Source organism: Lactuca serriola, chromosome 3, assembly GCF_051521515.1.
Source record: "Lactuca serriola cultivar US96UC23 chromosome 3, Lser_US96UC23_V15, whole genome shotgun sequence".
Classification (NCBI taxonomy): Eukaryota; Viridiplantae; Streptophyta; class Magnoliopsida; order Asterales; family Asteraceae; genus Lactuca; species Lactuca serriola.
In genome coordinates, this window is record NC_136410.1 from 100986658 (window position 1) to 101058746 (window position 72089).

The 72089-nt window shown below is 38.8% G+C and overlaps 2 protein-coding genes across 2 annotated transcripts; one reads left to right on the forward strand and one right to left on the reverse strand.

Annotated features, from left to right (window-relative positions):
• Positions 1-15227: 15227 nt before the first annotated feature.
• AO (L-aspartate oxidase) lies at positions 15228-20145 on the reverse strand. The gene is made up of 8 exons (XM_079030966.1): positions 19807-20145; positions 19515-19634; positions 19042-19390; positions 18685-18927; positions 18466-18603; positions 18263-18324; positions 17052-17482; positions 15228-15948 (listed from the first exon to the last, which is right to left on the reverse strand). The coding sequence occupies exons 2-8, from the start codon at positions 19628-19630 to the stop codon at positions 15368-15370; spliced, it is 1920 nt and encodes a 639-aa protein (XP_078887092.1). The 5' UTR covers positions 19631-19634; positions 19807-20145; the 3' UTR covers positions 15228-15367.
• A 48823-nt stretch (positions 20146-68968) lies between these two features.
• Positions 68969-69925, forward strand: LOC145094600 (uncharacterized). The gene has a single exon (XM_079032738.1). It carries the CDS (start codon positions 69022-69024, stop codon positions 69814-69816), a length of 795 nt encoding a protein of 264 aa, XP_078888864.1. The 5' UTR covers positions 68969-69021; the 3' UTR covers positions 69817-69925.
• The last annotated feature ends 2164 nt before the right edge of the window (positions 69926-72089 follow it).

Genomic DNA, 72089 nt, shown 5'->3' on the forward strand with positions numbered 1-72089 from the left:
AGCATGTACCCTAGAATTCCAAGGTAACTGGGATGAACACTTACCTTTAGTAGAATTCTCCTATAATAATAGTTTCCACTCAAGCATTAAGATGGCACCTTATCACGCTTTGTATGGGGAGAAGTGTCGAACGCCATCATGTTGGCTGGAAGCTGGGGAAAAGCAGTTTATGGGACCTGAAATAGTCGATGAGACTGCTGAAAAGTTGAAAGTGATAAGGGAAAGGATGTTAGCTGCTCAAGATCGACAAAAGAGTTATGCTGACAAGAAAAGACAATCGATATCCTTCAATGTTGGAGATTCGGTTTTACTTAAAGTCTCGTCGTGGAAGGGATTTATAAGATTTGGTAAGAGATGGAAGTTGAGTCCAAGGTTTATTGGACCATTTAAAGTTCTTCAGAGAATCGGGAATCAAGCTTACAAGCTAGAGTTACCAGAAGAACTAGAGGGTATTCATAACACCTTTCATGTGTGTTATTTGAGAAAGTTCACAGGAGATGTGCCCGACATAATTCCGATTTCTGAGTTAAGGTTGGATGAAAACAAAAGGTTGATCGGAGAACCTGAGGCAATTGTTGACCGTAAGACTATGAAGTTACGACGCAAGATGGTCGATTTAGTGCTTGTGCGCTGGAAACATACGAATGGACCAAATCTCACTTGGGAAACGGAGAGTGACATGATGAGTCGCTACCCGCAGTTGTTTGGTGATATGTGATTCCAGGGACGGAATCATCCTAAGGGGGAGAGAATTGTAACACTCGTGTTTCTAGCCTAGGCATTTATATTGAGTTGATAGTCTAGGTTAACCTTTGTAGCTCATTTTGAAGAAATGAAAATGAATTATGTGAATATTATGTGAATTATGTGTTTTATGCTTAATTATTAGGGCTTAATTAATTAAGAATAAAAATAAGCGTCAAAATTAAAGTGTGAGATAAGCCCGATATCTTTACATAAAGTTGTAGTGGTCGAAACAAGGATTTTGAGGATATAAAGAATACCAAAATCTGAGTTATAACGAAGAAGTTATGACCTGTCAAAGTTTCGCGACAAAACCGGCACGGTGCTGAATGTCGTAAAAAGTGAGTTTTTGATAAACTACTTTTTAGCCTTAGTAATCTAAACGAAAGTCTTAGTATTCGTTAAACCGAGAAGTTCGATAAAAAGAACGCCCAAATCTGACTTCGTATGAGGAAGTTATGATTTTTCGAAGTTTCAGCGTAGCAGTAGACAGTTGAAAACTCGAATTTTAGATCGAGCGATTTTTAGCCGACACAACCTAAACGAGAATTGAAGGTCTCGTCATTAGGAGCACATCGGTAAAAAGTCTGACGAAAACGGACGTCGGATGAAGAAGTTATGAATTTTTAACGGATTTCCTGTCCCAGTCTGTTAAAAATAATAATATAAAATTTAAATTCAAAATTAGCCGACGAAGTCTAAACGGAAGTTGTAGATCGTAATTTTAGCTACGCGTGCATATAAAGAACGTCAAAAACGGAGCTCGTATGCGAAAGTTATGGATTTTAGAAGTTTTGGCACAAAAACCAAGAAATTTCGCATAGTCACAATTGCCACGTCACCCTCGCTTAGAATGTGACACGTGTCCTGCTGAGTCACTAGGATGCTGAGTCATCAGGCTGCTGAGTCACCGAGGCTGCTGAGTCATGCGAGGCGACGTGTCATCTTCTGATTTGACCGAGGAGGAGGCCCAATTCGAAGCTGCCAGCCTTCTGTCCAAGCCTCGCACCTAGCTCCGAGCCTCGCATAGCCTAGCTCCGAGCCTCGCAGGTGCGCCAGTAAGCCACGGTCCACTTAGAAGCCGCCAGCGAGCCCTCGCAGGTGCGAGCCATGTGCGAGCCATGCGAGCCTTCGCCTGCGAGCCTTCTCAGCCGTTGGATCAGAAGCTTCTCAGTCGTCCAATCAGAAGCTTCCCCCTATAAATAGAAGGCTGCGAGCCTTCTCGTATATTTTTAAGAAATTGCCACTTTTAGCCCTTTTCTCCATATTTTCTTCATCTTAACATCCCGCAAAGCCCCGGTATCGATTGTAAAGCCCAGAATACCCCACGAAGTGCCCGAGAAGCCCAGAAAATTTATCTTTTCGGTTTCGAAGCCCGACTTTTGCAGAGCCCGGTTTCTCAATAAAACTCCCGGTTTTATTAGAAACGATCGTTTTAGGAAACGAATTGCTGCCCGATTTTCACCAAAATATGTGAGTGTGTAGTTACTTTCAATTTACACATAGATATAAAGTATTTACCTTGAAATACGTGTTATGTGTAAATATGCTAATTGTTTATTCGAGGTGACTGTTGAATTGATGTTTTATACAAGTTTTAAACTGTATATGCTTTTTATCTACAAAATATGTTTGGTAGAACATGGGTAGATGAAATAGTTGATGTGTGTTAATATGGTGAGAGGCCTCGAGGTTGATGTTATTGTTGTTGTTGTTGTTGTTGTAGTCATCTAGCGAAGTATAGATGACGACCACGGACTTTCTAGATAGTCCAGTGGAACACTAGCAGGTTCGCAACTTGTAGGTGTTGATGAATTAAATGTTCATTGGTGTACTTCATCCCCCTCATGGTTGCCTTAAGGACATGTATGGCTGAGGAAACCCCTTAGCAGTAGTGTCCATCCCGATGATATTCCTTAGGCTAGGTCCCTTGTGATAGGTGTTTAGGGACGTAAAGTGAGGACAACGGGAATGGGTAATCAGGGTTATTGTTGATTGGTGAACTTAATAAGTATATTATTATTATGGGTTGAAAACCCTATATGCTCACCAGGCTCCTAAGCCTGACCCACTCAGTTTTATGATTACAGGTAGTGGACCCCGAGCATAGTCGGAGGATGACGAGAGATTTTTGGATTATAGGCCAGTAGTTGTAAATAACTGTTGAAAGGCTTATAATGTCTTGTTTATGCTTTTGATCTGTATCGGAACATGACATCCCGAGGTTTTGATATATATATATGGATAATATATACCTTCTTAATGAGGAATTTTGATAAACTTTTATCATATATTGTTTGGGGACCAATTCCGCAATATCTTATAAAAAGATTTCTCTGATTTTACTTTAAAAAGCATAAATTAAATCGGTCTTTTCTGGCCGAGAACTATGGGGATGTCACACTTTTCTGCCGACTCTGAGCAGTCTGAAGCCTGCTCCGAACCTGCTGGATCCTCTCGTTCGTCTTGAGCACCACCTCGGTGCTCCCCATGACCCTCTGGCCAACTTCACCCCAGCATATCTGGGTCCTGCACCTCCGTCCGTATAGCATCTCGAATGGGGGACGGTCAATACTCGTGTGATAGCTGTTGTTGTATGAGAACTCGGCCAAGGGAAGATAGGTATCCTAGCTACCACTGAAATCTAACACACATGCCCGCAACATATCCTCCAAAGTCTGGATGGTCCGCTCGCTCTGACCATCCGTCTGCGGGTGAAAGGCAGTGCTAAAATGCAAACGAGTGCCCAACTCGTCATAAAAACTCTTCCAAAACCTGGAAGTAAAACGCACATCCCTGTCCGAGATAACCGATACTGGCACCCCATTCCATGCCACGATCTCCCTGATATAGATGTCGGCTAATTTCTCGGCCGATATACTCTCCTGAATCAGGATAAAGTGAGCACTCTTGGTCAATCGATCCATGATGACCCAAATCGAATCTACTCCACGCGCGGTCCTGGGAAGCTTCGTGATAAAATCCATCGTGATATATTCCCATTTCCACAACGGGATGTCCAATGGCTGCATCTTCCCATGCGGTCTCTGATGTTCGGCCTTGAACTTCCTGCAGGTCAAGCACCGCTCGACGTACCGTGCCACATCCCGCTTCATGCAGGGCCACCAATAATCTAGACGAAGATCCCTATACATCTTCGTCGCCCCGGGATGAATAGAGAATCGGGACTTGTGCGCCTCCTCCATCAAGATCTGGCGCACGCCTCCGTGATACGGCACCCACACCCTACAGTGTAGTGTCAATAGTCCTCGGCTATCATAATCGAAGGAGGAAACCTGACCCACCACACGCTCGCTCTTCCGATGTTCCTCCTTGATAGCCTCCTGTTGAGCCTCCCGAATTCGCTCCAACAGGGGAGTCACTACGGTCATCCTCATGCAAACGTCCGTGATCGGCGCCGCCTTGCGGCTAAGCGCATCGGCCACCACATTGGCCTTCCCCGGGTGGTAGAGGATCTCGCAATCATAATCCTTTACCACGTCCAACCACCGACGCTGCCTCATGTTCAGATTCGGCTGATCCATGAGGTACCTCAAACTCTTGTGGTCCATGTAGATGGTACATCGAACCCCGTAGAGGTAATGTCGCCAAATCTTGAGGCAAAAACCACCGCCCCCAACTCCAAATCATGCGTCGGGTAGTTCGCCTCGTGAGGCTTGAGCTGCCTCGAAGCGTAGGCAATGACATGCCCCCTCTGCATCAGTACCGCGCCCAACCCTGAAATGGACGCGTCACAGTAAACCACAAAATCCTCCACGCCCTCTGGCAGGGCTAATATTGGCGCCTCGCACAATCTCCGTCTCAGCGTCTCAAACACAGCCTGCTGCTTGGGTCCCCACCGAAAGACCACGGCTTTCTTCGTCAGCCGCATCAGGGGTATAGCTATCTTGGAGAAATCCTGAATAAATCTCCGATAGTAGCTTGCTAATCCCAGGAAACTCCGAATCTCTGATGGAGACTTCGGAACCTCCCATCTCATCACGGCCTCGACCTTGGCCGGATCAACCAGAATCCCGTTCTGGTTGACAAAGTGTCCGAGAAATTGCACCTCGCGCAACCAAAACTCTCACTTGGAGAACTTGGCATACAAGCTCTCCCTCCTCAGGGTCTCCAACACCTCTCTCAGATTCTCCTCATGCTCCTCCTAAGTCTTGGAATAAACCAAGATGTCATCGATAAAGACTATCACAGACCGATCCAGCATCGGTCTGCATACGCGGTTCATGAGTTCCATGAACGCGGCAGGAGCATTGGTGAGCCCAAACGGCATCACCACGAACTCATAGTGGCCATAGCGCGTCCGAAACGCGGTCTTCTGCGTATCCTCCTCCCTGACCCTCATCTGATGATAACCCGAACGCAAATCAATCTTGGAGAACCAAGATGCTCCTTGAAGCTGGTCAAAGAGATCATCAATCCTCGAGAGTGGGTAACGGTTCTTCATCGTTACCTTGTTCAACTCCCGGTAATCTATACACATCCGATGTGACCCGTCCTTTTTTTTCACGAACAGAATCGGGGCTCCCCAGGGTGAACTGCTCGGTCTAATGAATCCCTTGTCTAGCAGCTCCTGCAGCTGCGTAGACAACTCCTGCATCTCAGGAGGAGCCAACCGATACGGTGCCTTGGCTATCGGAGCCGCACCAGGAACGAGGTCAATCCTGAACTCCACCTATCGCTCCGAAGGTATCCCAGGAAGCTCCTCTGGGAAGACATCTGCGAAATCTTGCACCACCGGAACCTCGCTCACTGTCGCCTTACCCGCCTCCCGGGTATCCATCACGTACACGACATATCTTGCGCATCCCAGCTGAAGGTATCGTCTAGCCCTCGCTGCTGAACAGACTGAGGGTCCACACTGTGGCCCCTCGCCATGAATCACTAACTCTCCCCCACCTGGGGTCCGGACTCGCACTAGCTGTTATGCGCAATCTATCACCGCCCTATTAGGGCTCAACCAATCCATGCCTATAATCACCTTGTTCCCATGCAACGGAATGGGAACCAAATCTACCAAGTAGCGCTCCTCAAACAGACGCAATACGCAGTCCCGAAACACCATCAATGCTCGCACCGATCGATCATCAGCAATTTCTACCTCTAAAGGACAATCTAACACGCCCGAAGACTCGGGAAGCTTTTTGCTAAGCGCAAGGGACACAAATGATCGGGATGCACCCGAGTCGAACAACACCTGAACTGGGATACCGTTCACATGGAACGATCCTAACACATATATATACATATACCGAGCACATATCAATATCATAACATCATGTAAAATAAATGAGAGGGAAAGAACCATACCCTTCACCACATCGGGTGCTGCGCATGCCTCCTCGGTGGTCAGTTGAAATGCCCGGCTCCTCACCAATGGAGCCTCTGCTTTGCCCTGCTGGCCATCTGTGATCCACAGGGTCGCTGGAGCTGGCGCCTTCACCGGCGCTGTAGCTGTCAACTGGGGACAATTGGCCTTCTTGTGGCCTCTCTGGTTGCAGTGGAAACACAGCAACTCCGATGTCTGAATAACTGCTGCCGGAGCAGTGCAATCCCTGCTATAGTGCCCAGACTTGCCGCACTTGTAGCAGCCTGATGATCCCAACCCGCACGCCCCCTCGTGTGGCCTGCCGCATTTCCTGCAACTGATCGGTCCTGACTGGCCTTTCGGCCTACCATCTAATCCCTTAGGCTTCTTCCCCGAAGCCCCTCCTGTCTGTCCCTCCTCTGACTTCCGTTTCCGGATATGCTCGAAATCTATCTCCCTCTCCCTCGCCCTGGCAATCATGGAGTCCAAGGTGGGGCAAGCTGAAAAACTAATGTGCTCTCGGATATCAGCCCTGAGCATGTCATGATAGCGGGTCCTCCTCATGTCCTCATTGCCCTCATACTGGGGCACCAACAGTGCCCTCTCCCGGAACTTGTCGGTGATCTCCGCCATGGTCTCCGTCGTCTGTCTCATGCCTAAAAACTCCCTGGCCAGCTGCTGAAGCTCGACAGCCAGCGCAAACTCCGCCCTGAACCTGGTCACAAAGTCCGACCAGGTCATAGCCTCGATAGTTGAGGCTCCCAATGAGTCACCCACTGACTCCCACCAATCTCGAGCTCGGTCTCGTAAACACCCTGCTGCATACCTCACCTTCGACCCCTCGGGGCAGAAGCTAGTCAACTGGGCAGACTCGATGTCTGAAATCCATTGCTTGGCAACAATGGGGTCCTTCACCCCGTGAAAATCCGACGCACCACTGCCCCTAAAGTCCTTAAAGGACAGCGTGCGAGATCCCGACTGGCCAGATGCCATGTCACTCCTGAACGCCCTGAGGCGATCCTCTATCAACTCAATGATCCCTTCCTTGATCAACCCGAAGATAATGAGGGTTGACTCAAGGATACCCCTGGTGATCTCTGACGCGATGAACTCGCGTAGTCCCTCATCTATCGGCTCGGAACCTGATCCCGAACCTGACCCCTCTCCTGAACCGCCATCTATCGGCCTCGATCGAAGTACCACCATTCTGCAATACATACATAACAATTATTAGCGATACTAATACTTCTTGAGGGATCACATCTACTACAAGTTCCCTGGCCTCATCTTGGCTTCCCTTGGTTCGGGTACGGATCCTCTGCTTTCAGTAGTACGGGCCCATACTACCTTCCACATCTATCCGTACCTTCTTCAAGGACTACCTCGACTCCACCAGATCCCTTTCACTATTGCTGTCCCCGCTATACTCATCCTAGGCTTGCCCTAGGGAAATCTCTGACTCTACTCCATCCAGTCCTCAGCTGCTGCAGGCCTCCTTGTAATGCCAATTAGCCATTACCTGAATACCATCATATGTGATGAGGCTCAGATAATCCTTCAAGTGACAGACTCGTCCCTACAACGGTTGGACTCAAACAAGAGTTGCGCAATAGGATCAAATCCAGCACTCTAAGATTATTCAACCCTGATCACATGTGACGTGACGTATTCACCTAATGGCTAACTCCCATTATTTAAATTCCCACAAAGCACGAAGCAAGCAGCATTCGGACAAGGGTAACAATCTCAATCCACTCTATCTGCTTATATGAACTGTACTATTATAAAATGCTAAGCTCATATTACCAGGCATAACCTAATCAGGCTATCCTACTCACTGTCTACTTAATACTAGCATGCAATTCTCATACAACTGAAACACATAAAGCAGGCACATAAGGCATCACTCCTAGATCCTTAGTCCTATTCTAGCATGCTGTTCTACAAAAGCTGATAAACATAACATAAACTTATATGGGTACTTTGGGGAATACTTACTTGAGCTCGGCCGGTCACGCACATCACACACTTCGTTCCTCCTTAAAACTCTTTTCTCAATTTTTAGAAAACATTTTCTTTTAGAAAGTCTTTTCAATCCCTCGATTTGAGTTCAGACACCCCCGAAGGTGTGTCCGAATCCCTCAAACCAGGGCTCTGATACCAACTTGTAACGATCCAATTTTCACGTCCAAAAATTTCGTTTTAAAAACATTACTTTAGAAAACGTTAATAATTAGAAACATTGTTTGATCAAACCACATCACAACGTAAACCATGTCTAACAGCCAAATCATACAACCAATCGAAATATCAGAGTATAAATCCCAGAGAAATCTAGTAAATGCGGAAACCAGTGTGTGTGCATGATGTGCCGCTACCGCGCCAGCTCCTTCCCCTTTGATGAAGAGGTACCTGAAACCAAAACTGTAAACTGTAAGCACAAAGCTTAGTGAGTTCCCCCATCGTACCACATACCATACAAACACATAACATACATACTGCCAGGCTATTCTGGGGTGCCTGACTACCCGGTACGGCCATTCTGGGGTGCCGACTACCCATGCGGCCATTCTGGGGTGCCGTCCTACCCGTGTCAAGCCATTCTGGGGTGCTGACTACCCGTGCGGCCATTCTGCGGTGCCGTCCTACCCATGTCAAGCCATTCTGGGGTGCTGACTACCCGTCGGTCCTAACAACCGATCCTCGGGGACTATTTCATCCCCTACTGCTACTTACACATATATCATACATAACATATTATCAGACATATATGGGGTATCTGGGCTACCCTTGGGTCTTAATGTAGCACCTGGTTCCTGGTACGTAAATCTTATTCGAGTATTCTCCTTCTTTTGCCTTGGACTCGGCGAGTCATAGGTCCGACTCACCGAGTAATGACGGGACCCGGGACATGTTTAAGTTGGCGACTCGGCGAGTCCATATTCTGGACTTGGCGAGTCACCACTGTTGGATGAAACCCTAAGTTTCAGGGGTTTGCACCCTATTTAAGCAACATATCCGCCCCAGGCCAGCCCCCATTCACCCCCAGAGCTCCCAACCCTCGTTCTAAGCTTGTTCATTTAGAGTTTGAAGCCTTTGTTGTGTGTTCTTGAAGGTTTTGAGGAAAAAGGGGAAGTAGATCAAGAGGAAGGGAAGGAATCCTGGCATCTTTGTACTCCTTCAGCAGTTCCTTTGAGGTATAATCCATTCCCCCCCCCCCCCCATGTTTCTATGCTCATTACTTCATTTAAGTCATTCTTGAGCCAATCCCCAAGTTTGTATGTGCAAATTATTACGTAATAAGCTGATTGGCCCTTAGATCTAGGCATGGTTGAGCTCCAGGAGCTCAGATCTGTTGCCTTTATGGACCCTTATTGCATGAAGACCCTAGATCTACCCTTTTGGGTACATATTGAACCCTAAAATCCATATTGGTGAATATCTACACGTAAAGTTGGAAACTTTACGTGTGATTCGTGTTCTAGGAGTCCAGATCTGTGAATGGCATGGACTAGAATTGAGCAGATCTGTGTATTTAGTGAGTGCATGGCAATGACTCGGCGAGTCGTTCATGTGACTCGGCGAGTCTGTTCGCGAGTCTCCGAGTTTGTCCCCGTTTTGTAGTGTCGAGTGAGCAGTGAGTCACGGGGTGTGACTCAGTAGGTCAGAAGCTGAACTCATCTATGGAGGAACTCGGCGAGTCAATGCCCTGACTCGGCGAGTTCAAGGCAATCTCCTTAGATCAAGAACAGACTCGGCGAGCTGTTCATACAACTCGGCGAGTCTTAGCATAAGTGTTCATCGGATGAAGATGAACTCGACGAGTTGTTCATACAACTCGGCGAGTACGATGAAGGACTTGAATATCTGTTTAGAAGGAGAACTCGTCGAGTCATCGCCTAACTCGACGAGTAGAAACGGGATTCAGGGCAATCATTTGGGTAGGGACTCGGCGAGTTGGAAAGCCAACTCGGCGAGTCGGGTCAACTGAAAGTTGACTCTGACTTTGACTTAGGGCATGGTCAGGGGTAAAATGGTCATTTTACCCAAAGGACAGTTAGCAGTGTTTGATTGAGTATGTTATGGGAATTGCAGCCGGAGGATTTCCGGAGCAGCAGCAGTAGACAGTCAATTCCCGATCAGATCAGTAGCTACTTCGAGGTGAGTTACCTTCCAGTAGCGGTGGGTCTACGGCCACAATGCCGGCCCACCAATAGGAGTTGTATGTAGATGATTGTCTCTGTGATATTCATCTATGGATTTCTACTACCTGTGTTGTGTTTATGTGCTAGTATGATACGATGCTATGTGCTAGTCACAGTAAGGGGAGGTAGTCCCCGAGATATCCGGTCAGTAGGGCCGAAGGGGTAGTCATACCCAGCCATGCTAGATAGATACTGATATTGCGGTACATGTTATGTGGTAGTAGTAGAGGGGAGAAGTAGTTCCCCAGTATCCGGTCGAGACGACCGAAGGGAAGGCCAGCACCCAGATATGTTAGGCAATGTCCGGTCGAGAGGGCCGAAGGGGTAGGTCGGGCACCCAGATATGCCTGACAATATGTGTATGTTATGTGATTTTATGGTATGTGGTACAGTGGGGGAACTCACTAAGCTTCGTGCTTACGGTTTTCAGTTTTGGTTTCAGGTACCTCCTCAGCTAGGGGAAAGGAGCCGGCGCGGTAGCAGCATGTCACACACACTCACTCTCTTGTTTCTGCAGTTACGAGTTATTTTCTGGGATTAATACTCTGATATTTGATTGATCGAATGTTGTGGTTTTAAATTGATTTTCGATGTGAATGGTTTAATCAAACAACGTTTTAACTTTTGATGCTCCTATGTAATGTTTTATAACGAAATTTTTAGTCTTGAATTTTGGGACGTTACACCTAACAACCGAACTCGGGGACTGGTCCCCTCCTACTACCTCTATCGCATATAACATAACAAGCCAGCATACAAACATATCATCACGTACTGTCAGACATTTATGGGGTGTCTGCACTACCCTTCGGTCCTGACAACCGATCTCTATTTATATAACATATCATGCTAGCATATAACATATCAGGTAGTAGCAACCTAGATGATATCACAAAGACAATCATCTAATCATACGACTCCTATTGGTGGGCCGGCATTGTGGCCATAGACCCACTGCTACTGGAAGGTAACTCACCTCGAAGTAGCTGCTGATCTGATTGGGAACTGACTGTCTACTGCTGCTGTTGCTGCTCCGGAAATCCTCCGGCTGTAATTCCCACAACATACTCAATCAAACACTGCTAACTGTCCTTTGGGTAAAATGACCATTTTTACCCCTAATCATGCCCTAAGTCAAAGTCAGAGTCAACTTTCAGTTGACCCGACTCGCCGAGTTGGCTCGCCAACTCGCCGAGTCCCTGACCAATCGACTGACCTGGATCCCGTTTCTACTCGTCGAGTTAGGCGTTGACTCGACGAGTTCTCCTTCCAAACTGATGTTCAAGTCCTTCATCCTACTCGCCGAGTTATATGAACAACTCGCCGACTTCATCTTCATCCGATGAACACTTATGCTGCGACTCGCCGAGTTGTATGAACAACTCGCCGAGTCTAATCTTGATCTAAGGAGATTGCCTTGAACTCGCCGAGTCAGGGCAATAACTCGCCGAGTTCCTTCATGGATGAGTTCGGGTTCCAACTCACTGAGTCACACCCCGTGACTCATTACTCTACTCGACACAACGAAAAGGGGACAAACTCAGAGACTCGCGAGCAAACTCGCCGAGTCGCTACCATGCAGTCTCTAAATGGTCGATTTTGATTGAATCCAGCTTATGCTATCCATAGATCTGGGCTCCTAGGGCCTGGTTTACACGTAAAGTTTCCAACTTTACGTGTAGATCACAGCCAATAAAGGTTCTAAGGCTTAAAGTGCAACAAAAGGGGTAGATCTAGGGCTTGTGTGCAATATGACTCCATAAAGGCAGTAGATCCAAGTTCCAGGGACTGAATATGGTCTAGATCTAAAGGCTAGCAACTTGAATCAACCAACAATGCACAACCAAGCTTGGGACATGGTTCAAGGAGGTCTTTAATGGAGTAATAAGCATAGAAACGGAGGGAAAACGAGTTATACCTCCAAGAAACTACTGAGAGAACACGAAGATGCTTGGCTTCCTTCCCTTCCTCTTGATCTACTCCACTTCCTTCTCAAATTCTTCAAGAAAACACACTAAAAAGCCTCAAACTCACAAGAATAAGAGCTAGAACGTATGGAGAGCTTCTGAGGGAGAATGGGGCGGAGTTGGGGCGCAAATGGTCGTTTAAATAGGGTGAAAACCCTTGGAAATTGGGGTTTCATCAGACAGCACGGACTCGCCGAGTCGCCAACTTAACCGCGCCCCAAGTCTCGTCTCTACTCGGCGAGTCGGGCCTCCAACTCGCCGAGTCCAAGGCCAAAAATACAAAATACTCAGATATATCTTACATACCAGGAACCAGGTGCTACATAGACAGTATGCTATTGTATGGTATGTGGTATAATGGGGGACCTCACTAAGATTTGTGCTTATGATTTTCAGTTTTGGTTTCAGGTACTTCCTCTTCGAAATGAAAGGAGTCGACATGATCACAGCACATCACACTACAGTTTCCGCACTGGAGATCTTTGGGATTTATACTCTGATGATGTTTTATCATGAAATATTTTAACTATCGATACATTGGCTTTTGATATGAGTGATACTATGATTATTTTCAGAAAAATGCTTTTATAATTTCTTAATTTAAAATGAAAATTTTTGGATGTTACACCGCTTGTTGTATCGGGTTTATTAATCATATATTTTCGACACCCTGACCTCTTATATAATTCAATTTCTATAATTTTTTTAAGCATTAGGATCATGTTTGTAAATTAGCAATTAGGTAGGGACCAATTCTATAATTTTGTAAAACACATTGACCTTTTTTGTTATTTTGTAACAAGGATCATTGATGTAATTTTATCAACACATGGATAGTTTGTATATTTTTACTATTACGTAAGGCCATTTTTTGTTACAGAGAAACAATTTATGTTGATTCGCTATTGGACAAGGACCACTTATGTAATTTTATGAAATATAATGACTATTTCTATAAACTCCTTGTTAGGCAGGGGCCATTTCTAAAAGTTTAAGAAAAAGAAAGTACAAATTGTTAAGCATGCCCATTTCTATAAATTTGCACAAACTTCTAAATTAGTTTCTAAAGTATGCTATTACACATGGTCTATTTATGTAATTTTGTAAAATATAAGGACTATTTCCATAACTTTGCCTAAGAGAGGACCATTTATGTAGTTTTATAAACACATGGACCATTTATAAATTTTCTATTGCACATGGACCATCCCTATAATTTTGTGAAACATAAAGACAAGTTGTCTAACTTTGCTATTAAGGAGGGTTTTTTCGGAATTTTGTAAAACACTAGTCCAATTCTATAAATTGGCTTATGCATGGACCTTTCTTTGTAATTTTGTAGAAATACTGTGACCAATTCTAAAAATTCCCTATAAGACAGGAACCACTTATGAGAATTTCATAAAACATAAGGATTATTTCTGTAAGTTTACAATAAAACAGGGATTATTTCTATATTTTTGCTTAGACCGGACCATTTATGTTGTTGTCTATAAGCACATGAACCATTTATAAACGAGGGACTATTTTGTTAATTTTATAAAACATCAGGTCTAGTTCTATAAATTTGCTTACGCATGAACATTTTTTGGTATATTTGTAGAAATGCAGGGACCAATTCTAAAAATTCCCTATAATATAGACATCACTGAATTTCGTAAATATTACTGATTCTAGTTGTGAGACTGATGTATTATATGGATTCATTTAAAAAAAATTAATATAAATGTCAAAATATTTGAGAACTTTGAATTTATAAGAAAATAAAAAAATTTATTGAATTAGTAGAATATAAAATTTTTATCTTTTAAATTTAAACAAATGCTAATTTAATTAAATAAAAGAAATTAATAAACTTTAATTTTGAGAATTTTGAAATTAAAAGATAAGTCAATTAATGAAATTGATATCAATTTATTATTATATTTATTGCAAGTATTATATTAAAATATTATGTGAAATTTAATAAAATAGAAAAACTTATAAAATAACATGTGAAAAAAAAATTAATTGGAAATAATCATAAAATGACATTTGGTAAATTGAATAAGAGCGTGACAAGTGACAAAAAGCACCTTCATTTATTAGAGAACATATGACATTTATTACGAGTATTATATTAAAATATTATATGAAATTTAATAAAACAGAAAACTTATAAAATGACATCTGGAAAAAAAATTAATTCAAAAAGTAAAATAAAAGGAGTTTTTGATTAAAACAGGGTTATTGAAAAAAATATTTAGTATAGTTTAAAAAATATTTACCAAATTAATATTATTTTTTATTTTTCTTATATTTTTCAGTTTTTCTTGTTACTTTTTTTCTTTTTCTTTTTTTAAATATATATTTTTTTATTTACCAAACTAGAACCATAAATGTATTTTTTTCCCTGTTTTCATTTCCACCCAAAATCAAAATCGAAATATCATCTTTGTTTTCACATAAGTTGAAAATCTCAAAATCTAAAAACCTTAAATCGAACATCGAATTCACTGTCTTCATCTCTCCACCCAGTATAAAAAAAACAACCCCTAAATCAAAGTAGAAGATAAACCTTAAAACCCTAAACTGAAAAAAAAAAATTTAAAAAAATGTTTCTTCACATATAGTAAGAAATGCACAATTGTTTTTTGATATACCATTGGACGGCTTTAATTCCCTCCGAAGTGAAGATATAGACACACAAATACACAATTGATGGGGTTAGTAAATATTTTTCAAAATAAATATTTTTTTCAATAATCCTATTTTAATCAATAATCAATAACTCAAAATAAAAGTCCTTTATGGCACCTCTACACTCTACTCATACTTGCACAAAACCACCAAATGACCAAAGAAGTGAAAGAACCAAAGTTTCGACCAATCACTCCAAGCCCAAACTCTTAACAAGGGCCCAAATTCAACTATAGCATTTAAGCGTCATACATTCATTGCTTGATCCAAACTTGAAATAAACATACAGACGAAAAAACACAAAAATAATCATTCAACGCAATCTTGCTACAATATTACATATAACATAAGTTTACACAACGTAAAAAACAAAAACGATTAATCTCTCTTTATTTTGAATTTCCTGTGGTTTATCACATAATAAATGGTTCTCAGCTACTTGTGTGCTAACAAATCTGTTGCTTATGAAGTTGCCTTGAACTCCAAGTTGTATTCATTGAACAAGGAAATATTATGGTAGGCAACCTTGATTCTTCATCAACATGTGGGAAATCAATGGTGTAGTGGAGCCCACGACTTTCATGTCTAGTCAACGCACTACTCACCACAAGTTTTGCACAACAAAACAAGTTCCTCATTTCACAAGCTTCTAACCCAACCATGGTTGGCTCCCACCCTTGTTGAAACAAGTAAGCTTCCCATTCAAGTTCAAGTTCCCCAATCCTCCGCTCCGCAGTCTTTAGCCATGTGGTGGACCTCACGATCCCAACGTACGCCCACATGATGGATTGTAGTTCGTTTCTTACTTGTTTTGTTCTTTTGAGGATTTTGGTGAGAATGGTGGACCCTAGTTGCATGGGAACCACGGGTGGGTCCCACCATCGGGAAACGGTTTGATGATCTGTGTATGATTCTTTCATGTGTTGTATTGATGGGTTTACGGCTCTTTGTGCAAATACGAGTGCTTCTAGTAATGAGTTGCTAGCGAGACGATTTGCTCCGTGTAATCCTGTGCATGCAACCTCACCTATGCAATCATGTTGACAAAGATTAGACCTTTTTTTTATGATTTGATATACATGTACTATATATTATGAACTACATGAAATATGGTGGTATGCAATTTATTTAACGATATAGCTTTATTTGATTAAAGTTTATCTTTATAAATTAGAGTTAATATCATAAAAGACCTTATATTTTGTGTTTTTCCGGATTAAATCTCAACTTTAATTTTTTTTTTTTTTCGGAGGTATTTTTTTTCCAGAAACCCCTCAACTTTGTAATTTTATTTTCCTGAAAAAACCCTTCAATCTTCTAAGTGTTTCTGAAAAAACCTTCAACTTTTTTATTTTTTCTAGTTTAATATCAAAAAAACCTTATATTTTGTGTTTTTTTCCGGATTAAGACTTAAATTTATTTTATGCCTGAAAAAGACATTATATTTTTTCATTTTTTCCAAAAAAAAAACCTCAACTTTGTATGTTTTTCCGAAAAAAAAAACTTGAATCTTCTAAATGCTTCCAAATAAACCCTCAACTTTTTTAGTTTTTCACGAAAAAACCCTCACATTTGAAAAATATTTTTGGCAAAAAATGACTAAAATGGTCAAATCGGAAAAAATGAAAAAATACAAGGTTTTTTTTAGGCATAAAATAAATTTAAGGTTTAATCTGGAAAAAACACATAATATAAGGTCTTTTTTGAGATTAACCCCATAAAATAGATTTAAGGTTTAATCTGAAAAAAAAAAAAAACATAAAATATAAGGTCTTTTTTGAGATTAACCATTTTTTTCTGAAAAAACCCTCACGTTTGCAACTTTTTTCGGAAAAAAAATAACTAAAAGGGTCAGATAAAAAAAAATGAAAAAAAGCAATGTCTTTTTCAGGAAAAAAAATAAAATTGATGTTTAATCCGTAAAAAAACCCAAAATATAAGGTCTGTTATAAGATCAACCCTATAAATTAACATTTATTTTCTCTATGTGTCGATTTAATTTCATTTAGTTCTCTAATTATATATAGTAAACACGTTAAATGACCCATTCCATTCCAGCGATCCATTCCATCATATATTAATGTACGAAACTAATCTTATAAAAATTTATTGCAAATAAAAAACCCTTACCTGCAACATAAAGGCCAAGAACATTGGTTTCTCCTTGAAGACCAGCTTTAACCCCACCACACATGTAATGAGCAGCAGGAACAACTGGAATAGGGTGGCGAGTTATATCAAGCCCATATTTGAGGCACTCAGCAGCTATGTTAGGAAAATGGGAAAGAATTTGGTCTCTAGATCTATGACTGATGTCTAGAAGGACATATTTGTCATTTCGCTTTTTAAGTTGATCATCTATGCTTCTAGCTACAACATCTCTTGGTGCGAGCTCGGCTCTTTCATCATACATAGGCATGAATCTTTCCATGTCAAGATTATATAAAATTCCCCCATCGCCCCTCACGGCTTCCGTGATCAAGAAAGAGTTGTCCCGTGATTTAGTTGGTGGGATCGGGAGGCCTTCGTCTGCTAGTGCAGTTGGATGAAACTGCACAAATCTTCAAAAAAAAAAAAAAAAAAAAAAAAAAACAAACGCGTAAGTGTTTAGTAGAATCTTATTTTTCAAGTCCCCATTTGTTATGCACTACATGGTAGAATAGTACAGCCTTATACTGCGTTTGACATGTATTGGCAGTACATGACAGAACATGTCAGCTTTATACTGTGTTTGACATGTATTGGACTGGGACTTGGATCTCATCCAAAAATTGCAATTTAAAGTTCAACTTTTTGTCACACCAAAAAATTGCAATTTTTTTGTGCCACTCAAAATTTAAAATTTTTGACCCACCATAAGAACAACAATTTGTTTTATACAAAAATGGTAAAGTTTTTGTCCCACCCAAAAACTGCAAATTTTTCCTACCCAAAAACTAACACTCAAAAATAGCAATATTTTGTGCCACTAAAAAGTTGTATTTTTTTATCCCACCCAAACACTCCAAAAAAATAAAAACTTGCTCAAAAAGTGCAATTTTTTGTCCCATCCAAAAACTGCAAATTTTGTCCAACAAGAAAAAATTAATTTTTTGTCCTACCAAAAAACAGCAAATTTTTGTTACACTAAAAAATAGCAATATTTTGTGCCATGTGTAAAATTGTAACTTTTTATGCCGCCCAAAAACTGCAAAAAATATTAAAAAAAAATATAGCAATTTTTGTCCCAACAAAAACTGTAATTATTTTGTCCCACTCAAAAATTGCATTTTTTTTTGTCCTACATGTCATGTCCCATCATGTTTAAAAATACAAAACCTAAAAGATACGAGATTTCTTACTCCATGTTTGAAATAACAGCTTGAGCTCGATGCGCCATTGCTATTCCATCACCAGTAGCTACCTGTAAAATTAACCAAAAGATGAATCATGTAACATGACAATTGACATGTCACTCATTTATTTACATGAATCTTTGACATTTAAAGAATTAATTATTATTAGAAATAACTAAAATAATAACTATTAAATGAGATAAACATACGGGTGGATTTGTAGTAGATGGATAAATATGCCCTGCACCTCCAGAAGCAAGCAAAGTCACCTTTGAAATAAACCGAACCACTTTTTGTGTTTCTGTATTTATCGTATCAACACCATGGCAAATCATGTCTAATCCATCCTACAAAACCATGTAATAAACATAATCATATAATGTCATTTATAACTATAACCATGTATTATAATTCATTATGAAGCAAACCTGAGAAGTCAACAAGTCAATTGCAAAATGATGTTTGAAAACCGAAATATTTGGATCATTTTCAATTGCTTTAAGAAGCGCCCTTTCGATTTCTTTTCCTGTCATATCAGCTGCATGAACTATTCTATGATGTGAATGTCCACCTTCTCTTGCTAAATGCAAGTTTCCATCTTCTCCATGATCAAAAGATGCTCCCATTGCTATCAATTCCCTAATTCTTTCAGGTCCTTCTGTACACACCACCTGTACATTTTTTTATAACTTTTATAAAAATGATTGATGAATAAGTAAACAAGAATGAAGAAACACCCTTTTATATTTCTCCACATTAAGTTAGAAAAAGATATGGCCACTTACTCTGACAGTTTCTTCATCGCATAAATAAGCTCCTGCTACAATGGTATCTTGCATGTGACTTTCTACAGAATCTGAAGGACATAACACAGCACTAACACCACCTTGTGCATAATTTGTATTGCTTTCATGAGGTTCTGCTTTTGTTATTACAGCAACACTTCCATGTTTTGCAACTTCAAGAGCATATCGAAGACCAGCTACCCCACTACCAATAACTGCAAAATCAAAATACTTTGTGGATTCGTTCTTCATGTATGATGTCACAACTGTTTGAAAGGGTCTTTGAGTTTCAGGAATTTGATGATGATGACATTTCTTGATTTTTAAGTTGTTAGACAACCCATATGACCTATAAACATTGGATAAAAACACGTAATTGAAATGTATGTAGCAGAATCATTGTGGTTTTGTGACAGATAGTAGATAAATTTCAACGAAATTAACTTGAAATTTGTTGATAAGTTGAAATGTACCATGAAAACTTGTTAGAGCATCTCTGCGACACCACTGGAGAGAAAGAAGTCTGTCGCCAGCAGCGTGTTTCCCGGAATTGTAGATGGGCACTTCCCGAAGCTATACTCGTTGCCATTTTTCTGATACAATTACAACAACCATCAAACAGGAATCAGGATGATGTATATCAACAATGCATGCAGACTTTTCATGAAGAGTGAGACATCAAATTGGATTTATAACAATTCCAAACACAGATCAACAAGAAAGATGAACAAGGATCGAAGATCCTAAAGAGTAAAGACAACATACATGATAGCAGAGGTGAAAACTAGAGCTTGACTACTTTGATGATAAGAATTGTGCAGTTAATGGAGTAGGAATATGAAATTTTGCAACTTGAAGAAGATTTATGCAGCAGCCTCTTTCTATTTGGTTTCAACAAACATGAAACAACTAGGCGCCTTCTGTTATTTGGGGATTAGGGTTTTTGGAAATTTCGAGGCAATTGCACAGCAAGAATTCGTATGCAAGATTGCGAATGGAAATGATGAAAACTTATTACAAGGAATCGAGAATTTGAAGCCCACAGAATGAAGGGTGTAGTGGGAAGCAGAGGATGGGTAATATTGGAAAACAAAACTAAAATAAAAGAATAAAAATTGACTTTTCGTCATCACATATATTCACAAGCAAAGTTGTATCCACAAGATATACAATTGGCACGTAGCCCGAAGTAGTTTTGACGCAACAACTTTGTGACCATAAATGGATACACAAGAACCTTCACTCGGCTAACACCTTTTTGTTGAATCCAAAAATGAACCCACAACTCAATATTTTGTATACCACATTCAACACTCAAAACTAAACTTTAATAATTTATTTATTTTCGAGTAAATTACTCGTTTTAGAGATGAGCAAAGTAGCCATAGAAACCAAACACAATCAAAACGGACTGAAAACCTAGTATGTTATTCGGTTTGGTTCTTGATTCTTTCATATCTATAAACTTGGTTCTGGTTGTCGGTTCGATCCGATTATGGACCCTAACAACTAGGAGTAGGAAAAATACTCGTTGAAACCGAACCAAAACGGAACCGAATATGAATATGTAATTCGATTTGGTTCTCGATTCTTTTATATTCATAATTTGGTTCTCAATTTCTCTATTCTGATTCGGTTATAGAACCAAGATCATACCTAATCGTCCATGTGGTTGATTAAGCTAATTTTTGGAACATATTTAATTGTATTAAATGTGTTGAATTGATTTGTGCTTGCCAAATAATGAGATTACTCTGATGAATTGTTGAACATTATGTGAAGGTAATCATATAAGACTAAAAGTTGGCGGAAATTGCAAGCAAAATAGGTTATTTAAGTCGAACATGGTTCAGTCGTCTTTTATGGCGTCAAAGACATTCCCAAGGAAGCCCTAGTCAAATCACTCAACATTTCCCCAAATCTAAAGTTGAAAAAAAAAACGTGAATATGGTCGGTGTCCTTGATGATATCAATGATTACACTAAAGGACGCATGGACAATATTGCCCTATCTTGTGCAAGGTTGCAAAAATCGTTCGACGGTTGACTGGTGTTAAGAGATTAATCGTGGACCATAGATTATTAATAAAATATTAAAATTAATCAAATATTAATATATTTTAAGAAAAAAGTACTTCAAAATTAGAAAAATTAGAAAATTTGTAATTTGAAAACTTGAAAATATGAACATTTTGGTATAATATTTGAAATTTGAAAATTTTGGAGTAAAAAAAGAAGTTGAATTTTTTGAGTTTTTTAAAATTTTTTTGAACTTTTTTGACTTTTGTTGACCGACTAATCTCACCAAGCCCAATTAATCCTAATTTTCCGATTAATACACTAATCCTCGACGGTTGGAGAGCGTTAAACGATTAATCCACAATTAATCGACGATTAATTCCAATTTCTACAATCATGATCTCGTGTTGTAATGATACTCACAAGAAAACGTTGAAAACCTTGAAAGACACCACTTAAGCGTCAAGGACGTCCCCAAGGATGTCTGCACCTTTTAGGCCATTTTCCTGTGTAAATGATGTGACATCCTTAATTTCACGGCCAAAAAAGACCGATTTAATTTATGTTTTTAAAATAAAATCAGAGTAATCTTTTGATTAAAATAGTTGCGAAATTTGTTCCCAAAACAAAATATGATAAAAATTTATCATAGCATTTATTAAAGAAATGTATTTTCATTATATAATCACAATCTCAGGATGTCATGTTCCGATACAGACCAAAAGCATAAACGGCAGATTATAAGCCTTACAACAGATATTTACAACTACTGGCCTATAATCCAAAATATCTTGATAAGTCATCCAACTTACGCTTTGGTGCCACTACCTGTAATACAAAGAAAAACTGAGTGGGTCAGGTTGTAAAACCTGGTAAGATACATATGGTTTTCAATCCCACAATATGATAAGAATATATATCTCAAACCTGCAAAACCACTATTATTTTAAAACAGATATATCATATTTCTAAAACAATCTTCCCCAACCTTTTATTAATAACCAACCTTTGTTATATATACAACCTTTTAATATGCAACCAACCTTTTGTTAAATGTTCAACCTTTTATAAATAATTGTCACAACTAGGAATTTTGAGGCCTTGTAACTACAACACTTATAACAATTATGAATCAATAACAAGAAAACATGCATGATGTTTATTCTATAACAACAAAACTTCATCAAATACTTCATTCTAGCACTACAAATGGCCAACAAAGAATTGGAAACCTTTGAAATCCCAATTTGAGTCCATTTTGGACTAGGATTTCCTTATTGGGCCTAAGGGACTAATAAACTTCCAATTTATCCATCTTGAACCTAGAACTCTCAAACGGGCCCTAGTTGGGCCCATATACATGAAACTTAATATTTTTGGGCCTTATGAGCCCAAAATATACTAGGTTAACTTTAATGGGCCTTAATGGGTCACAACCAAATTAATTTAGCCCTATTAGGTCATAAAAATTACACTTTGATTTATTTGGGCCCAAACATCATCTAAAGTGAGTCATAATATGGGCTAAGCACTTAAGATCCAATTCTTTCTCTTTTTCCTCCCCATTCTCGGCCCAAGCCCACAAAGAAGGAGGAGTTGACTTTGTGTGTGCCAACTCATTTTTACTTAGTGGTTTTCCATGCAACTCCCATATTTCCATGAAACCATCTCATCAATCTTCTCTCTTCTTCTCTCGGCCGAACACAACACACACACACACACACACACTCACAAAAATTCATTCCATTCTCTCAAACTCTCACTAGAACACCCTTACACTCACTCATCAAATTTTCGAGATTAAGGGAGCTTTCAAGGAGATTTTTCCCACAAACACATCATCTAAGGTAAGTTGATGTTAAATCCATGATCTAGCTACTTCATTTCATCAAAAATATCTTCTAAATCTATTCCAACTTGTGATCTTGCACCTTAGAAGTCACTAAACTCGAGATCTACCAAGAAGACTTGCTAGGATCGAAATTTTCTTATTTTCTCTCTTCAAAACCGAAAACACAACTCAAGGTGAGCTTCATACCCCTCTCTTTTTGGTTTTCATATGTTTTATGGGGGAGAATACAATAAAATGTGTAGATCTATGTGTATGTGTATGTGTATGCTATGTATGATTTTATGCATGTATGTGTGTGATTTTATGTGTTTTTGTGACAAATATGTAACCAAAAGGGGGTGTTAACTCGAGATCTATGACTTGAGAAAGGAAACAAACATATTCTAAGTTATTTTACACTAAACAAGTCAAGAAAAATAGCTTATAAGGTTATGAGGAACATATTCTAACATAAAACCCATTTTAGGGCTTAAATTGTTAAAAATACAAAACTTGGGTTAAAAACTGTCAATTCACGGTTTCTTGAGGGTCAAAAGAGTCAAAACAGTTTCTATAATCATTTTTCTGAATATTGGAATTTTCAAAGGAATTGAAATGCAAAAATTTAACTTAATGGGCTAAATTTGGGCTTTTCGGCCCAATTAGCCCATAATTGCGAAATTTGAAGTTTTAAGGGGCTAAAATGTAACATTTTGCAAAACAGGGGATAAGAAGTGAAGTAAAACTATTTCAAAGGTCAAAAATGCTTTTCAATTCCAAAAAGGATTAAAAATGTAAACTTTTTATATTTTGGGCCAAAACTGTAAAAGTTGCGAAATATGAGGTCCTAACCGAGAAACTCCATTCTGGAAGGGCCAAAGCTGTTTACAAAATGAATTTTGGGATAAAACTATCTTTTCAACAAGTTTATGATACAAACGTGTCAAGAAAATGTTTTAAGGACTAAAAATGAAATTCTTTTATATAAAGGACTAAAAGTGTTATTTTTATAAAAGAAAGGTAGTGAAAAGGTCAAAATCATACTTTTAAACAAATTAATTCATTAAGACAAAATACAAGATACCCGACTAGCGACAAAACGGAAAACGAATTGATTCGGTCTCGAATCAATACAAAACAACAATCGCTAAATCAAAACTCTCCAATAGATATGTGATGACTAAAAGGAATAAACCTACAAACTTTGGGCTTATGAGTTTCCAATCATGCTTGTTGGGCCTTGCAAGTCCTTCAACATGATCTTTGGGCCCAAAGGGATAACGCTTATATGTTATTGGGCCTTCAATGACCCAATATTTTATAAAAGGACTTTCAATAGCTTTTATGTGCTTGCGGGCCAAAGTGTCTCGTTAGAAAAGCTAGTAAGGTCACAGTAATCAAATGTGAGTTGGACCATCGTGTCTTTCGCATCCGCGACAGCCTAAAGTATTTACGATAGTAGTGGGACATAATGCTCCCCTTCTCTTCGTTCGCTAAGGCTTACGAGAAATCAAAGTAGACGAAATTAGGACGATATACAATGTGGAATAATCAATATTCATTCATTAAGACAATACAAAAATCAGTAATCACGAATACATTTCAACATCGGAAAACATCGGGTTTTCCGGGGAATTCAATACTACTCGCTCGAAATTTTACAACTATAATACAAAATACCCTTCATATATATATATATATATATATATATATATATATATATATATATATATATATATATATATATATATATATATATATATATATATAGGAGTATGATCAAATGAGAACACCTAAAAGGTTGAGAACGCGATAACAAATCTATACCATTTAAATATCTAGATCTAAGGCTATTACTAATCGGGCCATTTATGTAAATTCTTAATCTACTGACATTAAAGTGTAACTTTCAAATTGTCAAAAGGGCATAACAGTAATTACAACTTTAGTAATTCCTATAATTTCTCAATCTCACATATTTCCTTTTATTTTCCCGTGTTTCTCATCCTCCCTCTCTTGTATACCTAGGGTTTCATTGACAAAGCCGCCTCTATCATCCGCATACCACCAAAATCTGTTCACCATCATCATCTCAGTTTCTTCTCTCTTCAGCCTCACCTACCATTTCCTCTTCTTCAAAAGAACTCGTCAACGACCTATCTCGCATCCTCAGTGACTATCAGAGCCCCCGTCACGACATCGTTTCAGCCCTCACTCCCTTTGCCGATGCGATAACCACCGACTTGGTCGAACAAGTACTCAAACGTTGCAACAATCTTGGTGTTTCTGCTCACAGGTTCTTCCTTTGGGCTAAAAACTTGCCTGGTTTTGTACATGGTAAAGATAGTTATCATATTCTCATTGATATTTTAGGTAGGAGAAAACAGTTTCCATTGGTTTAGGATTCCTACAGTAAAAACGTGCAGTATTCTGGTTCCAGGTTGGGGCTACATTGGAGAAGCAAGTGAAGCACAGAAGATGTTCGATGAAATGCTTGTGAGAGGATGCTCTGTAGATGTACATGCTTACAATAGCATTCTGGAGTCCTTATGTAAATTAGGAAACGTCGATGAAGCTCACAAGCTATTCCGAGATATGAGATCTAATTAGCATCCTCTTGTTTGTGTTGAAAGGCTGTTTAACGGGTATGTGATAATGAAGACGATAACTTGATGAAGATTCGTCAATGATTATATCATATAGCTTGGTGTTTGTGTCGTAGATATACAAAGTAAAAAGGATTCTTAATTTTTGAGTCTACGAAACAAAAGACACATACAAAGGTAAAAGAATTATTTGTTCCTCTTCTTTTACTTTCTTATAATGCTTATAAAATTGTTTTCCATTTAATATATTTAACTTTTTCTTCCTGTTCATCATGCTTCTTATGTTCCTTTTACTCATATATGAATATAGCTATAATCATACATGAATATAACTATAATCATATATACAGACGTTTGTGAATAAACGAAGATGTATATATAAATTATTATAGTTTGTGAATTGTTTTATTTTTTAATATCATTGAAATCATTTTGCAGGAATGAATTTAAGAATAACAATGATCACAGGTGCCTTTGTTTTTGGCGGTGTGATGTTAGCATGAAGATTAACGACCATGAGGCAACATCGTTTTTATGATTATAAATGTATTGGATACTTTTTATCTGCTTCATTCGTTAGTGATTTCAACTGATTTTTTTTTAACTTCACATTGTCCTTTATTCATTTAAGATTAAATATGTATTTAACTTTTTTTTTCACCTTTGTAATGTGCTTTCTTCATTTGTGATTATAAATTTATAATTGTATTGAGTTTTTTTATCCATCCTATTGTGTGTTATTAATTACAGTGTTTGTTGTTATATATAATTATTCATGATTAACATAACCCGATCAAAAAAAAATTATGAAAAATTATTGAAAACTTTACTTTTATGTACATTTCAATCAATAATGAATTTAATATAAAGGTATTTTTTTAAATCTAAATAAAACAAAGTTATAAAACAAAAACCTAGAAGTTATAAAAATTATTTTTCATTCATTAATGAATGCATTCGTATGGTATACGAAATTTTTTTTGATTTTTTAAACTAAAAAAATGAAAAAAAAAATATTTTTTTAATATTTTATTAATAAAATATTAATTGTTTTATTTGGAATCTGTCATAATTCCTAAATTTAAGGAAATTACCATTTTTATAATTTAATTAAAATAAACAATTACTAATATGCTCTTATATATTGATTGGTCCAGAATTGTTCTCGCGTTCTCAACCTTTTAGTTATTCTCATTTGATCCTTTCCCTATATATATATATATATATATATATATATATATATATATATATATATATATATATATATATATATATATGTGTGTGTGTGTGTGTGTGTGTGTGTGTGTGTTTGAAATCATTCATGCATCAACTTATGGATCTTCACACTTTGATAAATAAAAGTCTTTTAAGAAAATATCGGATTTTCTAGGTTTTACAAACTACACAAATCATTTTATCACAACATTGCTTATGAACTCACCAACATTTCATATGTTGATGTTTTTCCAAAATAACTTGTATTCTCAGGTAACAGGTAAGCGGAAGAGTAATATGAAACAATGTTTGATGTTATGTTGTTAAAAGCACTCAAACTATTTATGTTATGAATGTGTAATGTTAAAACAATGCACTTGATGTGAACAATTTCAGTTGTAATATATGGTGACGTTTATGTTATGATTCATGTATATTCATTGTGATGATATTCAATTAAAGTCACGTGAGCCCTCGGACGTTTCCGCCGTCTTGTTCGGGGGTGTGACAGGTTGGTATCAGAGCATTGTTTATAGTGAACTAACATATCTAACCACACATTGATATGCAACTATAAACCAAAAAGGGACTAACCAAACTCTGAATTAGGAAACAGAATATAATACCAAAAGCAAATAAGATAATGCTATCATATCGGGTAAGTCGGGACTGTTCATGGTTGTATCAAGGAGAGGATGTAGCCTGATCAACTACATTTCCTCCAAGGTACAACTATCACGTGTCCTGAAGAAATCGCGATGGTTGGAAAACCTAAAAGCATACCCCTATATCACCAAAAAGAGAACAGCAACTTAACCTATACAATAATAGAAGCGTCATAGGAGTAACGATAGTTATTTGCATGCCCCTCTCAGTCGACATGGAAGGAGAAAACCAGGGCATTCAGTTTCATCAAGTCCTAGTAGCCCACGGGATGATCGAAGTTGAGCCGGAAGGAAATCAGGGGGGAGCACACGTCGTGGGACCTGACGAGTATACAGATACTGACTACGAGTTCGATGAGGCCGAGGACGACATGGAGGAAGAACAAGACACCGGCGAGGACACTACAACGGCCAACATCTTCGACAAATCCTGGAAACCCTGCCAAACGAAAAGTTATACACAAAACTCTCCAAGTGCGAGTTTTGGCTCCGAAGTGTGAACTTTTTGGGACATTTTGTTAGTCAGGAAGGAATTCATGTGGATCCTTCTAAAATCCAAGCTATCGAAGGATGGGCAATCCCAACAACACCCATAGAAATTCTCCAGTGTCTGGGTCTCGCAGGCTATTACAGGAGATTCATCCAAAACTTCTCTAAGACGGCCAAACCGCTTACCATGCTTACACAAAAGGGCGTACCCTTCGTGTGGACGGACAAGCAGAAAGCCGCATTTCGATCTTTGAAGCAAGCACTCTGCAGTGCGCCGGTGCTATCGCTACCCGAAGGAACGGATGACTTTATAGTCTACTGCGATGCATCAAATCAGGGTTTAGGCTGTGTACTCATGCAGCGTGGAAAGGTGATAGCTTATGCTTCCCGACAACTAAAGACGCACGAAGTGAATTACACGACCCATGATCTAAAGCTGGGAGCAGTGGTCTTCGCCCTGAAGATTTGGAGACACTACCTGTACGGTACCAAGTGCGCTATCTGTTGGAATAGTGTCTAAGGCTGCAACTATATTAGGCAAGTATTTGACCCGGTTGTGCATGGTCCTTTTGGGTTGCCTTCACCACAGCAACTTGATAGGATGATTTATTAAGAGAGAGAGTAAATATTATAAAGAATAATATATGGTTATTTGATTAATATAAGTCATAGAATTAATTGGAATTAATTTGGTGACTTAAAGAGATTAATTAAATAAAGGGGTATAAACTGTCAATTGTTTGATAGTTAAGCTTTAGACTATAAATCCATATAGATATATAGTGGACGGATTCTAGAAGCTAGGATAGCTTCAAAATCGTCCAAGAGTTATCTATGGAATGGATTTGGATAGCCTTAAGAGAACATTATCCAATTAGGGTTTAGGTTGTAACCCTTAAGGAGTCTACAAGTATAAATAGACCCTATAGCCAAGGCAAATCGGAATCTCATCAAAAGTAGAGAAGCTCTGGCCAATTTCCTCCCCTCTCCTCTCTCCTAAATCATCATCCTTGCTTTTGGTGTTTGTAAGCCATTAGAGGAGTGACATATGTGACTCTAGAAGCTCCAAGACAACAAGGTCAACAAGGAATTCAAAGGTATGATTCTAGATCTGTTTCAATGTTGTTATTTAGCCTAAATAGTTATTAGAAGTCTTGGATTCATAGCATGTTTATTTAGAAAGCCTAGATCCAAGCATTAGGGTTTTGCATGCGCACATAGGAAAGTTCTTATGGCTAAAACGCATCAGTGGTATCAGAGCCTTGCTTGGTTTTCATTAAATTGTTGCTTGATTAACTGAAACAAACCTGCAAAATTCGATTTTTTGGTTTCTGAGTCATGGACTCGGCGAGTTCCAAAGTGGACTCGGCGAGTAGGTCTGACTCGACGAGTCCCTTTGTGCACTCAGCGAGTCCAAGCGTCAGGAATGGCCAGATTCGGGATTTTTTTCATAATTATCTTATGGAAACTTTCATTTATCATATTAGATTAATCCTAATCCGATTTTTTGATATATATGACTATAATCTTGATCTAATTAAAGGTAATTATCAACTAATAAAATATCTAATTTCCTTATATGATAATTAATTAATTATTTTGATTATTTTGGTAATTATCTTAAAAAAAATCTTAAATAAATCAAATATAGATAATTAGGAAATTAATTGTTAATTGAAATTATTTGTTATTTGATCCTCCATGTTTTAAATGTTTAAAACTTGTCCTCAAGTTATGAAATTTACATTTTGTGATTAAAAGTTTTAATTTAGACTGTAACGCCCGTAGATCCGGGCTAGGCAATTTAGAGGCAATAGGGGTCGAAAACGACTTTTCGACAAAAGATTATTTAGAATAAATAATCTTAACCAAGTTGTGTAATATGTCACAAGGTTTCTGTACATATAAAGAACGCCGAAATCCGAGTTATAACGAAGAAGTTATGGCCCGTCGAAGTTTTACGGCAAAACCGGCACGACACTGGGAAGCGTAAATAGTGAATTTACGCTAGAGCGAGATTTAGCCTTAGCAATCTAAACGAAAGTTGTAGAATATGTTAAAATAAGAGCGTCGATAAAAAGAACGCCCAAATCTGACTTCGTATGAGGAAGTTATGATTTTTCTAAGATTCGGCTTAGCAGTGCACGGCCCGAAACTCGAATTTTAGTTCGAGCGGTTTTTGGCTTACGCGACCTAAATGAGATTTGAAGATCTCATTAATAGAAACTCAACGGTAAAAAGATGGACGGAAACGGAGTTCGTATGAAGGAGTTACGAATTCTTCGCGGTCATTTAACAGTCTAAACGCCTCCTACTGTTAAATTTGAGATCGGTCGAGAATTAGCCGACCGAGTCTAAATGAAAGTTGTAGATCCTGATTTTACCTACGCGTGGATATAAAAAACGTCGAAAACGGAGCTCGTATGCGAAAGTTATGATTTTTCTAAGTTCGAAGGCTGATACGCGATATGGGGTGACGTGGCACCACCAGAATTGGACATGTGGCACCACCAGAAGGTTGCCACACGCACCAACTCAGAGAGTCATGACTCAGACTCGACGAGTCCATCAGATTTCTCCCCTATAAATAGAGGTGTCGGGTTCCATTCATTCTCACACCTTCAAACCCTTCTTTCTCTCTCTAAACTCGCTCTCTCTAAGCCTCCCTAACCCCCCAAAGCCTAGGGTAACTCCCTAGCACGAGGCGGAAGCCCCGGAGCGCCCGACGGCTCCGAGAAAAGAGCCTTTCGGCTCTGGAACGCTGCTCCAGCAAAGCCCGGTTTTGCGAAAAACCCGCTGTAAGTGAGCTGTACCTACCCTACCCTATCTTTAGTATAGCTTATGTTTTAATATAGTAACATTATTAGGAACTTATAATGAGTATTTCGGCTATTATTATGAGTTATATGGAGTGTTATTTAACGCTTATATAATAATAATAATAGCTAGACTATTAGTTTGTCGCGGTTATCGTTAGACTAAACCCTAGTGGTGTTGATACTAGGTTTTCTCGAAGGAAATTGTTTTGAGAGTATCGAAGCGCTGTTCGAGTGCTGAGTCACCACCTACTCAGGTGAGTGCATAGTCCCTTTCATCTTACACATAGATATGAAGTATTTTATATAAACTACGTGCTATGTGTGCTTATTGTCTGAATACTTGCTGTCTATGCTGGATGAACGTTTTATACATGTTTTAAATGATTTAAACTGTATACGTATTTTATATATACGAATATGATGGGTATGATATGGGTAGATGAACGATGAGAGATATAAGGTGATGAGAGTATACATTGGCAGCTATAGACTTAGTATCTGTTAGACGTTGGTAGCTATGGATTTAGTACATGTTAGGAACTGGTAGCTATGGATTTAGTACCTGTGAGGAGCTGGTAGCTATGGACTTAGTACCTGTTAGGAGCCGGTAGCTATGGATTTAGTACCTGTTAGACGTTGGTAGCTATGGATTTAGTACCTAGTAGCTATGGATTTAGTACCTGTTAGGAACCGGTAGCTATGGATTTAGTACCTGTTAAGAATTGGTAGTTATGGACTTAGTACCTATTAGATGAACACTGGTAGCTATGGATTTAGTACCCGATGAGTAGACTATAGCAGCTATGGAATTAGTGCTTTACGAACGAACATTGGCAGCTATGGATTTAGTGTCAGTCCTATGACCCTAGAAGTAAGGTACTTTGGAATAAATGAATGCAGGATAGATGACTCTTAGGTTAAATCCTTAAGAGTAAAGAAGATAATGGGGATTGGGTAATTGGGCTGATTGTTTGATTGTATAAACATAATAATTATGTTATTGTGGGTTGAAAACCCTATGTACTCACCAGGTTTCCCAACCTGACCCACTCAGTTTATTTATATCACAGGTGTTGATACGAAGTCACATTACACTGAGAGATTAAAGAGATGTAGATCACTAGTGTAAATAAATGTAAGTTCCGTTTATGCTTATGTTCCTGTATTGACAATGACATCCCAAAAGTTTTAAAATGAATAATATACGTTTCTTCGAAAATGTTTTGATAACGCATTTATCATATTTTTCTGGGAACAAATTCCGCAATATTTTTATAAAAAGAAGTACTCTGATTTTATAAAGCATAAACGAAATCGGTCTTTTCTGGCCGTAATTTTGGGGATGTCACATAGACAACTTAAATTTCAAACCCTAGATTTTAAAAAGTTTAAAATACAACCCTATACTAATATAATATTACTAGAATAATGTATATATATGTAGAACTAAAATGCTAGTCTTACCGTTAGTAGGCCTCATTCACGAAGCCGATCTATAAGGTGGGTATAAGGTTGCGGCCTATAAAATGGCGCTTAATGGGTGTACAATCACACCCACCGCTTGCTTGATCGGTGGAGGGTCATTAGCCGAACGGGTAGGATAGGGCAACCTCATTAAAAGTATAATAAGTAATACAAAGTAACTACACATTTGAAAATTTCCCAATCTTAGTTACTTTAGGAAAAGTGAATTGATGCAATCCCATGAAGTTACACTTTGCACCCTTGCTAAGAAGTTAATGGAGCGTGTGTGGTTTACCGGCACACTAATTGGTTCTAAGCAAAGGTGGCAAAGGGTGATTCATTGTTTATCATAGTTCGATGGAGCGTGTGTGGTTTACCGGCACATCGAATAGGTGATCGTTACAATGAAGGCACCATGTGAATTTGCATGGTAATTCACACCCGCTTTGTGATCCTCGGTATCCCAGTCACAAACAAGAGGGGCATATCGAGATTTAAATATGCCATTGAATAGTTTCAATGAATCTCATCCGAACCTAGGAATTCTCAATACACTTAGGACTAATAGTTTAAGTTTTGTGATGGAGAATTAGTGAATCGTCATTCACTTACCTTCAATTTATTTGCATGTTAGATTATGACATCCCTTTTCTAGTATGTAAATGTTATTGTTGGATCCTAGCCCTAATTTTTCTTATTGGGTGATAATTAGGGATTCATATTCTAATCTATCTTTGTCCTTTCTATTTGTAGATGTCGAACGCAAACAACGATGCTGCTAGTTCTTTCACGTTGATGAGCCTTTGCCAAAAGGTCACCTTCGATGGAACGAACTTTAGCGAATGGATAAGATACATTCACACCATTGCTCGCTATGAGGATAAGGAGTATGTCCTCGATGAGAAGCTCGAGAAGATCAACCCTGAAATCGCTACTCCAGCTGAAATTACCGCTTTTGAAACTCATGAGCGAGATGCAACGAAAGTACATTGCATCATGATAGCCACCATGAACTCCGAATTCCAAAAGTCCTACGAGGACATGTATCCGTACGAAATGCACCAAGACTTATTGGAGAGATACCACCAGAACGCGAGACAAGAGCGTTATGAGATTTTCACCAACATGATTTCCGCTAAGATGGGTCATGGAGAATCTCTTACCGTGCACCTGCAAAAGATGCAAAGGTATGTCGACCGCCTTCGCAAGTTAAATGTTGACTTTGGAGAAGACTTGGCGATCGACATGGTGCTCCACTCTTTGCCTCCGATGTATAATCAATTTAGGATGACCTACCACATGAACAAAGAGGAGGTCACCCTAAGCAAACTCCAAGGTCTCTTGAGGGTCGCTGAGAGCAACTTCAAAGACAAGTCTGTTGCACCTACTCCCAATCCGCCTGCTGCTCCTGTCTTGGCTATTGGTCAAGGAAAGGGAAAGAAGAGGAAGGCTTCATCTAAGAATATCGCAAGGTTAAATCCCGAGATGGTGCCTCCTCTAGTGGGACCAAAGTTGATCTTGCTAAGCCCTGCCCTAACCCGAAGGAGGCAGAGTGCCACCATTGCCACAAGATAGGACATTGGAAGAGAAGCTACCCAGAGTACCTGCAAGCAATCAAGGAAGGAAAGATCAAGCCATCTTTCGCAGGTATATACACAATTAAATCTAACGATTCTAATCATGCTATTTCTTGGGTTCTTGATACCGGTTGCGGTTATCACATTTGTTCTAATGTGCAGGGACTAAGAAGAAGTAGGGATGTGGAGCAAGGAAGAATAAATCTAATCATGGGGAACAGAAGATCGTCGCCTGTAACCAAGATTGGAGTGTATTCTTTAGTGCTTAGGAATAATTTATGTTTAGATTTGAACAATTGTTGCTATTCGCCAGAAATGGCTAGAAACATCATTTCATTTCATGGTTTATATAGACAAGGTTTTAGATTTTCTTTTAATAATGAGAATGGTTCTATTTTGGCTTATCTAAATGGTGTCTTTTACTTTGAAGCAATACCATGTAATGGAATATATGAAACTGTTATGATTGTTGATAACTTAGGAAATGATGTTTTGAACATAGATTCTTCCACTAGTATGGATAAAGCATCCTTGTGGCATTGTCGCCTTGGACATGTCAACAAGAAACGCATAGACCAACTCCAAAAGGATGGAGTGTTGGAGTCATTCGACCTTAGGGAAGATGACACATGCGAGTCTTGTTTGCTTGGAAAGATGACTAAGTCACCCTTCGCTGGTTCTTGCGAAAGGGGTGAGGGTCTATTGGACCTAATACATACCGATGTATGTGGACCGTTTAGATCAACCACGAAGGATGGAAACCGCTTCTACATGACTTTTATCGATGACTATAGTAGATATGGGTATATCTATTTAATCAAGCAAAAGTTAGAAACTTTTGAAAAGTTCAAAGAGTTTAAGAATGAAGTGGAGAATCAATTGGGCAGGAAAATCAAGATGCTTTGATCCGATGGAGGAGGAGAGTACCTAAGTCTTGAATTCCACAATTATCTCAAGGAGTGTGGAATAGTTTCGCAATTGACGCCTCCTAGGACACCGCAGTTGAATGGTGTGGCAGAAAGGCGTAATCGAACCTTATTGGATATGGTTCGCTCTATGATGAGTCGTGCTTCACTATCAATCTCTTTCTGGGGGTATGCCTTAGAGACTGCCGCCCATATCCTTAATCGAGTCCCTACTAAGAAGTTTGCCAAAACACCTCACGAGATGTGGACAGGGAAGGCTCCCTCGTTGGCACATATCAAGGTTTGGGGTTGTTAAGCTTTCGTAAGACGAGATACTCACGACAAGATCGAACCTAGAAGTGAGCGATGTATTTTCATCGGCTACCCGCAGATATCCTTTGGATATCTCTTCTATAGACCGAAGGACAACGTTGTCTTTAATGCGAGGAGAGGAGTTTTCCGAGAGCGAGAACTCATAGGCCAAGGAGACAGTGGGAAGCAAATCGAGCTTGAAGAGATTCAAGAATCGATAGATGAAGGAACCTCTACCGCTGGCAATCAACCCGAGAAGGAAACTCCGGTTGAACCGATTGACGAATCCTTACCTCTTAGACGTTCCGATAGAGTTAGAGTTCATCCCCAGTTTTATGGTTTTCATATTACTACCGAAGGGGACATGTATATTAGTGATGGTACACTAGTAAATCTTGATGAACCTAATAGTTATAAGGAAGCCATGGCAGGCCCGGAGTCTGCAAAATGGAAAGAGGCAATGGATAGCGAGATCCAATCCATGTATGATAACCAAGTTTGGAATTTGGTTGATTATGTGCCCGGACGTAAGACCGTTGGGTGCAAATGGATCTTCAAGAAGAAGACCGACGTGGATGGAAACGTACACACATATAAAGCACGATTGGTTGCGAAGGGCTTTACTCAAACTCCTGGAGTTGACTATGATGAGACCTTCTCACCAGTTGCGAAGATTAAATCTATTAGAGTAATGCTAGCAATTACCGCATTTCATGATTATGAGATTTGGAAAATGGATGTCAAGACCGCCTTTCTTAACGGAAAGTTGGCTGAGGATGTTTACATGGCTCAGCCAGAGGGGTTTATGGATCCGAAGCATCCGAATAGAGTGTGTAAGCTTGAGAAGTCCATTTATGGACTTAAGCAAGCATCTCGCAGATGGAATCTTTGCTTCGATGAGAAAGTCAAAGAGTTTGGATTTGTACGAAGTGAAGACGAATCTTGTGTATATGTCAAAGCCAGTGGGAGTATAGTAAGCTTCCTCGTTCTATATGTCGATGACATATTACTCATAGGAAACGACATCCTGACTCTGCATAAGGTTAAGTCCTGGCTCGGGAAGTGCTTCGCTATGAAGGACCTCGGAGAGGCTTCTTACATTTTGGGAATAAGGATAGTAAGAGAGAGAAGTAAGAGACTAATAGGACTTAGTCAGAACACTTACTTAGAGAAGGTACTCAAACGTTTTAGTATGGAGAACTCGAAGAAGGGAGAATTACCGATACAAAGTAATGCCAAGTTGAGTAAGACTCAAAGTCCGAGTACCGAAGCTGAGATAGCAGAAATGAGCCGAGTACCATACGCTTCCGCAGTTGGCTCAATCATGTACGCTATGACTTGTCTCGCCCTGATGTAGCCTTTGCTTTGAGCATGGTTAGTAGATATCAAGGGAATCCTAGCAGAGCACATTGGATTGCGGTGAAGAATATCCTTAAGTACCTTCGGAGGACGAAGGAATGGTTCTTAGTCCTCGGAGGGAGTGATGACTTAAAGGTGCGAGGGTATAGTGACGCAAGTTTCCAGACCAACAGGGACAACTACCTTTCGCAGTCGGGCTGGGTCTTTACCCTAAATGGAGGAGTAGTGACATGGAAGAGTTCCAAGCAAGAAACCGTAGCTGATTCAACGTGCGAATCAGAGTACATTGCAGCGAGCGAAGCGTCGAAGGAGGCAACATGGCTAAAGAACTTCATCGGTGATCTTGGAGTTGTACCTGCCATAGAGGAGCCCATGGAGATTTTCTGTGATAACGAAGGAGCGGTTGCCTTGACCAAAGAACCGAGGGATCATGGTAGATCAAGACATATCGACAGAAATTATCACTTCATTAGACATCGTGTAGAAGAAGGACAACTCGTAGTGAAGAGGATATCATCAGAAGATAACCCAGCAGATCCGCTTACGAAGGGACTGAGTAGGGTTAAGCACTTGCAGCATGCTAGGAGTATTGGGCTGAAGGATGATATTAGCATAGATTAGATGGTATTAGAAACGTGTAATAGATAAATGTAATTAACATTTGATGATTAAATAAAGGAGTTTTATTTATGAGTAATGTTACTGTCTTATGTTAATTGTTTAACTATTGTTTCACTTTGCATGTTTTGACTTCCAGAATAATTGAGTTTATTAGGAATAATCGAATTGTTCAAATTGTCCACAATCGTTCATATGTTGGAAGTAGATATGAATGAAGATTGTCATGAATTGGTGTGTAGATTGTCTAAATGGTGTTAGACATAGCAAAGGGTTGCTGCAACGTTCATGAGTGCTTATGAACTAGTTTTGAGCATTGGAACAAACCCGTGCTTGCTGGAATCACCTTATGGAATAAGATATAAAAAGGTGATTGCAAGACGATAATATCATATAGTCTTAAAACCTAGATATATGGTTTGTTATTTGTTAATTGATTGTACATTGATAATGCGAAAACGCATCAGTAACTCGGTGTTATAAAACGCATTGTTGTGTATAGTTGGTTAATGAATAAGTAAATGCATATAAGTCAAAGTTTATCTGTAACTTTTATCTAAGAAGGTAAAAGAGATATCTCGGCCGCTCGATGATTTGATTTGACTTATGTGCCGGGCCCGGTCAGAACTGAATTGATGTGTTCGATTAAGTTCTATGTCAAATAAATCGGAGATCGAGAAACCTAAATGCTTGACTAACCATTCCATAGGATTTTCAGCATGATATCTAACAGAGGACTGTACGATCCCTTATCTAAAGGACAAGATTGATTAGATCAGAGTTTGACAGCATCTTTGAGAGCTACGATTGCAAACTGAATTGTACTTGTGCATATAGTTACTAGACTTATCCAAGTGGGAGACTGTTGGAATAGTGTCTAAGGCTGCAACTATATTAGGCAAGTATTTGACCTGGTTGTGCATGGTCCTTTTGGGTTGCCTTCACCATAGCAACTTGATAGGATGATTTATTAAGAGAGAGTAAATATTATAAAGAATAATATATGGTTATTTGATTAATATAAGTCATAGAATTAATTGGAATTAATTTGGTGACTTAAAGAGATTAATTAAATAAAGGGGTATAAACTGTCAATTGTTTGATAGTTAAGCTTTAGACTATAAATCCATATAGATATATAGTGGACGGATTCTAGAAGCTAGGATAGCTTCAAAATCGTCCAAGAGTTATCTATGGAATGGATTTGGATAGCCTTAAGAGAACATTATCCAATTAGGGTTTAGGTTGTAACCCTTAAGGAGTCTACAAGTATAAATAGACCCTATAGCCAAGGCAAATCGGAATCTCATCAAAAGTAGAGAAGCTCTGGCCAATTTCCTCCCCTCTCCTCTCTCCTAAATCATCATCCTTGCTTTTGGTGTTTGTAAGCCATTAGAGGAGTGACATATGTGACTCTAGAAGCTCCAAGACAACAAGGTCAACAAGGAATTCAAAGGTATGATTCTAGATCTGTTTCAATGTTGTTATTTAGCCTAAATAGTTATTAGAAGTCTTGGATTCATATCATGTTTATTTAGAAAGCCTAGATCCAAGCATTAGGGTTTTGCATGCGCACATAGGAAAGTTCTTATGGCTAAAACGCATCAGTGGTATCAGAGCCTTGCTTGGCCAGATTCGGGATTTTTTTCAAAATTATCTTATGGAAACTTTCATTTATCATATTAGATTAATCCTAATCCGATTTTTTGATATATATGACTATAATCTTGATCTAATTAAAGGTAATTATCAACTAATAAAATATCTAATTTCCTTATATGATAATTAATTAATTATTTTGATTATTTTGGTAATTATCTTAAAAAAAATCTTAAATAAATCAAATATAGATAATTAGGAAATTAATTGTTAATTGAAATTATTTGTTATTTGATCCTCCATGTTTTAAATGTTTAAAACTTGTCCTCAAGTTATGAAATTTACATTTTGTGATTAAAAGTTTTAATTTAGACTGTAACGCCCGTAGATCCGGGCTAGGCAATTTAGAGGCAATAGGGGTCGAAAACGACTTTTCGACAAAAGATTATTTAGAATAAATAATCTTAACCAAGTTGTGTAATATGTCACAAGGTTTCTGTACATATAAAGAACGCCGAAATCCGAGTTATAACGAAGAAGTTATGGCCCGTCGAAGTTTTACGGCAAAACCGGCACGACACTGGGAAGCGTAAATAGTGAATTTACGCTAGAGCGAGATTTAGCCTTAGCAATCTAAACGAAAGTTGTAGAATATGTTAAAATAAGAGCGTCGATAAAAAGAACGCCCAAATCTGACTTCGTATGAGGAAGTTATGATTTTTCTAAGATTCGGCTTAGCAGTGCACGGCCCGAAACTCGAATTTTAGTTCGAGCGGTTTTTGGCTTACGCGACCTAAATGAGATTTGAAGATCTCATTAATAGAAACTCAACGGTAAAAAGATGGACGAAAACGGAGTTCGTATGAAGGAGTTACGAATTCTTCGCGGTCATTTAACAGTCTAAACGCCTCCTACTGTTAAATTTGAGATCGGTCGAGAATTAGCCGACCGAGTCTAAATGAAAGTTGTAGATCCTGATTTTACCTACGCGTGGATATAAAAAACGTCGAAAACGGAGCTCGTATGCGAAAGTTATGATTTTTCTAAGTTCGAAGGCTGATACGCGATAGGGGGTGACGTGGCACCACCAGAATTGGACATGTGGCACCACCAGAAGGTTGCCACATGCACCAACTCAGAGAGTCATGACTCAGAATCGACGAGTCCATCAGATTTCTCCCCTATAAATAGAGGTGCCGGGTTCCATTCATTCTCACACCTTCAAACCCTTCTTTCTCTCTCTAAACTCTCTCTCTCTAAGCCTCCCTAACCCCCTAAAGCCTAGGGTAACTACCTAGCACGAGGCGGAAGCTAACGTGATAGCCGATGCCTTGAGTAAAAAAGAATACTCAAATCGTCATGTGAAAACTCTCTCGATAACCATCCAATCCAACCTGACCTCGCAAATCAGAACGGCCCAGTTAGATGCCATGAAGGCGGAAAACAAAACAAGTGAAGCGATGCGTGGAATGGCAAAGAACTTGGAGGTGAAGGAAGACGGAGCATATTACTTCATGAACCGCATATGGGTCCCTAAACTTGGGGGATTCGGAGAGGTAGTCATGAACGTAGCTCACAAGACGCGATACTCCATCCATCCGGGTTCAGACAAAATGTACTTGGATGTTAAGCAACATTATTGGTGGCCAAATATGAAGGCAGAGATTGCCACTTATGTGAGCAAGTGCCTCACTTGTGCTAAAGTAAAGGTGGAATATCAGAAGCCCTCTGGATTACTACAGCAGCCAGTAATTCCCGAGTGGAAATGGGAAAGGATTACCATGGATTTTGTGACCAAACTACCCAAGTCGACGGACGATTTGGACACGATCTGGGTAATAGTTGATAGACTAACGAAATCCACCGATTTCCTACCAATAAAAGAATCATACAAGATGGAGCCCTGACAAGAATCTACATCAAAGAAATCGTGAGACTCCACGGAGTACCGGTATCTATCATCTCAGATAGAGACAGTAGATTTACTTCACGCTTTTGGCAATCGCTTCAAAAAGCTATGAGAACACAACTCGATATGAGCACTGCCTACCACCCACAAACGGATGGTCAAAGCGAGCGAACCATTCAAACACAAGAAGATATGCTCCGAGCGTGTGTAATAGACTTTGGAAGATCATGGGATACCCACTTGCCTTTGATCGAGTTCTCGTATAACAATAGTTATCACTCGAGTATCAAAGTTGCTCCTTTCGAAGCATTATACGGGCGTAAATGTAGATCACCATTATGCTGGGCTGAAGTAGGAGACACCTAGCTAGCGGGAGGGCAGACGCCAAACAATGCCTTAACGGGACCAGAAATCATACGTGAGACGACCGAGAAGATAATTCAGATCAGAGCACGACTGCAACCGTCACGAGACAGACAAAAGAGCTACGCCGATAAACGACGAAAGCCCTTGGAATTTGAAGTCGGAGATAGGGTGTTACTAAAAGTCTCTCCTTGGAAAGGAGTGATTCGTTTTGGGAAGTGAGGAAAACTGAACCCTCGATACATTGGACCCTTTGAGATTCTCGCCCGAATCGTTCCAGTGGCTTATAGATTGCAACTACCCGCCGAGCTCAGCAGTGTACACCCTGTGTTCCACGTCTCCAACTTGAAGAAGTGCTTATCCGACGAGACTCTCGTCATTCCATTAGAGGAAATTGAAATCAATAAGAACCTTCTGTTCATCGAAGAGCCGGTTGAAATCATGGACCGAGAGGTAAAGCGTACCAAGCAGAGCCGCATTCCAATTGTGAAAGTTCAATGGAATGTGAGACGCGGACCAGAATTCACATCGGAACATGAAGATCAAATGAAGCAAAAGTACCCTCATCTATTCTCGCATTCTCAAATCTAACTTTCGAAAGAATTTCGGGACAAAATTCCCTCTAACGGGGGGATGATATCACAACTAGGAATTTTGAGGCCTTGTAACTACAACACTTATAACAATTATGAATCAATAACAAGAAAACATGCATGATGCTTATTCTATAACAACAAAACTTCATCAAATACTTCATTCTAGCACTACAAATGGTCAATAAAGAATTGGAAACCTTTGAAATCCAAATTTGAGTCCATTTTGGACTAGGATTTCCTTATTGGGCCTAAGGGACTAACAAACTTCCAATTTATCCATCTCGAACCTAGAACTCTCAAACGGGCCCTAGTTGGACCCATATACATGAAACTTAATATTTTTGGGCCTTATGAGCCTAAAATATACTAGGTTAACTTTAATGGGCCTTAATATGTCACAACCAAATTAATTTAGCCCTATTAGGTCATTAAAATTACACTTTGATTTATTTGGGCCCAAACATTATCTAAAGTGAGTCATAATATGGGCTAAGCACTCAAGACCCAATTCTTTCTCTTTTCCCTCCCCATTCTCGGCCCAAGCCCACAAAGAAGGAGGAGTTGACTTTGTGTGTGCCAACTCATTTTTACTTAGTGGTTTTCCATGCAACTCCTATATTTCCCTTCAACCATCTCATCAATCCTCTCTCTTCTCTCCTCTCCTCTTCTCTCGGCCGAACACAACACACACACACTCACAAAAATTCATTCTATTCTCTCAAGCTCTCACTAGAACATCCTTACACTCACTCATCAAATTTTCGAGATTAAGGGAGCTTTCAAGGAGAATTTTCCCACAAACACATCATCTAAGGTAATTTGATGTTAAATTCATGATCTAGCTACTTCATTTCATCAAAAATATCTTCTAAATCTATTCCAACTTGTGATCTTGCACCTTAGAAGTCACTAAACTCGAGATCTACCAAGAAGACTTGCTAGGATCGAAATTTTCTTCTTTTCTCTCTTCAAAACCGAAAACACAACTCAAGGTGAGCTTAATACCCCTGTCTTTTTGGTTTTCATATGTTTTATGGGGGAGAATACAAGAAAATGTGTAGATCTATTTGTATGTGTCTGCTATGTATGATTTTATGCATGTATGTGTGTGATTTTATGTGCTTTTGTGACAAATATGTAACCAAAAGGGGGAGTTAACTCGAGATCTATGACTTGAAAAAGGAAACAAACATAATTTAAGTTATTTTACACTAAACAAGTCAAGAAAAATAGCTTATAAGGTTATGAGGAACACATTCTAACATAAACCCCATTTTTGGGCTTAAATTGTCAAAAATACAAACCCAGGGTTAAAAACTGTGAATTCACGGTTTCTTGAGGGTCAAAAGAGTCAAAACAGTTTCTATAATCATTTTTCTGAATATTGGAATTTTCAAAGGACTTGAAATGCAAAAATTTAGCTTAATGGGCTAAATTTGGGCTTTTCGGCCCAATAAGCCCATAATTGCGAAATTTGAAGTTTTTTAAGGGGCTGAAATGTAACATTTTGGCAAAATAGGGGATATGAAGTGAAGTAAAACTATTTCAAAGGTCAAAAATGCTTTTCAATTCCAAAAAGGATCAAAAATGTAAACTTTTTATATTTTGGGCCAAAACTGTAAAAGTGGTGAAATATGGGGTTCTAACCGAGAAACTCCATTCTGGAAGGCCAAAGCTGTTTACAAAATGAATTTTGGGATAAAACTGTCTTTTCAACAAGTTTATGATACAAAAGTGTCAAGAAAATGTTTTAAGGACTAAAAATGAATTTTTTTATATAATGGACTAAAAGTGTTATTTTTATAAAAAAAAGGTAGTGAAAAGGTCAAAATCATACTTTTAAACAAATTAATTCATTAAGACAAAATACAAGATACCCGACTAGTGACAAAACGGAAAACGAATACACCTTCAATACGAAATATCGTTATAAACGAATTGATTCGGTCTCGAATCAATACAAAACAACAATCGCTAAATAAAAACTCTCCAATAGATATGTGATGACTAAAAGGAATAAACCTACAAACTTTGGGCTTATGAGTTTCCAATCATGCTTGTTGGAACTTGCAAGCCCGTCAACATGATCTTTGGGCCCAAAGGGATAACGCTTATATGTTATTGGGCCTTCAATGACCCAATATTTTATAAAAGGACTTTCAATAGCTTTTATGTGCTAGCGGGCCAAAATGTCTCGTTAGAAAAGCTAGTAAGGTCACAATAATCAAATGTGAGTTGGACCATCGTGTCTTTCGCATCCGCGACAGCTTAAGGTATTTACGATAGTAGTGGGACATAATGCTCCCCTTCTCTTCATTCGCTAAGGCTTACGAGAAATCAAAGTAGACGAAATTAGGACGATATCAATGTGGAATAATCAATATTCATTCATTAAGACAATACAAAAATCAGTAATCACTAATACATTTCAACATCGGAAAACATCGGGTTTTCCGGGGAATTCAATACTACTCGCTCGAAATTTTATAACTATAATACAAAATACCCTTCATATATATATATATATATATATATATATATATATATATATATATATATATATATATATATATATTTTTGTGTGTGTGTGTGTTTGAAATCATTCATGCATCAACTTATGGATCTTCACACTTTGATAAACAAAAGTCCTTTCAGAAAATATCGGATTTTCTGGGTTTTACAAACTACACAAATCATTTTATCACAACATTGCTTATGAACTCACCAACATTTCATATGTTGACGTTTTTCCAAAATAACTTGTATTCTCAGGTAACAGGTAAGCGGAAGAGTAATATGAAGTAATGTTAGATGTTATGTTGTTAAAAGCACTCAAACTATTTATGTTATGAATGTGTAATGTTAAAACAATGCACTTGATGTGAACAATTCCAGTTGTAATATATTGATGCATGGTGACGTTTATGTTATGATTCATGTATATTCATTGTGATGATATTCAATTAAAGTCACGCAAGCCCTCGGATGTTTCCGCCGTCAGGTTCGGGGGTGTGACAATAACCAACCTTTGTTATATATTCAACCTTTTAATATGCAACCAACCGTTTGTTACATGTTTAACCTTTTATTATATCTATCCAACCGATTGATAGAAAAATGTCTCTTAGTGCTACCTAACCCAAGAGAAACATCCCGTTCACTACTTGTGTGCACGGCCAACCGAATGCTCTAAGTGGCTCATGACTTCCACCCGAAACACCAACCCCGTGACTCCACTTTCGTTACTCCAACTTTGCAAAGTACAAGTACCCCGTAGTGTCGTTTAGGATCGGTACAAACGGTGCCAGTTCCACCGATACACCTCCCGATTCCCACGTGATGTTTGCACTGGCCGCGAACGAGAGACCAACATCACTCGAGTCCACGAACACCGAAGTACCGGCAAACCATGTGTCACACGGTCATCTAGAAAGACCGGTAACTAACAACCGATGTGGCTATAGCTCTTCCTATAGGTACTCTTTCCACCTAGTAGGCACCCTCAATGATCCGGATAAGGTTTTAGGTAAAAATCATGAACTACCCAAACCCACTACGCATAACCCCACAATGTCATTGATACATTAAGTAAATCATGTAACGCATACCATATAAATGTGTATTGAACTTGCAATGTATTCATAACCAACACATCAAAACGTAACCATACATCATATTTCAAGCAACTTAAAGTAACATGCTATATACATCAAGTTCATCAAAGTGTAAGCAACATAGCAATTAGGTCATAACATTGCATTAGCACAAAGCATATATTAGAATCACAAATATCATATCATCATCAAGCACAAGTAATGACATGGTCATCCTAAAGTGAATGAAATCACCATCTACGGATTGCATGTTTCAATCATGCAACTTTAGTGAGTTAAAACTATGAACCCACCTTTAGCCTTGAAGATATCCTCCTTTTATTCCAAGTCTTGAATTTACTTGAAATTCTCAAGGCCCCACCTAAACATCACACATAACATTCAATTAACAAATAAAGTATATGGTTTAAAATACAACTTTATTCTAACTTTTTTTTATAATTTCCCAGCCCGACTCACATTCAGTGTTTTAAGCATAAAACCTAATCTACAACTCTAATTGGGATGAAATCAGACATTCTGGAAACTAGACTCAATTTCCTAGAACTTCATGAGAGCGGACCATCTTCCAATTTTGCCCAGATTAGCAGATATAGCTCTCACAAGATGGAGAAAAGTTGTTGTGCAGAATTCCAACATTCACCAAAAAATCACCATATGCCTTATAACTTTAGGTAAAGGATTACAATCACTCAATTTTACACACAAGAGTATTGAATGATAGTATTAGGACACCAATTGTGTACTTTATGAGAATATCAAACAGATGACACACAAAAATGTTGAGAGTAGAATGCCTAAACATATAGACGAACGTTTAGAACAAAGTTCTAGATTTTGACCCGTAACAACCAGCTGTTCAAAGCCATTTTAACACCACCAAGGACTGCAAAAAATGCAATATTTTTCTATATTCCAGTATTTTATACTTTTAGATTTTAAGAAAGTACTTTTAAAGGTCTAAACGATTTTTCTACAATTTTATATGATTTTTACAAAACAGCCTATCCGTGCAGCTAAATTCTGACCAGCTGGTGAAAAATGCGATTTTCACCTAAGTTGGAGGCAACAACAGGTCTGGAAAGGAATAAAAGGAACTTGAAAAAAAACGCACGCCCTTACACATTGGAGGGACGATTGATTCTCCTTCATGAATAAAAGGAACTTGAAAAAAACGCACGCCCCTTGGCGATTGTCGATCCCTCTACATGGGGGTTATATTTGAATTTTACCATCTAGCCCCTTAATTCTCCATATTGTACCCCTTTTACACTAACCCTAGTTATATTGACAAATTAGATTTCTTTTTATGACATTTGAGTCCTTCAACCCCAATTACGAATTATATTTACCCTAATAATTCAATAAATCAATTTCATTAAATTACACTACTCTTAATTTTGATTAATTCTTTTAGATATTAAATAATACTATTTTTAGTTAATTTATTTCATTTTAACCTCATAAAACTAAAAAATATTTTGCATAAATAGTTCCTCGAGTAATGAAAAAACTAACGTCGTTTACGGTAGGATTTTCGGGTCGTTACAGCGTATCCCAGCTTCTTGCCATTGAAACTCTCCATTTCTCGTTATTGTACGTGAATGGACGTACATAACATCAAAATCTGATCCTAAAACAACGCCTCTCCACCCTGCAGATTACAGGTCGGAAGGCAAGAGAAATCGATGATGAAACACTACAGATAATCACCAGAAATGCAAAAGTCAACACCGATGCCCAATAATCAACGACGGCCACCGTATGAAAACCAGACGATCTGACGGAGTTTCCTGGAGAAACAGAGGAGGTCTGACGGCGTTTGCACCCACCAGAGAAGAAGACCCACCTCTGTACCCAACAGATAGAACTATTACCCAACTGACAAAATACAAAAGTGTGAGACACACCTCTTTTACCCAATGGTCAAAAGTGTGACTCAATTCTTAGTGGCTTGAACTTTAAGCCTTTGGTGAATTAGGCATTTGCGTTTGTTTGTATAAAATTGCATGTAATATGGTCAAAGATCTCGTATATTATTGACTGAGAAAATGAACATACAAAGAGACTTTGGGGTTTTGCTCAGCCTAACTATACTTCATGAAAAGTCTTCAATCATTGCCTTCTCAAATTCCTTCACAAAATGCCAACATTAGTTTTAATATTTTCAATACTCAACAATCTCCCCCTAAAAGTTGAAACTTGTGAAGATCACAATTTACATCTTCTTGGCATTTCTCCCCCTTAAATTGTGAGACTCATCGGAACATGGGGTATTCAAAAAGAGAGGAACATATCTGAAATATATCATCTTTAAAGAACATAGATATGAAAATACGAACTCCCCTTTGAACAGACATCTCTTCCCTTTGAATCTTCAACAAATAATATGTTTGTAAGTGGTATCGAGAGTACATTGGTTTTTGTAAATTTGTAAAACATCTTCTTAAAGTAGATACATAACATTTTATGGTAACTGTAAATCTTAACACAATACTTTTGTAACATCTCAAAAATCAGGTATACCTTGTGGACCTTCTTCTTTGAGTAATTGTCATTTTCAGCCCTTGATAAGAAGATGCTTGGTTGACAGGTACGCGGGGCGTACTGGCGTGTACGCTCAGCGTACTAGTCCGCGTTCTGATTGTGAAGGATTGCCAGGTACGTGGGGCGTACCCGGCCCAGAAAAGGAACCCTAATCCTTTGAGCCTCCCTATTTAAAGAACCTTATGGCCCTTTGTTGGCCACCTTTCTCCAGAGCCTTATCTTCTCAAAATCCTAGATCACGTTCATATAGCAAGGAATTTCCTTGGAGAGCTTGTTGGTGTGTTGTTAGCCATTGGAGTAAAGTGAAAAGCTTGGGAAGAGGAAGAGTTAGAGCTCAAGCTCTTAGATCCGAGTTTAGCAGTGGGAAAAGCTCTAGTTTGAGGTATAAAGCTTCATGCTTTCCATCTTTTCTGTTTGTTTCATAAGAAGGATGTTTTAGGGTTTTTGTCCCCCAAGTTTATGGATTTATGAGTTGTTGAATTCTTGGAAGCCGAGATCGGTCCCATGCTAGCTCATTTAGGGTTGATATGTGATAAAAATCCAGTCTTGGTTGTCAAAAGTTGTTCATGCATGAGATATGGACCTTTAAAGGTTGGAAATGGAGTGGGTTGGGTGTTGGTGACTTCCACAGCCATGCAAAGGCTTAAAGTCACCGACTTTATGGATTAAGTCGTATTAGAGAAGTTAGATATGGAATTTGGACGCAAGTAACGATCGCGGGAAGGCGCCGACATGATCCGTACACACACGCGGAGTTTTATATGTTCTTTTGATCTTGGGATATGTTTTATGAATTGAGATGTGATACATTGAGATTCTTATAATAATTATGAATGGAAATGTGTTTTGGAAATGTGAAAAATTATTTAAATTTTTACGGTGTTACAACTTTTTTTTGGTTTTTTTTATTTGAATGTAAATAGCTAGTAATGTATAAATTAAAATATCTAATTGTAGTAAAAATGCATGTGTTTTAATTTTTGGATGTCGTTTATATACTTATTTAACATTTTGCAAATCATAAGTTAAAGCTGATCACTTAAAACAACCACTGGGAAATGAGTTCTCACAATTGTAATGATTAATTTATTATTTGACTTCAAGCTACGGTGTTTGGTATTTCATTTAAAAACAACTTGTTGACTTATGGCTCTTTAAAAAGTCAATAAGTCAAAAAAACGTGTTTGTCAGTATGAAAATGACTTTTAAAATAATATTTAATTAACCTTTCAAAAATGAGATTTCAATAAATTAATTAGGATTTCTACTTTTCAAAACTCGTTATAATTTTTTTGGTTGTAAAAGAGAAATACCCCTTAAAACATGTATAATGCTTAGACAAACACTTTATAAAAAACAATTTATTGACCTATTAGACATGGATAGTTTGAATCGGTTTACTAGACTTAGATAGTTGGATTTCACTTAGCTCATTAAAGTACATATCAAATAAAAAACCGGTTAAAATAGTTGACATTTCGACCGTGGCATGACTTGTCACAAGTTTTTTCCTATTACAAATGTTAAGATAAGATTTGAATCACTTAAAATGAAACTTCAACACCTTATGTCTCGCTTAATAACCGATGAGTTATAAAAAGAGGACATTGGCCCACCGTTTTAGGCCGTCACACAAATCGTCATTTTTTTTATGAAACTGACGTGAATATGTGAAGTATGATGTGAAATGGTGACTCATTTTTAATAAATTGTCATGAGAACAATCATGTGAATTAATTTATGACCTTTAGCGATGAGAAAAATAAAAACCGAGACCACCCAGTTTTTAAAAACTGACGCCATAGCGCTAAAGACATTATGTCTGCAAGAGTTTGGTAATTCTCATAAACATTAACATAATAATGTATATTAGATGAAGTATAACTTGACTTACTAATATTAACTCTAAATTTCAATTTCCGTAGTTCGAAAAAGATAAATGTTTTAGCCATTAGGATTTAGGTATTCTCTATATACTATTATGTAATTGTATTTTGAAAATCAATCCATCCATTATCTGACATGGTATCAGAGATCTAGGTTAAAATCTTACTGCTGGCCACAACCTGCTAGCGCCACCCTCTACCTCAGACGACATTGTCTCATTATGCTTCACATTCCCTTGATTTTTTTCTCCTCCTAAATAATAAAGCAGCAGCTGACACCAAACTAGAGATCTTACATCAGCTTCTTCTGCTACCTCGTTTACTTATGTCTCCTCGTCGGATGGCTCCTGCCTCTATGCTTTTTGTCTTATCCTTAACTTATGTCTTGTAACATCCGGAATTCCAAGTATCATATTTTAATTATTTATTTTTGTCAAAAGAGGGACTTGACGAGTTGACGCCTAGACTCGTCGAGTAGGATCGCGATTTGCTGATTGGATTTAATGAAGGGACTCGACGAGTCATGGAGGCGACTTGAGGAGTCCGCGCTGTGGGCAGAAACCCTAAATCCTCAGGCTTGTGCCCTATTTAAGGGATCTTATGGCCCCCATTTTCGGCCACTTTCACCCTTGAGAGCACCAGAGGACCAGAGAGTGTAGAGAGAGAGAGAGAGAGAGAGAGAAAGAGAGAGAGAGAGGAAGCCATTTTCATCATCTCTAGTGTGATTTTGCAAGGAAGAAGGAAGGAGGGCAAGCTAGACGGCTTAAGGAGCTCAGATCTGCTACCATTTTATCAGAAGAGGCTACTAGAGGTATGGATCTATGCTCAATCTCGTATTTATGGTGATCTACTTGAATCTAGGGTTTTCTTATCCCTTCTTTAGCTTGGATTCGAAGCTTATGAGGTCCCAAGGTGGAATAACTCTTAGATCTAGACCTTAAGAGGTCCAGAGAGTCCCAACCATTCCGCTTTATGCTGTTCCATTAGAGGTATGAACCTAGGGTGCCAATTTAGAAGCTATTTCACCAAAAGAAGCATTATGGACGTTGCATTAATGCAAAGATTGAGCCTTTACATGATTATTGAGTATTGGGAAGTCAGATCTATAGGTTAGAGAAATAGATCTGAACTCAGAAGGTCATTTGAGTGTGGCTATGGAAGAAACTTGCCGAGTCCATAAGAGGACTCGACGAGTCGAGTCGAGGTTGCCTCGCGATTTATTACCAATGGTAACCCGTCGATTGGAAGGTTCACTCGACGATTCGAATGAGGCCTTAGGAGGATTCGGAGGACACACTTGGGCTCGCCGAGTCACTCGAGTGCACTCGACAAGCCTGGTCAAAGTTTGACCGTTGACTAGAGTTGACTTCAGTTGACCTTAGGGTTTTGGTTAAGCTGGTTCAAGAGAGGTCAGGGAGGGGTAGGATGGTCTTCTACCCATCCTTTACAAGTGAGGACATGAGAAAGTATTGATTAGAGATGTTATTATGTTAATAAGAGGAAGTTAGGTCGGGTTGTCGAGCACGAGAGGTTATCCGACATCGTACGAGGTGAGTCTTCTCACTATACTTTACCTAGAGTGGTAATTATGTGTGACCGGAAGGTCTTATGTGCTACGAGTAGAATGCGATGTATGCTGTTATATGATATGTATGTGTTATGTATGTTATGAGTAGTATGGTATGGACCAGAAGGTCATTATGATATGGACCGGAAGGTCAACATGATGGGTTTGAGCCATAAGAACTTTCCTATGGGCACATGCAAACCCTAATGCTTGGATCTAGGTTTCTCTAATTGAACATGCATTGAATCCAAGACTTACAATACTAGATTTAATGTAAACAATTGAATCTAATCATATGAAATTGGATCTAGAACAATACCTTGGATTACTTGCTTGATACTTCTTCTTCTTGTTGCTTAGAGTCACAATTGTCACTCCTCTAATGGCTTACAAACACCAAGTAGCAAGAGGATGATCTTGAGAGAGAGAGAGAGAGAGAGGAGGGTGAGAAATTGGCTCTAGGGTTTCTTGCCTTGCATGAGTGGCGATTTCCCTCACCCAAGGGATCTATTTATACTATGAGCTACTAGGGTTTCACCTTTAACCCTAATTTAATAACTTAGGCCCTAAGCAGTCCAAGATCCTCCTAGATATTAGGCTTGGACGATTTTATGGTCTCCAAACCCTAAAATCCGTCCACCTTTATATCCATAAGGATACATAGCCCAAAACACAACTATCACACATTTGACAGTTTATGCCCCTTTATTCAATTAACCTCTTTAAGTCACCAAATTAATTCTCAATTAATATATGACTTATATAACATTATTATTCCTTTAATATATTATTCTCATAATATATTAACAATGATATATGTTCTCTCTTAACAAATCATCCTGTCAAGTTGCTATGGTGAAGGCAACCCAAAAGGACCATGCACAACCGGGTCAAGTACTTACCAAATATGGTTACAGCCTTAGACACTAATCCAACAGTCTCCCACTTGGATAAGTCTAGTAAATATATATGTAAACACAATCCGATTAGCAATCATAGCTCTCAAAGACACTGTCAAACTCGAATCTTATCAGTATCCTGTCCTTTACATAAGGGATCATACAGTCCTCTATTTAGATATTATGCGGACAATCTCATGGAACTTATTATCCAGCAGTTGGTTCTCGATCTCAGATTCATTCGATATAGAACTTAATTGAACACATCAATTCAGTCCTGACTGGGCCCGACACATAAGTCAAATCAAATCATCGAGGGACCCTGATATCGCTTTTACCTTCTTAGGATAAAAGTAACAGATAAACTTCGACTTATATGCATTTACTATTTACTAATCAACTATACACAACAATGCGTTTTATGACATCAATTTACTGATGTGGTTTCGCATTGTCAATGCACAACCAATTAATAAACAATAAACCATATATCTTGGTTTTAAGACCATATGATATTATCGTCTTGCGATCACTTGTGGCACATTCCATAAAGTGATTCCAACAAGCGCGGGTTTATTCCAATGCTCAAAACTTGTTCATAAGCATTCATGAATGTTGCAGTAAACCTTTTCTATGTCTAATACCTTTTAGACACTCTACACACCAATTCATGACAATCTTCACTCATACCTACTTCCAACATATGAACGATTGTGGACCATCCGAATAATTCGATTATTCTTAATAACTCAATTATTCAGGAAGTCAAGACATGCAAAGTGAAACAATAGTTTAAACAATTAACATAAGACACTAGCTTTACTCATAAATAATACTCTTTTATTTAATCATCAAATGTCAATTACATTTATCTATTACATGTTTCCAAAAAATTCTAATCTAAACTAATATCGTCTTTCAGCCCAATGCTCATAGCGTGCTGCAAATGCTTAACCCTACTCAGTCCTTTTGTAAGCGGATCTGTTGGGTTATCCTCTGACGATACCCTCTTCACTACGAGGTGTCCTTCTTCTACTCGATGTCTAATAAAGTGATATTTTCTGTCGATATGCCGAGATCTACCATGATCCCTCGGTTCCTTGGTCAAGGCAACCGCTCCTTCATTATCATAGAAAATTCCATAGGCTCCTTTACGGCAGACACAACTCCAAGATCACCAATGAAGTTCTTCAACCACATCGCCTCCTTTGACGCTTCGCTCGCTGCAATGTACTCTGATTCGCACGTTGAATCAGCTACGGTCTCTTGCTTGGAACTTTTCCAAGTCACTGCTCCTCCATTAAGGGTAAAGACCCAGCCCGAATGTGAACGGTAGTTGTCCCTGTTGGTCTGGAAACTTGCGTCACTATACCCTCGCACCTTTAAGTCATCACTCCCTCCGAGGACTAAGAACCATTCTTTGGTCCTCCGGAGGTACTTAAGTATATTCTTGACCGCAATCCAATAAGCTCTGCCCGGGTTCCCTTGATATCTATTGACCATGCTCAAAGCAAAGGCTACATCAGGGCGAGTACAAGTCATAGCGTACATGATTGAGCAAATTGCGAAAGAGTAGGTTACTCGGCTCATCTCATCTATCTCGGCTTCGGTACTCGGACTTTGAGTCTTACTCAATTTGGCATTACTCTTTATCGGTAGTTCTCCCTTCTTCGAGTTTTCCATAATAAAACGTTTTAGTACCTTATCTAAGTAAGTATTCTGACTAAGTCCTATTAGTCTCTTACTTCTTTCTCTTACTATCCTTATTCCCAAAATATAGGAAGCCTCTCCGAGGTCCTTCATAGCGAAGCACTTCCCGAGCCAGGACTTAACCTCCTGTAGAGTCGGGACGTCGTTTCCTATGAGCAGTATGTCATCGACATACAAAACGAGGAAGCTAACTATACTCTCACTGGACTTGACATATACACATTATTCATCTTCACTTCATACAAATCCAAACTCTTTGACTTTCTCATCGAAGCAAAGATTCCATCTGCGGGATGCTTACTTAAGTCCATAGATGGACTTCTCAAGCTTGCACACTCTATTGGGATGCTTCAGATCAACAAAACCCTCTGGCTGAGCCATGTAAACATCCTCAGCCAACTTCCCATTAAGGAAAGCGGTCTTGACATCCATTTTCCATTTCTCATATTCATGAAATGCAGCAATGGCTAGCATCACCCTAATAAACTTTATCATAGCAACTGGTGAGAAGGTCTCATCATAGTCAACTTCGGGAGTTTGAGTAAAGCCCATGGCCACTAATCGCGCCTTATATGTATGCACATTCCCATCCACGTCGGTCTTCTTTTTGAAGATCCATTTGCACCCAACCGTCTTACGTCCGGGCACATTGTCAACCAAATTCCAAACTTGGTTGTCATACATGGACTGAATCTCATTGTCCATCGCCTCTTTCCATTTTACAGACTCTGGGCCTGCCATGGCTTCCTTATAGCTATTAGGTTCATCTAGATTTATTAGTGTACCATCACTAATATATGTGTCCCCTTCGGTAGTAATATGAAAACCATAAAATTGGGGTTGAACTCTAACTCTTTCGGAACATCTAAGAGGTAAGGACTCGTCAATTGGTTCAACCGAAGTTTCCTCCTCGGGTTGAGAGCCAGCGTTAGAGGTTCCTTCATCGCTTGACTCTTAAATCTCTTCAAGATCGATTTGCCTCCCACTATCCCTCGGCTTATGAGTTCTCTTTCTCGGAAAACCCCTCACCTCGCAATGAAGACAACATTGTCACTCGGTCTATAGAAGAGATATCCAAAGGATCTCTGCAGGTAGCCTATGAAAATAAACCGCTCAATATGAGGTTCGAGTTTGTCGTGAGTTTCTCGTCTAACGAAAACTTCACAACCCCAAACCTTGATATGTGCCAACAAGGGAGCTTTCCCTGTCCACATCTCGTGAGGTGTTTTGGCAACCTTCTTTGTAGGGACTCAGTTAAGGATATGGGTGGCAGTCTCTAATGCATACCCCCAGAATGAGATAGGTAGTGAAGCACGACTCATCATAGAACGAACCATATTTAACAGGGTTCGATTACGCCTTTCTGCCACACCATTCAACTGCGGTGTTCTAGGTGGCGTCAATTGCGAAACTATTCCGCATTCCTTGAGATAGTCATGGAATTCAAGAGTTAGGTACTCTCCTCCTTGATCGGATCGAAGCATCTTGATTTTCCATCCCAATTGATTCTCCACTTCATGTTTGAACTCTTTGAACTTTTCAAACGTTTCTGACTTGTGCTTGATTAAGTAAATATACCCATATCTACTATAATCATCGATGAAAGTCACGTAGAAGCGGTTCCCATCCTTGGTGGTAGATCTAAAGGGCCCACACACGTCGGTGTGTATGAGATCCAATAAACCCTCACCCCTCTCACAAGTGCCAGTGAAGGGTGACTTGGTCATCTTTCCAAGTAAACAAGATTCACATGTGTCATCTTCCCTAAGGTCGAATGACTCCAACACTCCATCCTTTTGGAGTTGGGCTATGCGCTTCTTGTTGACATGTCCAAGACGACAATACCACAAGGATGCTTTATCCATACTATTGGAAGAATCCATACACAACACATCATTTTCTAGGTTATCAACAACCATAACAGTTTCATAAATTCCATTACAAGGCATAGCTTCAAAATATAAAACACCATTTAGATAAGCATAAATCGAACCATTCTCATTATTAAACGAATATCTAAATCCTTGTCTAAATAAACCATGAAAAGAAATGATGTTTCTTGCCATTTCTGGCGAGTAGCAACAATTATTTAAATCTAAATTCAATCCATTAGTAAGCACTAAAGAATACACTCCAATCTTGGTAACAGGTGACGATCTTCTGTTCCCCATGATTAGATTTATTCTTCCAAGCTCCACATCCCTATTTCTTCCTAGTCCATGCAAATTAGAACAAATGTGGTAACCACACCCTGTATCAAGAACCCAAGAAATAGCATTAGATGAATCATTAGATTTAATTGTGTAAATACCTGCGAAAGATGGCTTGATCTTTCCATCCTTATCTTCTCTTCCAATGCCCTATTTTGTGGCAATGATGGCACTCTGCCTCCTTTGGGTTTGGGTTGGGCTTAGCAGGATCAACCTTGGTCCCACTAGAAGAGGAACCATCTTGGGACTTTCCCTTGCGGTGGTTCTTCGAAGAAGCCTTCCTCTTCTTTCCCCTTTCCTGCCCAATAGCCAAAACAGGAGCATCGGATGGATTAGGAGTTGGTGCAACAGACTTGTCCTTGAGGTTGCTCTCAACAGTCCTTAGGAGCCCTTGGAGTTTGCTTAGGGTGACCTCTTCCTTGTTCATGTGGTAGGTCATCCTAAATTGGTTGTAGCATGAGGGCAAGGAGTGAAGAACAATGTCGATAGCCAAATCTTCCCCAAATTTGACATTCAACTTGTGAAGACGATCAACATACCTTTTCATATTTTGCAAGTGCACGGTTAGAGACTCTCCACTTCCCATTTTTAGCAGTGATCATATTTGTTATGATCTCATAGCGCTCTTGCCTCGCGCTTTGGTGGTATCTCTCCATCAATTCTATATGCATTTCATAAGGATACATGTCCTTATAGGACTTTTGGAATTCGGAGTTCATTGTGGCTATCATGATGCAATGGACTTTCGTTGCATCACACTCATGGGTCTCAAAGACAACCATTTCTTCGGGAGTAGCAGTTTCTGGATTGATCTTCTCGAGCTTCTCATCGAGAACATACTCTTTGTCCTTGTAACGCGCGATTGTGCGAATGTATCTTATCCATTCGCTAAAGTTCGATCCATCAAAAGTCACTTTTTGACAAAGGCTCATTAGCGTGAATGAGCTAGCAGCAGCGTTGTTCGCGTTAGACATCTACACATAGAAAGGAACAAAGTCGATTAGAATTAAGTCCCTAATTAACACCCAAAATGAAAATTTAGGGCTAGGATCCAACAACATTATTTACACATTAGAAAAGGGATACCGTAATCCAACATGCAAATAATTTGGAGGTAAGTGAATGACGATTCACTAATTCTTCACCGTGAAAAACATAAGCTTTAAGTTTTAAATGTCTTGAGAATTCCTAGATTTCTTTGAGATACATTGAACTTTTCAATGGCATGTTTAAATCTCGATATGCCCCTCTAGTTTGTAACTGGGATACCGAGGATCTCAAAGCGGGTGTGAATAACCATGCAAATCTACATGGTGCCTTCATTGTTACAATCACCTATTCGAATTGCCGGTAAACCACACACGCTCCACCGAACTATGACAAACAATGAATCACCCTTTGCCACCTTTGCTTAGAGCCAATTAGTGTGCCGGTTAACCACACACGCTCCACTAACTTCTTAGCAAGGGTGCAAAGTGTAATTTCATGGGATTGCATCAATTCACTTTTCCTAAAGTGACTAAGATTGGGAATTTTATGAAACACATTTAGCTACTTTATATAGATTCATTATACTTATTAATGAGAAGAGGTTTGCCCTATCCTACCCGTTCGGCTAACGACCCTCCACCAGTCAAGCAAGCGGTGGGTGTGAGTGTACACCCATTAAGCGCCATTTTATAGGCAACAACCTTATACCCACCTTATAGACTGGCTTCGTGAATGAGGCCTACTAACGGTAAGACTAGCATATTTTAACTCATATATATATATATATATATATATATATATATGTATATATATGTATATATATATATATATGTATATATGTGTATATGTATGTATATATATATATATATATATATATATATATATATATATTAAGCTTGTAATAATATATTAGTATAGTGTTGAGTTTTAAACTTGTAAAATTCTAGGGTTTGAAATATAAATTATTCAAATTAAACTTTTAATCACAAAACTTAAATTTCAAAACTTGAGGACACGTTTTAAACTTTTCAAAAACATAAGGATCAAATAGCAAATAATATAAATCACTAATTAGATTATTTCAATTTTATTTTATTCAATTCTACTTGCAAGACAATTCACCAATTGAATTCAAATAATCAATTATTATCATATAAGGAAATTATTATTCAACTAATTGGTAAATATCTTTTGTTTGGTCAAGAATATACTCATATATATATATATATATATATATATATATATATATATATATATATATATATATATATGTTTAAAATCGGATTTTAAAGACCCAAAACAGTTAAGGCAAGTTTCCTCAAGTAAAACAACAAGAAATCCCGAAACTAGCTCCTTTTGACGCTCGAACTCGCCGAGTTCCTCTATGGACTTGCCGAGTTGGAGCTACTCGCAAAGTCCACAGTGGAACTCGCCGAGTTCATCAGGCAGAAGCACAAAAATTGAATTTTTCAAACAACAAGCAATCAACCAATGCATCAATTCAATAGAAATCAATCAAAGCTCTGATACCACTGATGGGTTTGAGCCATAAGAACTTTCCTATGGGCACATGCAAACCCTAATGCTTGGATCTAGGTTTCTCTAATTGAAGATGCATTGAATCCAAGACTTACAATACTTGATCTAATGTAAACAATTGAATCTAATCATATGAAATTGGATCTAGAACAATACCTTGGATTACTTGCTTGATACTTCTTCTTCTTGGAGCTTAGAGTCACAATTGTCACTCCTCTAATGGCTTACAAACACCAACTAGCAAGAGGATGATCTTGAGAGAGAGAGAGAGAGAGAGGAGGGTGAGAAATTGGCCCTAGGGTTTCTTGCCTTGCATGAGTGGCGATTTCCCTCACCCAAGGGATCTATTTATACTATGAGCTACTAGGGTTTCACCTTTAACCCTAATTGAATAACTTAGGCCCTAAGCAATCCAAGATCCTCTTATATATTAGGCTTGGACGATTTTATGGTCTCCAAACCCTAAAATCCGCCCATCCTTATATCCATAAGGATACATAACCCAAAACACAACTATCACACATTTGACAGTTTATGCCCCTTTATTCAATTAACCTCTTTAGGTCACCAAATTAATTCTCAATTAATATATGACTTGTATAACATTATTATTCCTTTAATATATTATTCTCATAATATATTAACAATAATATCTCTTCTCTCTTAACAAATCATCCTGTCAAGTTGGTATGGTGAAGGCAACCCAAAAAGACCATGCACAACCGGGTCAAGTACTTACCAAATATAGTTACAGCCTTAGACACTAATCCAACACAATAGTGTATGGACCGGAAGGTCATTATGGTATGGACCGGAAGGTCATACGGGTAGGGCCGAAAGGTCTACTAGGGTTGGGACGGAAGTCCCCTGAGACACATGGATCGGAAGGTCCTATAGAGCTATGGCCTTGAGTGACGTATGTGTTGTATGTGGTATTTTAGGGAACTCACTAAGCATTTATGCTTACCGTTTGTGTGTTATGTGTTTCAAGTACCAGCGAGGATCGCGGGAAGGTGCCGGCATGATCTGTACACATTGATGGAGTTTTATATATTTGAGATATTGGGATTGTTTTTATTTGGATGACATGTGTTACATGGGATCTTGACATTTCTTATGAATGAAATTATGTTTTAAAAATGAAAAAAAATTGTTTTGGAAATTCACGTTGTTACAAGTTGGTATCAGAGCCTTTGTTTGAGGGATTCTGATGCACCTTCGGGTGTATTTGAACTCAAAATGAGGATTTGAGAAAGTTTTTTTCATAAAAGAAACAATTTTTCTAAAAAGTAAAGGAATTTGAGGAAAGCAGAAACAAGAAGTGTGTACGATCAGCCAGTGCCCGAACGAGTAGGTAGCAGTAACGAGCTAGGTATTCATATTAGGACTAGAGTGACTTAATTTGTGATGCCTTAGCCTAGGAAATTACTGCTGTTATGAGATGATTCGAGAGCGAGTAGGTAGCAGTAACGAGCTTATGAGAAGTCTACCAAAGGGTAGCCTATTCTTAGCGAGATGTAGAGTACTTGTGATCTGGGATCCTAGGAGGAGGACTTGGGATGAATGCTGATGCGGTATGGAAGGTAGTATAGGGCCCGTACTACTGAAAACACTGAATCAGTGCGCAGTCCAAGTAAGAATCCTTAGGGTACTAGGGGACAAGTAGGGTTGAGTTATCGAGTGCGAGTATACTTGAGCGAGCCTTTGATATTTTTATGTTGTATTTCAGAGAGACATCATGGTTGGGACATGCCACATACCAGAGACCAGCGACGTGAGTGATGATGAGCTTCATCAAATGATCCACGATGAGGTGGTTGCGGCTATCCGCGCAGAGATACCGGAGATGTTTGGGTCTATCAAGATCACCCTGATTGAGACGTTTGACGAGACATACGTAGCGGTTATTGAGGTTGCGGTTGCTTCTAGACCTCAGGGGGTGACTCGTTGTTGTTCCGGGAGTTCAGCAACACGAAGCCACCAGAGTTCGATGGGACGCAGGATCCGATTTCTGTGATGAGATGGATTTCTGATATCGAAGGACGCTTCTACACCTGTTCGTGTCCAGAGCATCTGAGGGTTCGGTTTGCGCTGAACCAGCTTCGCTTAGGAGCGAAGGACTGGTGGAAGTTTGTGACGGAAAACTTCACTCTTGCAGAGATCTAAGAGGTGACCTGGGAGAGGTTCACCACCATGTTTAGAGACGACTATGTTCCCCCGGTGGAGAGGGAATGGTTGGCAAAGGAGTTCTTGTCCCTCAAGCAGGGGATGGAGTCCGTGACTGTGATTACACAGATCTTTCACAAGAGGGTGTTGTTTTGCCCTGAGCACGTGTCGTCTGAGCAGGCACACATGAGCCGGTATTTGAGCATTCTGAGGAGGGACATTTGGGAGTTCGTGGCGAACTCGACTTACTGGACATTTGTTGAGCTCCAGGAAAATGCTCGTAAGAGGGAGATTGAGTTGGAGACTCAGGCCAGGGAGGAGGCCGAGTCTCAAGAGAAGGATAGGCGGCCGATACCGTCTCAACCGGTAGCCAAGCGGGATAAGTTCACTGATACGAGATCTGGAGGCCAGAAGGGCCGCACTTGTGGGAAGTGCGGCAAGGGACATGATGGAATGTGTCGAGCGGGTGCTTGCTACAAATGTGGCTAGGAGGGGCATAAAGCCAAGGACTGCCCCAAAGGATTTATGGTTTGCTTTCATTGTAACCAGACGAGTCACCTGAGGGCCAAGTGCCCACAACTGTTACATGGATCAGCATAGGGATCTGCCCCTATTACTGCACGAGCTACTGAGGGTCGGCCAGTGAAGGTCGAGGCACTGAAGACTCGCGGGAGAGCCTTCCAGTTGACAGCAGAGGAGGCCCGCGCAACGCCCGATGTCGTGGATGGTATGTATTCTTTCATTTATTTATGCCGAGTTGGGATATTGTGCTTATATTATGATATGCATAGGTACTTTCCTTGTGAGCTCTGTACCTGATTTGGTGTTATTTGACTCGGGTGCGAGTCGATCATTTGTGTCGTTAGTGTTTAGTCAGCACATCAGTATTCGACGAGAGGCGTTGAGTCGACCTCTAAGAGTTTCCATAGATGGCGAGCGAGCGGTGTATGCTACTGATGTGATTCGAGGATGTGTACTTGAGATCTTCGGTGTTGAGTTCCCGATAGATCTGGTCCCGATTGCGATGGGGGACGTTTGCGTTATAGTTGGCATGGATTGGTTAAGCCGATTTGGAGCGGTTATAGACTGCGAGCGGCAGATGGTGACAATACGAGACCCTAGTGGGGGAGTGCTGACTGTATATGGCGAGGGTACCCGATATGGGTCAACATTTTGTTCGGCTGCCAGAGCGAGACAGAGTTTACAGCAGGGCTACAACGGGTTTGTAGCTTATGTGATGGATACACGAGTGGCTGCTGGGAGGCCGAGTTCAGTTGATGATGTTCCAATAGTGCGTAAGTTCCTGGATGTTTTTCCCGAGGAGTTGTCGGGTGTGACTCCCGAGAGGCAGGTGGATTTCCGCATCGATTTGGTTCCGGGGGCAGCGCCTATCGCCAAGGCGCCTTATCGCCTTGCGCCACCAGAGATGCAGGAGTTATCCTCACAGCTACAGGAGCTGTTGGGGAAGGGGTTTATTCGACTGAGTAGCTCACCGTGGGGAGCGCCGATCCTTTTTGTCAAGAAAAAGGATGGTTCACACCGGATGTGCATTGATTACCGGGAGTTGAACAAGTTGACGGTCAAGAACCGTTATCCATTACCGAGGATCGATGATCTGTTCAATTAGTTGCAGGGAGCATCTTGGTTCTCCAAGATAGACTTAAGGTCTGGATATCATCAGATGAGGGTGCGTGACGAGGATATCCAGAAGACGGCGTTTAGGACTCGTTATGGGCACTACGAGTTCGTGGTGATGCCTTTCGGGCTCACTAATGCACCAGCAGCGTTCGTGGATCTCATGAACAGAGTATGCAGACCGATGTTGGATAGATTAATGATTATGTTCATAAACAATATTTTGGTGTATTCGAGATCTAGAGAGCAACATGAGGAGCACCTGAGAGAGATTCTCGGAGTATTGAGGTCGGAGAGGATTTACGCCAAATTCTCTAAGTGTGATTTCTGGTTACGAGAGGTCTAGTTCTTGGGACACCTCGTCAACCAGAATGGGATATTGGTCGATCCGGTCAAGATTGAGGCGATTATGAGCTGGGAGGTGCCGAGATCCCCCACCGAGATCAGGAGTTTTCTAGGGTTGGCCGGCTACTATCGGATATTTATCAAGGATTTCTCCAAGATTTTCGTGCCTCTCACCAGGATGACCTGGAAGGGTGTTGCTTTTACGTGGGGTCCAGAGTAGCAGACCTCGTTTGAGACTCTTCGCCAGAGACTGTGCGAAGCCCCGGTGTTAGCCCTTCCAGAGGGAATGGAGGATTTCGTGGTGTATTATGACGCATCGATATCGGGGTTGAGTGTGGTGCTTATACAGAGAGGACATGTGATAACGTACACCTCGAGGTAGCTGAAGCCTCACGAGGTTAAGTATCCCACCTAAGTTTTGGAGTTGGGGGCCGTGGTGTTCGCCCTCAAGATACGACATCATTATTTGTACGGTGTTCAGTGTATCATATACACGGACCACAAGAGTTTGAAGTACTTGATGGATCAGCCCAACCTGAACATGCGCCAGAGGAGATGGTTGGATGTGGTAAAGGAATATGACTGCGAGATCCTGTACCACCCGGTCAAGGCTAATGTTGTAGCCGATGCCCTGAGACGTAGGGCGGAGAGTGCCCTGATACGAGATAATTGTATGAGGATGAAGGTGATGACTTCGGTGTTAGATACCATCCAAGAGGCCCACACAAAGGCTGTGAGACCGGAGAACCACAAGAGAGAGCGGGTGATTGGGCAGGTATCTGAGCTTGTTACCGATAGCCGAGGGCTTATGACCTTTCAGGGGCGGATTTGTGTGCCGTTTACGGGCGGGGCACGTACCATCCTGATGGAGGAGGCACACAGATCGAGGTTCTTGATTCATCCCGAGGCCACCAAGATGTATTTGGACCTAAAGAGAGAGTATTGGTGGCCCTGTATTAAGAGGGATGTGCATGGTTTGTTGAGAAGTGCTTGACCTGTCGCGGGGTTAAGGCCGAGCACCAACGACCACATGGAAAGTTGTAGCCACTTGAGGTTCCCCAGTGGAAGTGGGAACAAATTTCCATGGATTTCATCACCAAATTGCCGAGTACCGCGAGGGGTGTCGATGCAATTTGGGTGATCTTTGACCCGCTGACGAAGAGCACTCACTTCCTTGCTATCAGCGAAATCTCTTCCGCAGAGAGGCTGGCGGAGATATACGTGAGGGAGGTGGTATCGCGGCACGGGGTGCCAATCTCGATTGTGTCAGATCGAGACGTGCGTTTCACTTCCAGGTTCTGGAAGAAATTCCATGAGGAGTTGGGTATGAGGTTGCATTTCAGCACCGCTTACCACCCACAGACGGAGGGACAGAGTGAGTGGACGATTCAGACGCTCGAGGACATGCTTCGAGCATGTTCTGAACTTCGGAGGAAGTTAGGACACGTACCTACCATTGGCTGAGTTTTCCTATAACAACAACCACCATTCGAGTATTGGTATGCCTCCCTTCGAGTTGTTGTATGGGAGGAGGTGTCGGACTCCCTTCTGCTGGGGAGAGGTGGGGCAATGAGTGATGGGTAGCACTGAGATAGTGCTTCAGACGACTGAGCAGATACAACAGGCCAGACAAAGGTTGCTGACAGCTCAGAGTCGTCAGAAAAGCTATGTGGATAGGCGACAATCTGAGCTCGAGTTTCAGGTTGGTGACTTCGTACTCCTGAAGGTATATCCTTGGAAAGGAGTGATTCGATTTAGGAAGAGGGGAAAGCTGGGGCCCCCGTACATTGGTCCTTTCAGGATGACCGCGAGGGTGGGCAGGGTAACGTATCGTTTAGAGCTACCTGCGGAGTTGAGCCAGATACATGATACCTTCCACGTGTCTCAGTTGAGGAAGTGTATAGCCGACGAGTCGGTGGTAGTGCCACTAGAGGATATATAGGTGGATGCGAGCCTGAATTATGTTTAGAGGCCGATCGCGATCTTGGATCGGAGGATCAAGGTTCTGAGGAACAAGGAGGTGCCCTTGGTTCAGGTCCAGTGGCAACATCGGAGAAGGTCCGAGTTGAATTGGGAGCCAGAGTTGGAGATGCGGGAGCAACATCCATAGTTGTTTGTAGAGCGAGACTTCGAGGGCGAAGTCTGATTCTAGTGGGGGAGAATTGTAACATTCGGAATTCCAGGTATCATATTTTAATTATTTATTTTTGTCAAAACAGGGACTCGACGAGTTGGCGCCTAGACTCATCGAGTAGGATCGCGATTTATTGACTGGATTTTATAAAGGGACTCGACGAGTCGTGGAGGCGACTCGACGACTCCGCGCTGTGGGCAGAAACCCTAAATCCTCGGGCCTATGCCATATTTAAGGGATCTTATGACCCTCATTTGCAGCCACCTTCACCCTTGAGAGCACCAGAGGACCAGAGAGCGTAGAGAGAGAGAGAGAAGAAGAAGAAGAAGAAGAAGAAACCATTTTCATCATCTCTAGTGTGATTTTGCAAGGAAGAAGGAAGGAGGGCAAGCTAGACGGCTTAAGGAGCTCAGATCTGCTACCATTTTATCAGAAGAGGCTACTAGAGGTATGGATCTATGCTCAATCTCGTATTTATGGTATTCTACTTGAATCTAGGGTTTTCTTATCCCTTCTTTAGCTTGGATTCGAAGCTTATGAGGTCCCAAGGTGGAATAACTCTTAGATCTAGACCTTAAGAGGTCCAGAGAGTCCAAACCATTCTGCTTTATGCTGTTCCATTAGAGGTATGAATCTAGGGTGCCATTTTAGAAGCTATTTCACCAAAAGAAGCATTATGGACGTTGCATGAGTGCAAAGATTGAACCTTTACGTGATTATTGAGCATTGGGAAGTCAGACCTATAGGTTGGGATGAAAGTCCCCTGAGACACATGGATCAGAAGCGTATGTGTTGTATGTGGTATTTTAGGGAACTCACCAAACATTTATGCTTATCGTTTGTGTGTTATGTGTTTCACGTACCAGCGATGATCGCGGGAAAGTGCCGACATGATCTGTACACATTGATGGAGTTTTATGTATTTGAGATCTTGGGATTGTTTTTATTTGGATGACATGTGTTACATGGGATCTTGACGTTTCTTATGAATGAAATTATGTTTTATAAATGAAAAAAAATTGTTTTGGAAATTCACGTTGTTACATCCCTTCTTCATATCTATTTTCCGAGTAAATCAGAATAGGCTCCGTCCGCCACACCTCGAGCCCTCTTTCTTTCTCGTTTTTTTTTCTGGACTTCTCTACCGCCGACACGATGATCGTCACCGCCACCGCTCCTGTCTTCTTATATAAAGGAATCGCCGTTGATTGCTGCTTATTATTTCTCCTTCTCCAACGAGCAACTGTTGTTAGCTGTCATTGTTAGAGTTCTGTCACTGTCACCGTCGTTGTCGCTGTCTTCGTTTATGCTATGTTTTATGTTTATGTTTTTCCAGTTTAATCGCCCCCTCTGCCCGGGGGGGGGGGGGGGGAGGGGGGTGTTAGTGATTAGGGTTTAGGCCCAAGCCCTTTAGGGTTTAGATTAGGTATTTTATGTATCCCTATTTATATGAGGTTTAACCTCACTATTTATCAATGAAGACTTCTATTATATATCAAAATGAAGTGGTGAAACAAAGTAATGTGTTAAAAAATGCGTCCCTCGAAGTGGTTACAGTTAGTCGTGGTTTGGGTTCGAAAATTAATAAGGAGGAAGCATTTATATTCAACTGAGCAGATCATAAAAACACTTAAGCAATGTATAGAAAAGGAGGCGTATGTGTTACTTAATTTGACTACTTTATATATTTCACTTTTCTTTTTAGTGTAGTTGGTCTTAATGTTATTGTTATTTCGTTAACAGGAAGAGTACTTCTGTAAGGTTAATTTTGAATATGGATTGGAATTGCAGACTGTAGCCGGAGAAGATGCTCATCTTTAGGCTAAATTTTTTCTTGCGATGATCTACATATCAAAAGGGTTTCCTGAATGTGATCAAGATATGTATACAATATATACATTACAATTTTTTAATGTATTGGCTACATAACACTTTCATTTTAGTATTAATGTCAAAAACTATATTTTAGAATAGTTTTCATGGGTTGTATAATTTGTAATACAAATTGAAACTGTTACATTTTGGATTGAAAGTTATTTTAATGTGAACTTGTAGCTTTGGGTAGACTTGATGACTATTTAGGTTTGGTTGCTCGGGATTTTTAAGAGTACGAAGACTGTGTTGAACGTGCCAAATAATTATTGCCTAGTCTACATGTTGTTCATAAACCTACAACACATGACATCACCTTGCAATGTGAAGAGGTAGAGCATTTCATCGAAGGGGGCATTTGCAACATTTGTAAAAGATGATGACCTTGCAAAGTTTGTCGTTGGTACAAAGAGTATGGTAAACTTTGTAGGTTTATTAGGGATGTTTAATAATGGATAATGGTTAATTTGTAAATTAATATTGTGAACAATCTTTTAATAATGGACAAACACTTTATCAAAAACTAATTATTGACTTTCCCACCACAAAATTAAGCTAATTTAGATACTTTTTAAAAAACTCATTTTCTCACCACCTAAATGTCCTTTAATTTGAGGTTCAAAATGAAATCCATAACACAACTTAATATTTATCTAAACTAAATAAGTAGAGGGAATCACTTAAAATGAAACTTCGACACCTTATGTACTTATCACTTTATGTCTTTATGTCTTATTTAATACACGAAACAAGGTCAATGTACAAATAACATAAGAAAACCCGTTGTAAAAGATGACATTTGACCATGGTTTTCGACCGTGGGAGGACTTGTCATAGGTTTTTTTTAGGTTATAAATTTCAATATAAGCTTTGAATCACTTAAAATGAAACCTCAATAGCTTGTCTCGCTTAATAACCGATCCGTTATAAAAAGAGGATATTTGTCCACCGTTTTAGGCCATCACACTAATTGCTACTTTTTTTTTTATGTAAAACCGACGTGAATGTGTGAAGTCGGATATACAATGGTGGCTCGTTTTCAGTAAACTGTCGTGGAAACAATCATATGAATTAGTTTTAGAAATTGCCAATGGATTTCCAACTGACAAATTTTGTAGATGTTCAATCATTCTGTTTGTATACCATGGTTTTATTTTTGGCAATTGTTTTGTATTTTACCTTTTTGTAGGAAAACCCCTAATCTTTTAGTACGGAGTAAAAATGTTTTAAACATAATAAAATTTTTAGGTTTATTTGTTCTAGTTTTGAGGTATTATATGTAGTAGTGAATTTGGTCATTTTTGTTGAAGTCTTGTTGTACTAAAAACAAAAACAAAAGAAAAAAAAATGATCAGCGATTCTGTGTTTCTCGTGTATATAGTCTCTCATAAAGTTTTTTGATAATGATGGTGATTTTTTTGGCACAATAAATTAATTAATTTGCATCATAGTATAGAGAAATTTTATTATGTTTGATTTCTTGGTTTTGTAACCTACATTAATAAAGAGCAGCAATATAGAGAAACAAAGATAGCAATAAAAAAATACAAACGATGGAAAAGCAATTTATGAGGAAATTATGTCGGTGGTAAATGAAGTTTATAAACTATCAACATTTTGCATGTTATCATGTAACAAGTGAAAAAATAAACTAAAAATAATATGTTTTTTTTTCTATGTTCATATATTATTATATCATCTCCAAAAACTTATATCCAACATTTTTTTTTTCTCGAATGCCCTCTAATGTATGATGGACTAAAAACTGGTTTTAAACAACTTTTTTTAACTAGCCGATCGATCTCGTATTCCATTTAAACAACTTTTTTTAACCTCAAACCATCATGTAGGTAAAACTAGGAACTTACAAGACGAAAATAGCTCAGGTATATGATATGATCTGGGCTCCTTTTAATATTGAAGAGTTCTAGCTAGGGCGTGAAAAATGGTACATTTCGGTAAATATATCAGAGTCAAAAGTCAGATGAGAAGGGCTGGAGGTCCTTTAAATTAAGTGGCAAAATAGCATGCCGCATGCAAATTTTCATTTATCTGTATTAAATACGACACTGTATGTCGTAAGAGCACATTCGATATAACAACAAAAACAAATACAGCACATTTCTTAATTTAATGTTTCAAGAGATGCCGTTTCCGAATATCTACTTTCTATTTGGATTTCAAGGTTGGGTCACTACTATGATTAGACAGCTAATATGTTCTGCACTTGATCTGCAAATCCTTCCAAACTATTAATTTATCTAAAAATATTGCACTAAAAACAAACTTTGTAATGCAAAAGTTAGACAAGGCTTGAGAGAACGGCATCTATATATGATGATTAACAAATAAAACAAAATTATGAGCTTTTGTTGCCTAGTTAGGAAGCAGGGTCAACTCTTTGTAATGACATGCACATGTTGGCTTGTGATTGATTCACTCTATATATCCCCACTTTGTATATATACGAACAATTGGACCTACAACTAGTATCACAAAACTTTTAGTTCTTTCACAAATAATGGCTTCTACCTCTTGTTTACCTGATGATACTCATCATATCCGATCAACTAGTTTGCCAACTAGAGCGCATCCAATCATTCTTCAGGCGCAAGAGGAGATCTGCAAATTCAGAACATGGGAGGCCTCGATATCATCTATTCCTACTGCAGATTCAATCTGCAGTGCATTAACGAGGTTGCAAGTATTGTATGAATGCGTTGACAATGTTCTCAGTTTGCCTTTGACGCAGAAAGCTCTTACTCACAACCAATATACAAAATTGGTCAATGAGTTGTTGGATAAATCCATCAGTCTTATGGATATATGTGGCTCTACAAGAGATTTGGTCTCGAAAGTGAAAGAAAATGCGAGAGATGTTCAGTCGGCCATGAGAAGAAGAAAAGGAGAGGTAAGCTTAACCACTTCCTTTATCAAGAACCTGAAGAAAGAAGCCAAAAAAGCTATGGCGTCTTTGAAGCAAATTGATGAGAAGATTGGGGACATGAAACCATTGGATCTAGATCACCACCTCTTATCAGCTATTAAAGTGGTAAGAGATGTTGGAGTTGTGAGATCTTCTGTATACAGGTCACTGTTGTTGTTCTTGTCTGGATCTGTTCCAAACTTGAAATCCACAAAGTGGTCGATTATCCAAAAAATGATTCAGAAAAAACCAAGTGCTGGAAAAGATCCGCTTGAAATTTCAAATAAAGATCTGGAGTGCCTTTTTCAAGAAATGGAGAATGGTTTGGAGTGCATGTTTAGGAGTTTAATCAAAACAAGGGCCTCTCTCTTGAATGTTCTTTCTCGTTAATGTTATATCATAAATGTATCGCAATGATAAAAGTGTCTTTTAAATGTATGCCAAATTTATAAGCATTCATGCTTCAGATTTTAGTAATGAAAGTGTGCAATTGCAACCATGTGTACGTATTTGAGCGTATCAAAATTTTTGAAATATAATTCCCTTAGATAAAATGACGTTTTTTACTTATTGATGTGTCTTATCCGTGTCCTTGTAGATGATGTTTATGTTGTTCCCAAGTTCATTTGATAAGCCTATATATCCATCTACTAACCATGTCCTACTAAATATATAATTGCTAAGTGATGTTAGAACAAATTGTTCATGATTTTATGAAGCAATCAAAATATTGAATCACTAAGAAAAAAAAAAATGTATACATAGTATTTCAATGGCATCTATCCACTGATTTCATAAATCAAAATATATATAATTTTTTGATGTAATATACTTTTAGTGCATGTTCCGATTATCTAATTTTTTTGTTTATTTGATATTTAATATCATACTTAATTTAACAAATTAAGTAAACTAATTAAATTGAAAATTAAAGTGTTAGTATTAATTAAAAATAAATTCATAAAATAGTTTAATATATTTACACAAAAACAAATTAACATTGTTATATATATATATATATATATATATATATATATATATATATATATATATATATATATATAGAGAGAGAGAGAGAGAGAGAGAGAGAGAGAGAGAGAGAGAGAGGTGGGTTCAATTGAGAAAATAAAAAAGGTTGAGAATGAGGGAATCATTCTCAGCCACTCATTTATATAAGCATAAAAAGACACGGTGACAAACTTGTAAATATGTTAATAACCTTCAATGTCAAATACGTAACTATAGAAATTTCGATAACAGTTCGTTCATCCTCAAAATTTCTCCTCCAACCTTCAACAATCATCCAAATTTCTTCAACTAAACCATCATCAATGTCATCTAGTGTTAATCAATCATCAATATTTGTAGATGGGAGGTTCGTCGTTCAAAACAAATTCGCAATCCAAATTCATCAATTTCATCGATTTGTTAAAGTTTGGAACTGGAATTTCCCAGATTCGCAAACGAAATCAGTTGGAATCGGATTTTCTTCGTTGTTCATGAAATTGGAATCGAAGTTCTTGACTCGCAGTCACGGTCAACATTGAAGGACTCATAATCGATACTCACAGGTTCCCAATCTGATTTTCGGAAATCAAAATCAAAATGAGAAATCGATCAGACATAAATGTCGCATTTGAAGTTGAAATCGGAAGTATATGATGATTTGGAATTGATAACTTGATGTTTTTAATATTTTTAAAATAGTTAACTTGTATGCAATCCAACTGTTTGATGAAATGCATAAACTAAATTAGTACGTTATATTCATATATGAATTTGTTTTCTCGCTTGAATCAGTATATGATTATTAAAACAAAAAAACGAATATGCAAGTCTAAATGTTATTCATATGTGAATAATATATAAAAATTATATATATATATATATATATATATATATATATATATATATTTGTGAAAACACATTGTAATATTCATATATGAATATATTGTGTAATATTCATATGTGAATATATCATCTAATATTCACAAGTGAATACACTATGTATTATTCACATGTGATATACCATGTAATACTATGTAATATTCAGATATAAAAATATTATATAATATTCATAAGTAAATATATCATCTAATATTCACAAGTGAATATACTATGTAATATTCACAAGTGAATGAATCGTCTAATATTTAAATACGAATATACTATGTTTAGTATATGCTATATTCATATATGAATGATACTTAAAATGTAAAAAAAAAAAATTAATCATAGTTTTTATTCATAAGTGAATAACGAATTTACTGTAGAAAAAACTTGATTTATTTTTATTCACATATGAATAACGATAGCTGAAAATATAAAAAAAAAAATAATTTTTTTTTTATTTTATTTAAAAACTATATCAATATGAATGTCTATTTGTAGAGAATAAAAAATCATGAATTTTGGTATATTTAAAATAATTTTTCGATAAAATTAGCTTCTTAAAAATTAAAAAAAAAACGAAAAAGACTATGTTTTTTTATATATTAAGGTAATGATTAGCATAGTTTAAGGAAATATGTTTTGTTGGAAAACACATGTCTATTTTTTTCCTATTTCCGCTGGTAGGACGGAGGCTTTTGCGGCAAAAATAAATGAGTGGCTGAGAATGATTCCCCCATTCTCAACCCTTTTTTTTTCTTAATTGAACTCTC

Bases quoted from the DNA above. Each gene is read 5' to 3' on its own strand.
- AO (XM_079030966.1), bottom strand. From the start codon at position 19,630: ATGGCAACGAGTATAGCTTCGGGAAGTGCCCATCTACAATTCCGGGAA. The intron at 19,391-19,514 runs GTACATTTCAAC...CAATGTTTATAG, and splicing joins TGCTCTAACAAGTTTTCATG to GTCATATGGGTTGTCTAACA. The intron at 18,325-18,465 runs GTATGTTTATCT...TTAATTTTACAG, and splicing joins CATCTACTACAAATCCACCC to GTAGCTACTGGTGATGGAAT.
- LOC145094600 (XM_079032738.1), top strand. From the start codon at position 69,022: ATGGCTTCTACCTCTTGTTTACCTGATGATACTCATCATATCCGATCA.